This window comes from Carica papaya, chromosome 6 (assembly GCF_054855325.1).
Source record: "Carica papaya isolate Zhongbai chromosome 6, ASM5485532v1, whole genome shotgun sequence".
Classification (NCBI taxonomy): Eukaryota; Viridiplantae; Streptophyta; class Magnoliopsida; order Brassicales; family Caricaceae; genus Carica; species Carica papaya.
The window spans coordinates 3,435,662-3,504,362 of NC_142314.1; the positions used below are offsets into that span (position 1 = coordinate 3,435,662).

At 35.5% G+C, this 68,701-nt stretch overlaps 11 protein-coding genes across 21 annotated transcripts; 7 read left to right on the plus strand and 4 right to left on the minus strand.

Moving 5' to 3' along the window:
* Positions 1–258: 258 nt before the first annotated feature.
* LOC110816487 (Cyclophilin-like peptidyl-prolyl cis-trans isomerase family protein) lies at positions 259–3,763 on the plus strand. Its single transcript, XM_022044698.2, has 7 exons — positions 259–647; positions 2,076–2,157; positions 2,314–2,361; positions 2,507–2,530; positions 2,649–2,831; positions 2,989–3,064; positions 3,411–3,763. Exons 1-7 carry the CDS (start codon positions 549–551, stop codon positions 3,571–3,573), a joined length of 675 nt encoding a protein of 224 aa, XP_021900390.2. The 5' UTR covers positions 259–548; the 3' UTR covers positions 3,574–3,763.
* Positions 3,764–3,909: 146 nt separating this feature from the next.
* LOC110816587 (Rhodanese/Cell cycle control phosphatase superfamily protein) lies at positions 3,910–5,486 on the minus strand. Its single transcript, XM_022044838.2, has 6 exons — positions 5,330–5,486; positions 5,132–5,209; positions 4,903–4,976; positions 4,769–4,839; positions 4,432–4,485; positions 3,910–4,261 (listed from the first exon to the last, which is right to left on the minus strand). Exons 1-6 carry the CDS (start codon positions 5,344–5,346, stop codon positions 4,148–4,150), a joined length of 408 nt encoding a protein of 135 aa, XP_021900530.2. The 5' UTR covers positions 5,347–5,486; the 3' UTR covers positions 3,910–4,147.
* A 1,215-nt stretch (positions 5,487–6,701) lies between these two features.
* Positions 6,702–10,791, plus strand: LOC110816586 (Plasma-membrane choline transporter family protein). The gene is made up of 3 exons (XM_088223172.1): positions 6,702–7,909; positions 9,120–9,465; positions 10,366–10,791. The coding sequence occupies exons 1-3, from the start codon at positions 6,846–6,848 to the stop codon at positions 10,624–10,626; spliced, it is 1,671 nt and encodes a 556-aa protein (XP_088079298.1). The 5' UTR covers positions 6,702–6,845; the 3' UTR covers positions 10,627–10,791.
* A 443-nt stretch (positions 10,792–11,234) lies between these two features.
* RPN10 (regulatory particle non-ATPase 10) lies at positions 11,235–14,885 on the plus strand. The gene is made up of 10 exons (XM_022044793.2): positions 11,235–11,380; positions 11,523–11,636; positions 11,748–11,853; positions 12,483–12,597; positions 12,672–12,881; positions 13,359–13,659; positions 13,778–13,886; positions 14,247–14,350; positions 14,438–14,506; positions 14,645–14,885. The coding sequence occupies exons 1-10, from the start codon at positions 11,369–11,371 to the stop codon at positions 14,684–14,686; spliced, it is 1,182 nt and encodes a 393-aa protein (XP_021900485.1). The 5' UTR covers positions 11,235–11,368; the 3' UTR covers positions 14,687–14,885.
* Positions 14,886–18,706: 3,821 nt separating this feature from the next.
* LOC110816489 (actin-depolymerizing factor 5) lies at positions 18,707–19,858 on the plus strand. The gene is made up of 3 exons (XM_022044700.2): positions 18,707–18,851; positions 18,962–19,221; positions 19,411–19,858. The coding sequence occupies exons 1-3, from the start codon at positions 18,831–18,833 to the stop codon at positions 19,559–19,561; spliced, it is 432 nt and encodes a 143-aa protein (XP_021900392.1). The 5' UTR covers positions 18,707–18,830; the 3' UTR covers positions 19,562–19,858.
* A 2,172-nt stretch (positions 19,859–22,030) lies between these two features.
* LOC110816478 (Tetratricopeptide repeat (TPR)-like superfamily protein) lies at positions 22,031–31,284 on the minus strand. Its single transcript, XM_022044686.2, has 6 exons — positions 31,010–31,284; positions 28,865–29,234; positions 24,433–24,612; positions 23,755–23,881; positions 23,380–23,493; positions 22,031–22,353 (listed from the first exon to the last, which is right to left on the minus strand). Exons 2-6 carry the CDS (start codon positions 29,207–29,209, stop codon positions 22,238–22,240), a joined length of 882 nt encoding a protein of 293 aa, XP_021900378.1. The 5' UTR covers positions 29,210–29,234; positions 31,010–31,284; the 3' UTR covers positions 22,031–22,237.
* Positions 31,285–33,384: 2,100 nt separating this feature from the next.
* Positions 33,385–36,011, plus strand: LOC110816462 (subtilisin-like serine protease 2). Its single transcript, XM_022044667.2, has one exon. It carries the CDS (start codon positions 33,422–33,424, stop codon positions 35,738–35,740), a length of 2,319 nt encoding a protein of 772 aa, XP_021900359.1. The 5' UTR covers positions 33,385–33,421; the 3' UTR covers positions 35,741–36,011.
* Positions 36,012–37,263: 1,252 nt separating this feature from the next.
* Positions 37,264–44,079, minus strand: LOC110816562 (pentatricopeptide repeat-containing protein DOT4, chloroplastic-like). 11 transcript variants are annotated; one of them, XM_088222981.1, is made up of 4 exons: positions 43,455–44,079; positions 38,651–42,941; positions 38,426–38,478; positions 37,570–37,901 (listed from the first exon to the last, which is right to left on the minus strand). In XM_088222981.1, the coding sequence occupies exons 1-2, from the start codon at positions 43,870–43,872 to the stop codon at positions 41,911–41,913; spliced, it is 1,449 nt and encodes a 482-aa protein (XP_088079107.1). In that variant the 5' UTR covers positions 43,873–44,079; the 3' UTR covers positions 37,570–37,901; positions 38,426–38,478; positions 38,651–41,910. The 11 variants fall into 11 exon arrangements, with proteins under 11 accessions (XP_021900496.2, XP_021900495.2, XP_088079107.1 ...); XM_022044804.2 differs by having other exon boundaries at positions 37,264–37,662; positions 42,831–44,068; XM_022044803.2 differs by having other exon boundaries at positions 37,264–37,665; positions 42,831–44,068.
* Positions 44,080–44,454: 375 nt separating this feature from the next.
* On the plus strand, positions 44,455–47,782 carry LOC110816427 (protein EARLY-RESPONSIVE TO DEHYDRATION 7, chloroplastic-like). Its single transcript, XM_022044618.2, has 4 exons — positions 44,455–45,546; positions 45,830–45,996; positions 46,505–46,589; positions 47,301–47,782. The coding sequence occupies exons 1-4, from the start codon at positions 44,639–44,641 to the stop codon at positions 47,488–47,490; spliced, it is 1,350 nt and encodes a 449-aa protein (XP_021900310.1). The 5' UTR covers positions 44,455–44,638; the 3' UTR covers positions 47,491–47,782.
* LOC110816426 (amino acid permease 3-like) lies at positions 47,731–50,392 on the minus strand. The gene is made up of 8 exons (XM_022044617.2): positions 50,191–50,392; positions 49,939–50,059; positions 49,619–49,852; positions 49,408–49,501; positions 49,060–49,274; positions 48,709–48,869; positions 48,390–48,617; positions 47,731–48,314 (listed from the first exon to the last, which is right to left on the minus strand). Exons 1-8 carry the CDS (start codon positions 50,236–50,238, stop codon positions 47,889–47,891), a joined length of 1,527 nt encoding a protein of 508 aa, XP_021900309.1. The 5' UTR covers positions 50,239–50,392; the 3' UTR covers positions 47,731–47,888.
* Positions 50,393–52,321: 1,929 nt separating this feature from the next.
* Positions 52,322–55,468, plus strand: LOC110816428 (proteasome subunit alpha type-7-like). The gene is made up of 3 exons (XM_022044619.2): positions 52,322–52,642; positions 53,591–54,005; positions 55,178–55,468. The coding sequence occupies exons 1-3, from the start codon at positions 52,470–52,472 to the stop codon at positions 55,337–55,339; spliced, it is 750 nt and encodes a 249-aa protein (XP_021900311.2). The 5' UTR covers positions 52,322–52,469; the 3' UTR covers positions 55,340–55,468.
* Positions 55,469–68,701: the final 13,233 nt, after the last annotated feature.

Here is a 68,701-nt window from a genome sequence, read left to right on the forward strand (position 1 = left end):
TTTTATGTGAGAAAATTGTAAAGACCCATTATCAAAGGCCCAAATTAAAAACGTAACACCAGCCGTGCTAAGTTATTTCTTCCTGATCTGATCACGTGCCACGTGGCAGTGATGATGAAATATCTGCCAGTTTCGTATTGTACTGTACGTTAATCCCATTTTATTATCCTGATTAAAAAATTAATTAACCCCATTTACTAACTGCAATTTTAATTTAATTAATTATTATAAAATATAGCACTAACCTGTAATATGTTTGGAATTTGGGTAATTAATTTCTGCCATGTCGACCCTGAACTTCCCCACTCTTCACTCTTCAGCACTTTGAACGAAATTGGTACGCCATCGTCAGCCCTCTATATTTCTTGTCGCGGAGACCATTGACAGGAACGACTGAGACAGACGGTGCTTTCTTCGATTGCTTTTCGGGCAAAAAGAGACAAAATTTCGAGAGAGAGTTAAAGGCGCAACTTTGTCCTGATTCTTCAATGGACATTCGGGAAAGTCGAGGTCTGTTTTGTTGTTAAATGAATTAGAGAGAAGCAAAGATGCGCCGAGAGATCTCGGTTTTGTTCCAACCCCGATATCTTTTTCTCTTGGTTTCCCTCTTAATTTTCCTTTTTCTCGCGATCTCCGGCTCCAAAAAGGTACTTCTTTCTGATTTTCTCTAGAACCCATTAATGTTTTTTTGGGGGTTCAATTTACCGATCTGGTTGTAGCTTAGACATTTTGTACTGTCCATTTGGATTAATACGCTACGTGGGTCGTTCTTCACTTCGGTTTTTATTGTTTCACTTGGGTTTAGGGAGTTTTCTCTGACGCGGATTTGTTGTTGTTCTGGAACTTATTGATTGTTGATTTAGGGCCACCGGGAAATGGACAATGCATTTGTTGTCTTTGATTGGTAATTGTAGTTAAAGAGTTTAGTGTCGTTTGATTTGTGCCATAAAAGTTTTTCTTCTTTCGATCTTCATTGATTTTGTCTGCTTTGCGTTAAATTCTTAGTTTCCAAACAGTAACCCGTGAGGCATACTTCTCTGGTCAACGAAAGAAGCAGCTCTTTTAGGATTTGATCATCTATATTTCCTGACAAATTTGTTTTAGCCTGCTTCATATGATCATTTCTCCAGAACTTTCTTCAGCTGGGTTATTGAGATGGAAGCTATTTCTTAAGTCTTTCGAAGGAGTGCTAGAATGTTAGATTTTGTTCTTGGTTTTGTTGGCATCAGCATTCTTTCTTGACTGAAGGAGCAATACCACTTTCAGCTATTATTCATGTATGTGCAACTACCGGCCATATTCTAGGAATGTAGGAGAGACCCCTTGGGGGTTTTATTCTTAAGTGTTGATAGTAGTAGAATTTCAATATTTCTTTTAGGAAACATGCTGCATTTGCTTGAGTTTTAGCATGCTCATGTTGCATTGCAGGTCAGGGAGAGAAGAATAGTTAAAACTAGTTATCCTTTTTTTAGTTTCCATTTTAAAGATATGGCTGATCATTGGTTCTTTGAGGAAATTGTGCACTGATGATTAAGTGGAAAGATGGTGGAAATTTCTGTAAGAGTTCGAAGCTCTGGGTATTATGCTTGAAATACTAGCAAAATTTTTTAGTCTGAAGCACTGTTATTTTTCTTATGATGCTAGGTTGTTTAATTTGATTCAGCTGTGACTAAGAGGTGTGTTAGGTTTGCTTTGCTATTGGTTAGTCGTGTGCTTCTCCATAAGTTTGGTAACGGTTAAATGGTTAATCCTTGTGTCGAATTATAGTAGCAGGCTATAATAATTGTGTTAGTCTGTGTTACAGCTGAGGTGAGCGGTAGTGGAAAGTTCCTCAGTTTCTTATTCTAAAAATAGATTTGTAATTTCTATAACATCATTTATTTTGCAATAAATGAGTCTACATGTATGACTCCTGAAAAAAAAAGATCTATATGTATGACATGAAAATTTTATTGGATATTTGTGTTTGGTTTGTTTCAATGTAGGTTATACTTAACTGGAACTTGATTGTCATCATAAAAAATATAGCTTTGTGAATTGTTCTTATGAATTTCGTCCTCCAAATTGATGCTTAGGCTGAAGACAAGAATGTTGAGGAGACATATGAAATTACTCACAGGGTGTACCTGGATGTGGATATTGAGGATCAACGGCAAGGTATAACTTTTGTATTTTCTTCTATCAATCTGTGATGAAGAGATACCTTCTTCTTTATTCACAACTAAACAGAAGATATTGGCGTTTGAAGTGAATTAAATAGTCCTCTAATATACCTCTATTTTTAATTTTGAAATTTACATCTGAATTTTGCAGGCAGAATTGTAATTGGATTATATGGTGAAGTTGTACCAAAGACTGTTGGTATGTGCTCAGTTTTCTGCAAATAATTTGAGGATCTACCAAATATTTATTTAAATCGATAACCAGCTAGTCACAGATATTCTAAACTACGTGGTATATGTGCATGATGTGTGATTGCCTCATGTATGATTTGTTTCTTTTGCAGAAAATTTCAGGGCTTTATGCACAGGTAGTTGGGGCCGCTTTCTTCTCTCAATAGTTTGCTTATTGGACACCAGATCATATCACAACCTAGGAGTTTTTGTTATTAATTTGTTCCGTTTTACATTTTCCTTTGTCAAGTGCAGGGGAAAAAAGCAAGGGTTCTAGTGGAAAGCCTCTCCATTATAAGGGGACACCATTCCATCGCATAGTACCCGGATTCATGATTCAAGGTGGAGATATAGTTTCTAGTGATGGGAAGGGATATGACTCAATATATGGTGGCACCTTTCCTGATGAGAACTTTAAGATAAAACATTCGCATGCAGGTGCATTGACTACCACTAGTTTACTCAATTTTGTTGATTCGGTTTACAAGATCCTTGGGCTTTTTAATATTTTCGACTACCCTGATCTCTTCGTTTCTCTCAATCTTCAAGTCTGATGCTTTACTTTGTTGTGATTAATTATTGACTGCTTTTGCAGGTGTTATTTCCATGGTTAATTCAGGGCCAGATTCCAATGGCTCTCAGTTTTTTATTACTACTGTCAAGGCCAGCTGGTAAGATATTCTTTGGTTCTCTGCTGCATATGTTTTCTCTCTTAGAATATAGAATTGACTGGGGGTGATAGTGACCCTCGGAACTGTAGTTTTCAAGAGCTTAGGACCTATCAATATGTGTTTTTCTCTTGTTTGGAGGGTGGGTCTGGGACAAGGCTGATGTTCAGTAATTCTATCATCTACATATTGTTTTTTTTTTGGGAGCGGGTGAGCAAAGAGCAGCAATTTAATTTTGTGAAAATATATGCTTGGCCATTGGCCGTTTGGCTTATGTTATTGCTGCATCATGATTGCTCCTAGGTTAACTTATGTTGTGAGTGCGATAATGTTTGTGTTAACAATCTAGGTTGGATGGAGAGCATGTGGTTTTTGGCAAGGTAATTCAAGGCATGGATACCGTGTTTGCCATTGAAGGAGGAGCTGGAACCTACAGTGGGAAACCCAGGAAGAAAGTTGTAATAGCTGATTCTGGAGAGATACCAAAGAGCAAGTGGGATGAGGAAAGATGAAAAATCTTCTTATATTTACAGCAGAGTTTTTTCTGTTGATTTTGCTGATTTCTTGTTGGATAATTGGTTCTCTTGTATCATGTCCATGAAATTTTTTGTCATGATTTACATCCTAGAGTATTAGGCTCTTCCTGGAAATATTGTATTAGGTTCTTCTGGGAAATATCGTAGCTTCATTTTTTTTTTCTTACTGTATAACTGTTATTAATACGAATATTATCAGTTTTGACTAATCAGAATGAAATGATCTTTCTTCACTTCACTTTCTGGCTTGTGCATCTAGTTTCTTCCCCTTCCTCTTACTTTTTACCTGTTAGAGTGAGAGAAGCAGCTTAATATCCAAATGATCAAGGCTGTGAGCTCAGCACGCATTGTTAAGCAATACAGGAAAAAGTAAAACATTAGGACTCTCGTTTTTTAGAGATCTAACATTTTTATTTTGCTGATAACTTGTTTGCTCACTCACATATTGTTTCAAACTCTGAATTTTATTACAAATCAGAATCCAGCACACTTTTAGACTTTGCTTGATATGTCATGCAAATGAAATTTATAAGACATAACACAACTGTTTTCATGGGCGAAATTTGCAGGAAGTCTTGAGCTCTTCTGCTGGTTTATCTCCTGCAAATCCACTGTCAACCCATGCAGAGTAACCTCCTCCCATGTTACTCACATGCTCATAGCCCTGCCTCCAACCAAAGATTTTCCTTTTTCATTTCAATCAGTCACAATCGAAAAATTGGAGAGAATAAACGTGTGATGAATTGGCAGATTTCTTTTAGCCTAGTATGAACCAACCTTATTCATTTTTGTTAGAATTAAACATTTGGGAGAAGTGTTCAAGGATTACTTAACTGTATTTAGAAGATCAACACAAGCACGGATCGATCTTCCTCCAGAATTGCAGGCCTTCACCATAATTAACAGAACGGAGGTTAGAGACAGCAGACAGTGTTTTAACATTACTTTCATCCAGCTCTGTCATGCATTCTTAATTTCATAGTTCAGTGATACGATATCTTTCGGATAAGTTTTCATTTCAACTAGGCCTTCTTTTGCTCTTTTATATTCTTGAAATTAGTCAAACAGAACTGTCGAATTGCATTTGGTTTAATTCTTGTTTAACTCTTACTCAATCAAGAATGGGATTTGATTTCTATTATCAAGGAATTCTGGGTTGAGAAATTCTTACCACGACCAAGAAATCATCCTTCTTGTAAACTGACGATACTTGGTTGAGAAATTCTGGGTTCTTCACTTTACCTGGGTATACATATAGAATTAGACTAAATATTATATCTATACATCCAAATTATGCATATTTACCTTCTTGTGTGCTTAACATGTAAGGAACGTTCGAGGCACTGTCAACATGTCCTCTCATGAACTCCTCTGTTGTCCTGTTAATGCGACAGATTACTTATGGTTCTTCAGTTATAAACTTTTCTTCTTGACAAGATTCATTGATATTTCATATCTTTACAATACTACGGACTTGTATGATGGGATTTGGCTTACAGATTATAGATTTAACTGTATATTAATGAAAAATTACCTGACATCAAGGTACCGATGTCCCGATATGAGGAGGTCTTTGGCAACCTTCACATCGACAGTCACAACATCTTCAACCCTGGAAACCCGAAAAACTCCATTGCCCATCTCAGAAATCTCAAGATTATACATATATGTAGGTATATATGAATATATAGAGTAAAGAGTTCTGGATTGAATTGAGTTAAAAGGAAGTCACCTTTTCGAGTCATCCATGGATAGAAACTGTAGTAGAAGGTAAGCTTGGAAGAGAAACTCACCACGTCAAATTCATAAATGCCTGTTTGGTTTTTTATAAAGAAAGCATGAAGGTCTCTGACATTTATTTATTCTAAAACACTAATTAAATCCTAATAATTGAGAGAACGTATATGTAATTTGACTTTCATTTTCCATTATAATATATAGTTTTTTTTAAAAAAAAATAAAATGGTTATTCAGTAATTTGAAAATTTATATTTAGATAATATAATCATTTATAAAAAAAAGTATTTATTTATTTATTTATTGTGTATTAATTAAAATAATAAATTACTACGGAGTAAAATATATTCACATTTTAGTTACTTTGTAAAAAAATAAATGTTAATTTTATTAACTGAGAAATTTACCAGCTGTATGTTAATCTATTTCATTATTTTAAAAAAAGCAAATTGCAATAATGAATTATATATATATATATATACACACATACACACACACACACACCAGAGAGAAAGAACTGGTGAGCTTGCTTCCTGCAGAAACAACCAATTTGACTTTTAATTTTTAATTTTTGGCTGATTAAATGGTATCTTCTACTTCAATTTTCTCATATATGATGAACTATTTCTTTTAAGTTTAATTTCTAATTAATTAATTAAGAATTAATTTATTTCTTAACTTCATTTTTTATGATGAATTTACTCTCACTTATTAACCAAGTAATCGCATCTTAAAAAGTGGAATTATTTCAAAAGTAAATCAAATGGACTTTAAATTAAAAAAAATATATATATATAATAAAATATATTTAATTTGCATATTTTATGGGATTAGGTGGCCCTCATCACTTGAGCACAAGTATATTTAATATTTTTATATTAATAATAATATAATTTTAAATAAAAATATAAATTATTTGTCAAAAAATATTAGTTGCTGTTAATGTTAAATTAGTAAACAATCACTTAATGTTAATTTCATACTTATTTTAATCAAAAATACAATTTTAATTTGAAGATGATAATAAATTAAATTCTAAATTCCATAAATATTATGAACTTATCAAACTATTAATCTAATTTAGTAATATGCCAAAAATTAAAGTTTTGTTTTTCTTTTTTTTTTTTATTTTAAAAAATTAAAGTTTAATACGAACAAAAATATTTGGCAAATTTATATATAAATTTATCACTATCATTATTCTTAATTATCATTATTAGCGTAATTATCATCTGATTAATATATCGCCATCGCCTATGCCATCTTCTTCCCAACCCGACCACCGCCAACCCCAGCATCTTCTTTCTTCATCCATACACAGTCAACACCCAAATAAAACAAAAAATAAACATAAATTAAATTAATAGAAAAGGTTTCCAGCTCGCCTACCACCAACCCGTCAGACCCTGAATCCCACCACCATCATCTTCTTCTTCTTTCTCCTTTCTCTCTGCTCTCTTATCTGGAACAGTACTTGCTCTCTCTGCAAAACCCGACTCTGCCGAACTAAAATGAGCGCCGCTGAAGAGGAACCCGGCAGTAAACCAGTTTCGCTCTACAACTCTGGTACAGCGTCGCAGCCGCTTCTCTCCAAGCCCATCTCAGCAATCGAAGAACCGCCCCTGCGAGTTGACCCGGAGGAGCCTGACCCGACCCACTACCTCCAGATCTCTTACAATTACGGACCCAGGTCATTCAAGGACCTTCCCTTCCTCATTCTCTTCGTCCTCACGGTGATCTTCACTTTCGCTTTTGGTATCTTCTCAATCTTCCACAGGAACACCAACTACAGCAGCCTCTCTTCCTATACTTACGACCCTGCTTCGACTTCCTGCGTTAAAACCTCGCTTTCTCTGTCATCTTCAGCTGAGGATTACTGGGTCCTCGGTGCTCAGCTGTTATCTTCTTCGAGTTCAACTTCTTTCTTGAAGGATTTGACATGGACCCTTGTGGTAACTCTGGTTTTAAGCGCGCCCATATGTTTTCTTCTGCTTTTAGCTCTTAAACATTATGCTAAACAGATTGTATATGCGACCCTTCCTTTCTTCGTCGTCTTGCCAATCTTCTTCGACGTTTACTGGTTCGTTGCTTGCACTGTTAGCCCTACTTGTCGCGATGCATTCCCTCTGGCTTACAGAATTCTGGTCCTTGTGCTAGTGTTTTTTGCTATTGGAATAATTATCTGGATATTTATTGCTAATTGGCACAGAATCCAGTTGACTATTAGCATAATCGGGGTTGCCTCAGATGCATTATCGAAGAATTTGGGCTTATTTTTGGTGCTGCCATTGTTGGTTATCGGTTTGGTAATTTACTACGTGCCGATTGTAGTGTTCTTGGTGTTTTCAAGATTTAATGGGAAGATTGTGCCGCGAGAATCCGATGGAGAATTCCTGTGTGTTTGGAAGCAGGACAGCTGGGTGCCGGCGTACTATACATTGGCCACCCTTACGATGCTCTGGTCTTGGGCTGTAATGGTGGAAACCCAGGTTTATGTCATCAGTGGAACTATTGCACAGTGGTATTTTTCGAAAGAGGAATCTACTCCCAAGCGGAGCATTAGAAATTCGTTGAGGTGATTTGCTGCTTTTCCTTTCTTTGTTAAGATGTATTTTTGTGCTTCTATGTGTTGTTTTGGTTTTTTTCCCCCAAGTTTACAGTAGCAATTGGCCTTGACTTTTGTGCTTCTTGATTCAAAGTTCAAAATTTAACATTTTTAGATCATAGTTGTTGGATTAAGTCTATTTTTAGCATCAGAACTGATTTATAAGTTATTTTATGAGATTTTAGTGTACTGGAGCTCATATTTGAAAGAAATTATTATTTCTAGAGCAAATTATAGTGAATTTGGATTCATACTTTTTCACGGACCTTGATCGGACCACGTAAATTTTGTCAGTTTACCTTCCTCTCTTGATTTGCTTGTTTACTTTATCACATTGCAAAATAGGTGAAATATTTTATGAAGCATTGGCAGTTCATGATGCACACGGGGGGATGTTGATTTTCATTTCTTCCGGATGGCAGAGATTGTCTTTTGGCATGGCTGCATAGGCTTTATTTGGGCAAGAAGTAACGTGGGCGCGCAGCACCCATTAGTTTGTCAATCTGGTGTCTTTGAAACACTCAGCAATCATTGATTCCTATAGACTGTTGAGCTTGTGTTGGAAATGAAATTGAGCTTTGATCTTGACCTTGAACTAGGATATGGATGTGTCTTTAAGTTGGGGGACTTGAATTCAGCTCCAATCTCTGAACTGTTGAATATACCCTTGCTTTGGGTATTTGGACAGGGTTGCGTAGCCAATTCTTGAAGCTTAAAATAGTTTTATGTTCTCAGGTCCTGCTTAAGTTATTGTATTCCAAATTTGGATTAGTTTACATGTAGATTTATATTGGTAGCTGCTGTCCTAGCTACTGCCATGGCTGTCAAGGTTTGTCAATTAGGTGCCTATGCCTTTTCTTCTGGTGCAAATGAAGTTGCTTACCAACAAAAAAAGTTTTGATCTCTTGGCTTGTTATGCTTCCACTGAGTTCTGTTTGATTTTTGTTTTCCTGTGAAAAAGTTTTAAGCTTGAAACTCATCTCATGTTGACATGCGACGCAATTATATTTTCATTACTAGTCTATTCATGCTCCGTTTTGTGACTTTTCGATCGTATTGTATCTTCTCTTTCTTCATTTCAAAAAAAAAATGTATATTCTCTTTCTTGAGCTTCTTGACCACACATTTACATGTAATCACTAACTGACACATTTCCTCACCTTATATCTGTGGTTGGCAGAAATGCATTTGGTCCATCATCTGGAACGATATGTTTCTCTGGACTGATTATTTGTGTAGTCCGTTTTGTGCGTGCTGCTGTTGATAGTGCAAAACAAGAAGATGCCCCCGGAATTGTTAATCTTATTCTGCGGTGCTTTGTTAATGCTTTACTGATAGCTGTAGAATTTCTTAACAAGTTCACCATCAACTTTGCAGCAATCTCTGGCGAGGCTTATTGCACTTCTGCAAGGATGACATATGAGCTTCTAAGACGTAACCTTCTCTCGGCTGTTTTCGTGGAGACTGTCTCCACTCGTTTGTTAGCTGGAATCATTTTTGTTCTTTCAGCAATCTATGCCATTGTGGTGAGTGAAATCTTAATTTTTTTAACTTATTTCTAAAAGCTGTGGTGAGTGAAATCTTAATTTTTTTAACTTATTTCTAAAAGCTGTGGTTCGTTTCATGAGTCTTGAGACATGTGACTGTTTCACATGGAGGTTCTTGCAGGCTATTTGCCTGCATGGGCTCATAGTTATATCTTCCAATAAAATGATGGCAACCATCTCTCTTTCAGATTTTGATACGGGATAGCCCGAAAAATGGCTTGGGCAATAACAATATGTGACGTATGATTCCAAGACAATAGTTAGTTGCAGTAGATAATTGGTCTTTGCTATCACTGTTTCATATGCATTGTTGATTGTTGATCACTTCATTCGTCCATGTTATGAGAATATACATTACTCTATCAACGACGTGGTGGTCGAGAGGTATAAAGCCAATAGTCTAAGCAGGAGGTCCAGGTTTGCTAACCTTGAGGCTAATTCAGAGAGTTTAACTGAGGTTTTTGGGTAATCCCATACCTTAGATGAGATCCAGTTTGATGGGTTGATTGGATCACTTGCTCTTCGTTGGGATTTTGGGGATGGGAAGATTGTTAGAAGAAGAATAACAATTATGTCTCAATCCGAACATTTTATAATGGATGATACTCCCAACGGGTGTCCATAGGGAGTAACCCTACTGGTAAATTTTCCTCTATTTTTTCAGGAAAAAGGAAGAGACTTTCCACTTAACTATGACATTATGGGCATTCTGTATAATTTCAAAATTTCTTTAGGTTTTTCTGTAATTCACGACTAAAGTTTTTGCAGCTTCCTCCAAGTAATCAATAATAATGAGTCGGACTGGTTAAACTTCTTTTCTGGGACTTCATTCTTTCCTTTGTGATTCGATATTGACTCTGAATTTGCAAATCTTCACAGGCTTGTGCTATTCTAAAGGGGGCGAGCAATCTTGGTGCCGATTCATATGCAGTGGCTTCTCTTGCATGGGTTCTACTGATTCTCGTTTTGGGTTTCTTTGTACACGTGTTGGACAACGTTATTGATACCGTATATATCTGCTATGCAATAGATAAGGATCGAGGAGAAGTCTATAAACAGGAGGTGCACGAAGTTTATGTGAACCTACCGATAAGTAGAAACCAGAGATTTCATTTTGCCCCTACGCCGCTGGATGTGTAGATGTTGTCGAATGTGAATTCTGGGTTTTTCTTAACTTGTGTTTGTGTTGCGAGTTGTTAAATTATGATTGCTTGGTAGCAAATTGTGCATATACTCACTTTCAGTGATTTACCTTGTACAAACTTCTGAGGATTGTGCAATAAAAAGAGCTAAAATTTCAGAGAACTTAAGTGAGGGATGATTATTGATTGTTGATTGTAACCAGACGGTGATGCAGGGGTTTTAAAGCATGGATTTCAATATATTCTTATATCCATATTCACTTTACAATTTTAATCATCTGGAATTTATCATCTTGTAATAAGTTATTTTATATAAAATGTCTGATTGTATCTTTATTGATAATTTAGTAAGAATTAATTACTAAAATTCAATAACTAAAATCTCTATTAAATTACTAATCAAAATATAATAACTTATGAACATTCACTCAAAATAATTTCTCATCGTCCTTTCTCTCTCAAAAGATTACTAATAAATATGGCAAATCTGGAATTTCCAAATATACTGAGGTCGAAGAAGTAGAATTCAAGGGTAGAAAAGAAATTCCTGAAAATTTGAGTGGCAAGAAGTGATAAAACAAACGATTCGGGGGGCATAAACGCAAAGATTGAAAGGTAATTAAATTCCTTCCCTCTATATATAATGTAATACGATTACACAACTAAAAATCCAAAATTTGCCCGAGCTTTGAGTACCTTCTCTTCCACGATAATAAAGGTCTCAGCTTTCTGAAAAACCAATGGTTCTCGAGGTAAGAAACGGGATGACTCTCTGATAATGTCTTTAGTCGATTAATCTTCTTTCATTATACTTTGTTCTTAATCCGAATAATCGAAATTAGGGTTTTAGATGATAGTCTTGTCTTAGTTACTTAATCGAAATCAATTGATCAGGCGACGATGATATGCATTGATAACTCTGAATGGATGCGAAATGGAGACTATTCTCCGTCTCGATTTGAAGCTCAAACGGAAGCTGTTAATCTCATATGTGGAGCCAAAACTCAGGTACTTGGACGGGACTCGTTGTTATATGTATATATGAGGTCCTCTATTGGCGTAATTAGGGTTTTCCCTGGAATTTTGAGTTTAATGTATAAAAAATTGTGGAAATGGCAGTCTAATCCGGAGAACACTGTGGGAATTTTGACAATGGCGGGTAAAGGGGTTCGTGTTTTGGCTACTCCTACCACTGACCTTGCAAAAATATTGGCTTGCATGCATGGTATGCCGTAATTTTCATTTCCTATTTATTTCTTTGGTTTACCCTTGTGTTTGGCATGTTACCTTCACAGCCTGTTTAGGCGGCAATTACAAGTATGGTTTAATCATTTTGATTCTCCAGTCTGTGTAGGTTGCAATTACAAGTATGGTTTAATCATGTTGTCTGTTTTATGATTAAAGGGTTTTTGGCTATGAAAGATTAAGCAATTTGTTACCCTTCTGTTGAGGGTTAGCAGGAATTTGCTTCTCGAGTCTATTAACAAAAGATACGGTTGTTGACAGCATTGACTATCTTAGTTTTGGTGCTGGAGTAGTATTAAGTAATTAACTATTGATGACATTGGCAAATGAGTGCTGTCCCATCTGTTAGAAATTTGTTTTTACCACCCATGTGGCACATTGAAACAAGTACCGGTGCTGTCTTGAACTCAAAAAGGTAAGAACTATAAGGTTTTTGGTTTGAAACATTTTGGTTTTTCAGTTAAACAGATATGCCTTGCAAATTTCAGCAGTTCTTTTATTCGTGTCTTCAGAAGGCAATAGAAAATCAAAGTCCGTTCATTGTCAGTTTTTTTATATTGACATGCAAATAACTGTCTATACACAAAATTTCCCCCCTCATTTTTGTAGGTCTTGACATGGGTGGTGAGTTAAACTTAGCAGCTGGCATCCAGGTGGCTCAATTGGCTCTTAAGCATCGCCAAAACAAAAATCAGCAGCAAAGAATAATTGTTTTTGCTGGAAGGTAGAGTATCTTCTTGTCTTTCCTGTTTGTTTGAATTGGCATCTTACATATTTGTTCGTTGGTTGTGGTTGCAGTCCTGTCAAATATGACAAGAAGGTACTGGAGATGATAGGAAAGAAATTAAAAAAGAATAGTGTAGCTCTTGATATTGTAAATTTTGGGGCAGAAGATGATGGAAAGCCGGAGAAACTGGAAGCCCTTCTTTCAGCTGTTAACAATAATGACAGTAGTCATATAGTTCATATTCCACCCGGACCGGACGCTCTTTCCAATGTGCTTCTCAGGTGGGCTTACTCCTCTTTCTGCCTCAGTTATTTAGTTTCAGTCTGTGGTATTACTGGGAACACCTCAAATCTTTAGCTTGACTCTCATGTATGCTCTCCAGAAAAAAAGATGGTCTTATATATCTATATAAAGTGGCACATAGTTTTAACGAGGGTGGAAAAAATTACAGAAAAGATGCTGAAGAGTTTCATAGTAATTGGTTTTTGTGGATTACAGAGCAAATGCTAAGGTGGTGGCTTATTATGTTAGCTAGTATGTGGTTCCGTTCCTGTGTTTGGTGGCTAGCGAATTAAATGGTTACTAACACAAGGGTTCGAGCAATGCCATTAAAAAACATGCATCCTTCTTTCTTATCTTCAAATATGTTAGCTAGTATGTGACGCTCAGTGAATAGTGAATCTTGAAGAGGATAAAGAATATAGTGTTGATGTGTTTCACACTTATGTCAAGTAACACAATTATGGAAATTGTGACAGCACACCTGTATTTACTGGGGATGGAGAAGGAGGAAATGGCTTTGCCGCCGCAGCTGCCGCTGCTGATGGACACTTTGATTTTGGTGTAGATCCCAATATAGATCCTGAGCTGGCTCTTGCACTTAGAGTGTCCATGGAAGAGGAGAGAGCAAGGCAAGAAGCTGCTGCCAAAAGGGCTGCTGAGGCTGCTGCTCAACAAGAGAAAGGGGAGGAATCATCTTCCAATTCGCAGGATGTAACAATGGCTGAAAGTGGGCACCCTGTTACTGCTGAAACAACAGAGAAAAACACTGATCGAATGGTTATACTCTCTGTCTAATGCTTTTACTGCTTTGAATGTTACCTTTTCTCATCATTGAATGCGTTATAAATTGGTGCTTTCTTTTGGTAATGGATTTTGATATAGAAGATTTTGGCAGGATGAGGAGAAAGTCGTACTGGATCAGGCTCTGGCAATATCAATGGATATCCCTAGATCCGATCATTCCATGGGTGATACTGCTAATGAGGATCCTGAGTTGGCCTTGGGTAGGTTCTTCGGCATTTATTTTATAAGGATGCTTGTTCAGCACTCTTTACTCCTGGTTATTGAAATTTTATCCACAATATGCCTGGATCACACCCATCAATATCGTTAATTTTATTGGTGTGTTTTCTGTACATGTCCAAAGTGCAAAAATCCTAATCCTTCAAAGTAAGGTTTTGTTACTCCTGGACATTCTTCTGGACCCAAACAAGGACTAGATAATTTTTCCCTGAATTATCTTGACTACATTCCCTATCTAAGCAGAGAGTTTTAGTTGACTTGTACTTTAAATTTTTGCTGATAATGCATTAGTCAGCTATGAACCTTCAAGGTGTACTGATTTCTTGGTTGCCTGCATGCAGCTCTTCAAATGTCCATGCAGGAAAGTGCTGAAGATTCATCAAACCAGTCAGATGTTAGCAAGGTCCTGGGAGATCAGGCGTTTATGTCATCTATCATTGCATCTGTAAGTTTGCTTGAATCTGAATTAACAATTTCTTGAGTAATAACTTTTTTAATATGTTCCCTTGTACCCTGACTTTATTGTTTGCAGCTTCCTGGAGTTGACCCGAATGATCCTTCAGTTAAAGAGTTGCTTGCATCTTTGCAAGGCCAATCTGAGGTTTGTTCCTGAAAACTTCACGGACTATCATGCCACTAATCTCTTTCTTTATGTGCCTTCAGATGTTTAAATTTCTCTTCAAGTTAGCTGGTAAGGATTGCCTTTTTTGTAACTTACTCTATTTTCTTTTTGGGGCAGTCCGAACAAAAGGAGGAAGAACCATCAAAAGATGACAAGTAAAAGCTTGGTTTATTTTAATCAAGATGGCTTTGGTATGTACCTTCTAATGAATATTGATGATGCTTCACTTTGTTTGTGGCTAAGGAGGGCATTCATCATTTATGCTCCTAAAACATTTGTAAGCCAACAGGCCGGTGCTCTAAAACTCAAATGGGTATGGTAATGATTTCTTAATGTAGTTTGGCTATACTTCAAATCATTATGAACTCTCCCTTCCCCTTAGGGTTATATTTGAAACAAAAAAATTCAAAAAAAAAAAAAAAAAGGAAGGAAAAATGCACATGTATATTCATTTCTGTTGACATATTTACCTTTTGGAACAAATTCATACATTTTTTTGGTTTTTATTTGCATATCTACATATAATAAAACTATGATGGTAAAAAGTTAGTCTTTAAAATCATAAAAAAAGTGATTTTATCTGAATTTTTATGTGGAACTAGAATAATGTATTTTAAATTTTGTTCTAATTTTTTACATCAACACTAATATGAGGTTAATTTTATAAATTTTTTTTTGAATTTTAAGTTATTTTATAAATTCCTATATATACGAAAAACAAAGCCTAGAAGGGTAAGTATTTGTTCAATGAAATACACATTTGTTTTAGAGTTCATGTGTTCCAAACAAAAATACCAATTGAATGGTCCAATGATATTTGTTACAAATTCTATCTTTGTTTTTCTAGATGAAATTTTTACTATCACAATTAAATTTAGTGTAAATTTTCAAATGAATCAATCAAAATTACTTATTTGTTTATGAGAATAAGTAACCATAAGATGCATATATAAATTGACAACCATATATGAATACAAAATTTTTGTAGAAGAAAATTATATAATAAAATTTGAAGTGTACTAATTATATCTATAAAAATCTGTCAACCTATATACGATCCTAAAACACCTAATGGTTTGTTCTTAACAAAATCATTGTACTTAATCTACGAGATTATCCCACATCAAAATTTGAAGATGTTACAATAACTTCCTCTCTTGCTGCATACTTTTTCTTTAGACTTCTCTCTTACTGCATACTTACAAGGGAAAAAAGCTGAAACTTTTCCTGGAATGAAAATGTTGAAGTGCAGGGGACCAAAGAGGATGCTACTAAACCAATATGCCATTACAAGACCTTGAATGAAGCATCAACAATTTTCTGCACCCTTAAACTTACCCCACAAGAAATGGGCAACTCCTGTGCCAAGTATCCTACCCACTCAGAGACTAACTGAACCCTGCCCTTACACCATAGAGACAACAGACCAACCAAACTTAGCTGGGCCTGCCTGCTCACCTTTCCACTAGTGGCTACAAATTAAGCACTTCCCCTAAATCTTTCAAAGCTTACTTTTTACTCACAGATTAAGCTGCACCACCAACTAGAATGCTTCCATTAAGAAGAGGTTAAGAGGATAGCTTCAAGATTCACGGGTCCAAACTGGCCATTAAGTCTTACAACCACACCTTGGATTCTCACTTTCCCTATTGGGTTTTAGTCATTAGTGAGATCTTAGCTTCTTGGGTTATTATAATTTTACTGGCTATTACAATTTTTTTTTTTTTTTTGTTTTATAATAAAATAAAAGTAAAAAAGAAAGTTTTGGAACACAGAGTTGTGGGATTATGGTGGGATGGTTTTGGTTTTGGGGTTAAGTAGTAGGGACACCCCTTCACATGAAGGCTACTGTCTCCTCTCCCTTTCCATATCCGGTTTCTTCTATTAGGCTGTTATGTTCCAGATTTTAGTGCTTGTATTCTTCTTCCTCTTTCAACCCTATTCTCTCTCTGTGTCACAGCGACATCGTTCTGTTATTATAAATATTTTTCATGTTTATCTTGAATGGGAGTCTTAGGTAATGGGTATGCAAGATTATTATCTTTTTATAGAATATATACATATATAATAATAATTGAATGGATGGGTGTGTTGGCCCCCCATCTTCTATGTTTGCTTTAGACTATTTCATGGGAAAAAACGACAGAGCTTGGGAATGTGAAATCTTGGACTTTCATGGCTGAAATAATATAACTAATATTCGAAAATTAGATCTTTACTGATCTAGTACTACCTTCTAAGTAATTGATCATATATAATTATAATGATAAACTGATTAGAATCTGGAGAGATGATCGGCAGGATACATCCAATAGTAAGAAAATATAGCAAACTTTGAACACTTTACATCAACCACTCTGATATACTATGATAAATAATTTCTTAATCTGATTATATATATATATATATATATATGTATGCATGTTCTTTAAAGTTCTTGAACTGAACTGAAATCTGAATCCAGTTCCTGTTCACTTAAACTCCTTTGCTTTCACGCAAAGGGACTTTTTGAGTAACACAAAGATGGATAGATGGGGATGTAGGTGTTTGATCCGAGATGGGACCACCGTTTTTTCTTCTTGCCTGGTGTTTTTCTATGACTTTTACCCCACCAATGCGTAGATACATACATACACACACATATATATATATATTCATATCCTGTAACCTGTATCAGTCTCCTGTTCTTCTTTCTTTTTCCTTGGGAAAAACATGGATTTCATTACATATTTTACACACAAGGGAAATTTTAAACACCCAAATTGATAGCAAGCTGAAAAAAATAAAAAAGATGATAAGTTTTTACCTTATTACACATGAAGAAAGTTTTACAAATATCCAAGCATGTATATATGTGTGTGTGTGTATATATATATATATGTAATGTTCATGTGTAGGCTGTATCAACTTTTCCTATCAACATCGACCATTATACTGATTTGTAAAAGGAATTTTCTATAAATTTTTGTAATTTGACATTATTTACATGAATAGAAATACGACATTGACGTAAAAATAAATAGGTAAAAATCAATGCATACATATATATATATATATGTGTGTGTATATATTATATAACCCATAATTATATTAGGTTCGAGTTGGTGAAGTCATTATTCTTAATGGATTATTGGGTTCAATAATATCTTTTTGTAATGGGAAGCTGTAAAATTATTGAAAGTCAAAAATTCTGAAATTTTGGAAAAAATATTCGAAATAGCTCAACACATATGGACACACACACACACACACACACACACACACACACACATATATATATATATATATGTATGTATGCATATAGATTCATATATATTGCAAAATCTGAAATGGATTACCTTCAATTTTCTAATTATTTTCTAATTGAAATCGACAAAAGCTGAGATTTATCTTTTCTTTTAATAAATAAATGCTGCCCTCAACAATAAATTTTGTATAATTGTGATTGATTTATTTTAAATTTTCCTTAAAAAATCAAAAAACAAATTAAAATATATTCAATTACATTTATAAAATTTATCAACTCATATGTATTTTAATTAATTTTAAATACTTAATTTTTTTAATGTAATGTATAATTAAATCGTAATTTAATACTTAATTTTATTTTTATAAATTTTGAATGAAATTAGAATAGAAAGAAATTAATCTAAAAGAGTATTATAGAATTCGTTCCATTCAATAATTTTTCGAGTTCAAAAAAAAATAACAGATGTATTAATGACCTTATTTAATCAATCAAAATAAAGAAAATAATTATATATACACCTAAGTAAATTTGTATTATTATTTTTTTGTCACGAAATAATTTTCAACACTAAATAATTTTAAAACACATTTAAAACTCGTATTAATTATTAATTATAAAATAATTACCTATTTAAGATAGTAATATTTTACTTTAATAACATCAAGAGTATTTGGCAAAAAATTTAAAAAATAAAATTACTCCGGTGGTGCATGCATTAGACATTATATAAATTATAAAGTTCCTCGTATAAAACCCTAATTCTTATTAAGAATTTTTAATTCCTTATTAGGATTAATTAATTACTCGACATGTCTGCATACACAAATTTATATATGTGATAAGAAATTAATAATTATTGGTACTAAAATTTTATTGCCACTAGCCTAGATATAGAGATCTACAGTGGCAAAGTTGTAATTATGATCAAACTCAGTGGCATTTATAGATTTTTATCTTTATATAAGCTCCCAGAAAATTCAGGCCGCCATCATCATCACACCATTCACAATCAAATTTCAAGCTCAGAAAGTTGAAGTCTTCGGCTCAGCAACAATGGCAATGGCTTTCAAGATGGTATTTATTCTTTATTAATTTCCTCCTTGTTATAATTAATCAAATTAATTAATTAATTAATTACACCTTTGATTTGATCGTAATCAAATAATTAGTATTGATCACTGTAGGCGACTACTGGGATGTGGGTGACCGACGAGTGCAAGAACTCGTTCATGGAGATGAAATGGAAGAAAGTTCACAGGTACATAGTGTTCAAGATCGATGAGAAATCGAGGCTGGTCACCGTGGACAAGGTGGGCGGAGCTGGCGAGAGTTACGATGATCTCACGGCATCGTTGCCGGAGGACGACTGTCGGTATGCGGTGTTCGATTTCGACTTTGTCACCGTTGATAATTGCCGGAAGAGCAAGATCTTCTTCATTGCTTGGTTTGTGTTGCCACTCTTAATTCTTTTCTTAATTTTGGGTAACATGATTCATCAATGATAATAATTTGGTTAAGTGGGTAGAGGACACAGGTCGCCAAAATTACAAATTTTAATAATCACCAAAATTAATTATTGAATCTCAATTAGGTAGAGGGGTTTAATTTAATAATATTGAATTATTTATTTTAGGTCACCAACGGCATCAAGAATAAGAGCAAAGATATTATATGCAACATCAAAGGATGGGCTGAGGAGAGTGCTGGACGGGATTCACTACGAGGTGCAGGCAACAGATCCAACTGAGATGGGCATTGATGTGATTAAGGACAGGGCTAAGTAATTAATTAAACATTAAAAGGGATTAATTTAATTACCTAATTAATTAGTAAATTAGAGTTTTAGCTAAATGGGTTTAAGGGTATCTTTGTCTTTTCATTAATTAATAATAATAATAATAATAATAATTAACCCCCCCCAAATTATCATGTATGTTTTTCCCTTTTCTTTTTTGGTTGTTGTTATCCTTTGAATTTTTGTTTTGGCACTAATGTAATTAAGTCATATATTAAAAGAAAAAGAGTCTAATTTGTAATAATAATAATAATAATTACTATTATTAATGTGCCTTGCATACTAATCTAATGACAAAGAACCTTTTGATTAGATGTTTTTCTTTCTTTTTCTTTTTCTCTTTTCTTTTTCTTTTTTATTGATTTAAAGGAAAAGAGATTAGTTGTTGATGTGATAATACACTTCTTTAATGAAGTGTATTATTGTGTTTGTAAAACAATGGAGCCCAACAGAAAATATTCGAGTACCAAAAGTACTTTCCTTCTATATATATATAGCAAATGCATGTATACATAATACATAAATATGCATATCCATACATGTATATATACAAATTCCTCTATATTTAAAAAAGATTTACTTAATTGGTCTATTTTTAAGAAAAAAAAAAAAAGGATAATGCTTGAATTTTTTACTCTTTCCATCTTTCAATTTTACTCTTTAAATTGATCAAATGTGAGTTTTCCTTTTATCAGAATTAACGTTTTTTTTTTTTTCATTTGGACCCCAATTCTCATATAGAAAGTTAGTATGTAAATATAATATAAAATGTACAAATAAAATTAATTTTATCATACACTAATATGTAATATGATTAAATGTTGAGGGTTGCATAAAATAAGATATGATTATGGAAAGAAAATATAACAAATTATACACAGAGTAATAATCTCGGATTGGAAATTGTAAGTGGAATATTGATGGACCCCCTAACTCCTATTCTTAGTTTGGGTACACATCCAATCAAATAGGACATGATTGATTTTCTGATAATAATAACAAAATGACTTTGACTGCAATGCTCCTCAACAAAATTGAAATAGAGAAATTAAGCAAAACAATAAATAATAAAGAACAAAAACAATAGTCCTACATACATATATATATATATATATGCGTGCGTGTGTGTGTGTGTGTATAATGAGAATATGACACTAAATTTTGAGAGAATTAAAACAATATGATATGATGCTGATGGGGTCATTTGATTAATTTAAAGCTTTGATTAATCCGAATATTCTTCTTTATCTTTTTTTCCTCTGCTAATTAACCTTGATTTTTGGCAACCTATAACTTTAATGATTATAAATCATTTGAATTTTACCCATATGAAAATTTTCACTTGGGTTGCCAGAAAAAAAAAAAAAAAAAAAAAGAGAGGGTCACGAAGTCTTATCTTTTATCAATATCGTTTTACATGCTGTTCTGTAATTTTACCGAACATGAACATCATTGTTCTCAAGATCATGAAAGAAATAAATAAGTGTTGTGCTGTCTTCTAATTATACTTAATTATTGAATTTTTTTAATTATTTAATATATAAAACTTAGCTATAATTATACGTCTGACGTATAATTATAATTATATTGTAAATTTCATTACAATCTTTAGATAATTGGCGGCTGGTTTTAGGAAAATTTGAAGCTATAATGATTTTAATATATCATGGACATCAAAAACTAGCGTAGATTCAAAATCAATATTCTTCCAAATGTACTCTCGAAATTAATATTGTGAATTTTCAAACACCGTGAGTAATTTTATTCAAGAATATGTAGTGGATTTTCAATAAATTGGAATGGTCTTATAAATTCTAAATACCAAATTTTTACATCTTATAAAAATTTAGTCTCTGTTCATCCAATGTCTGTCTTCTAAATAGTCACTAGTACAAAAATTATATAACTCCTCATAACTCATAATGTAAACTTTGCCCCTTCTACTTATTGCATTCTTATACAAGTACCCTCAAACGCCATGACTAAAAGGTTTTACTAACGAGCAAATAAACAATACTGAACATCTCAGTAAATTTTGCAGAAACTACCAATTCTAGCACAATGCGAAACAAAGCACTAAATCACTTGTTAAAAAAATTAAGAGTTAATGGTGGCACCAAATTCATTATTCACATGTATGTATATTTTACTAGTTACCCTTTTTTTTCAATATATTTCTCCTTAAGTACCAATTTTTTAACCGAGTTCTTTAAATATTAATACAAATATCAATTTGTGCATAGCCTATCAAACTCGCGAAGTGCAACGCGACCAACTCCCCGACCGCCAAACCATTCAATAGCTTCTCCAGGACGCCAAGAATCATGAACAAAATATAGCCAAATCCAATAAAGAAATAGAAATATATATATATATATATATATATGAAAAAAAAATATATAACCTTTTAGAAAGTGGTCCAAGTGATCAATGTCCAAACAAAAACCTCAAAGCAGGATAGCAGTAAATAAGCTGACCATACAACCAAGAAACAGTCATATGGATCATCAATTGATGAAAATATGAAGCACAGAAAAAAAGCTATTCCGTAACAGGCATTTACTTGTGTATACACTCTGACTATTACTACTCCAGCATCTCAGCCTATTATATAGATGCTGGTCCCATTTTAACCCATTGTTATATCCCCCACAATTATATTGAACTAACGCTGGAACGATATTGAATAGGAACCTGTGTTTGGATCTTTAACAGCTTTGAAGTTGTCGACACTCATTCCAAAACGACCCAGAATGGAGTTGCCCATGTCTTTCAGCTTTGCTGTTCAAAGAAAAACAAGATTGCCTGGTTAATAAGTAGTCAAGAGGGCATACAGATAAAAACAAGATCCTAGACTGTTAGCTCCTCGGAAGTTTTCATCTCTGAAAAAAAGTGTCAATGGCAGCATTTTTTCCTGACACAAATAACCCATTCAAGGGTTGATCAGGGCTCTAGCACAGATGGCCACGTCCTGGCTTCCTTTAGAAGGAAGCTCAGGTTCCACTGCAGCCTGTGTTGGCAGTTCACTATAACCAAAAAAAGAACTTAGCAGGGTTTTAAGGGACTACATTTGCCTGACACTAGGGGCTTTGCCTGCCCTCTACAAAGAGAAAGAAGAGAGAGAGAAAGAGAGAGAGTGTGTTGTCTGCTATATACAATATTGATGATAGAATAAAATAAAAACATGCAAAAAATTCCCAATATTAGGACACTTCTCCTGAGGAAGACTCATAAGCATTACAAACTGTAATTGTGGACCATTTTGCTTTCACTGGACCACTAATTTTCTGAAACAAGAGTAAATGACGATAGTACCCTATGTTTTGCATACACAACAGAACAGATAGGGCAGTACACACAACAGAACAGATAGGATCTGGTCCAGCAGACAAGGATAAGCTAACAACGCATAGTTTAATAAAGAGGATAAATTGATCGCTGAGCAGTGTCAAAACAATACCTATATGTGCTTGTACAGAGTCACTGCAACATAAATAGCTAACTACCCTATGTCACGATGCATGTACGCATTGGGTTATGCCCTTGTTTACCATCCATTTTCATTTCTAATGAAATTGGTGATTTGGCATGGATGAGCAAGAGAATTGATATGAGGAAAATCAGGCACATGGATTCCTAATTGTTTGGACTTACTGAAAACATACTTGTCCAGTTTGGTCTAAATTATTAGTATAAACATAAATAGCAAAATAAATTTAATATTCCCATCAAAAGAACAAACAGCAAGACTCTGAATCCCTGTAGAAGACAAGAAAATATGAAACAGCAGCAAATTATAGCACATACCAATCATCTCCTCCTTCATCTTTTCTCGCTTCTCAGCAGCTATTGGCTCTAGTCGGTGAATGCTCCTTCTGGCCTGGTCATTTGAAGGATCCAGTTCTAATAATTTCTTCATATCTGCAAATTTAAAAAGAAAAAAAAGACAGAGACAAGGTAGCAAAGGAGGCAAAATGAAACGATTCAGAAACATCCTCTCAGCATGAGAACCATAAAAGTAAAAGTGCAGCAGCAGCAGAAATACTCGGACTTGATGTTAAAAAATGATATTATGAGTCTACAATTTCCATTGCAGGTAATGAATTTCAGCACAATGACAATGTGGTAATTCTGCTTCTATGCAGATCAATATGATGTATTAACAATTATATCTGAATTTACCAGCAATGGCCTCTTCATAGTGTTCAAGCTTCTCATGAGCGTCTGCTCTTCTTAGAAGGGCTTTAGTGTATGCAGGATTTAACTCTAATGCTTTTGTGCATTCCTTGATGGTGTCCTCATATTTTCCCTGAGATAAATCCACATTAAATCAAATCTGGAAAATTAATTCAAAGGCGAATTCATCATATAACTGGACTAGTAGAATCAATAAAGAAGTTAAAACAAAATAAACAAAATGGCAAATAAACATTCAAAGTTTCAACAATGTAGTCAAGGTAGGATGAGACGAACTAACATTAGGAATTCGGTTTTTGCACTAGAATTTTCATCCATTCAGTTATCATATTTTCCTTCTATGAACTGGAAGAGAAACTGATATGACAATATACATACTATAAGGACTGAAGAAAAACTCAACAATGTATGGATTCACACTACTCGACTCTGCCATGGAGGAATGAGGACCTAAAGAAGTATATCTTACAATGAAATATGTATTCACTCTTGTTGAAAGCAACATCACAGTTAATGTCCCATAGAGATAACCAAAAGAAGTACAGAGGCAATTGGCATGATTGTATAGATGCGATCAGTGTTTAAAAAAATTACAGCTTTATCCAAACATAAGTTGGCCAATACAAAATCAGAAATGCAAAGCAATCAGTCACGATTACATACCAATTTCAGAAAGCATATAGCTCGGTTTGCATGACACACAGAACGAAGCTCCACAGATGCAGGCATCTCCGGGGCAACTTGTAAAGCAAGCTCATACTGTGATAATGCCTCCTCGTACTGACCATTGCCAAACAGCTTATTGCCCTCAAGTTTCGAGTCATTTGCTTGTGCCAAGGCTTTCTGCATCAGAAGAGGAAGGAACATTGTACATACTTCACCTCCCAATTGTTCCGTAAACATGCTACAGGCTACTAGCAAGCATATTTAGGTGAAACAACATATGCGGTACCACTATCAAGTCTCCCAGTATATAACATGTATGATCTACAGAGGAATTTAGTGAGTCCCAGGGAATCTATATGGAAGACCAGCAAACAAGGTTTTCAAGAACACAAGTAATGCCTACATGCCAGTGATGGAGAAGGATATAAAAATTTGTGTTCGATGAACTACTCAATATTGAGTCTACAAAAAAGGCAGAGCATTGTCCACCTTCTTAACAGGTTCAATATTGTCTTCCTTCCCAGACCTCCCAAGTGATATTTCCTTCTCCAAAATAGGCATAGGCTTAACTAAATTTCACAAACCTCCATTTTAATCTTCCATATGCATTCGGAGGAATAAGAGGGTTAATTATGATATTTCAAGTACATTAAAGGAAAAAAAACAGACATCATTCACCCATACATAGAGGAATCCTAGTAATTACAACAACAAAAATGAGAATGACAATATGCTCATTTTCGCAGTTCCAGACTCTACATCTGGTTACAGGGCCTTCTAATATAAGTCCCGAAGCAAGCAAGCAATATAAGTCCCGAAGCAAGCAAGCTTTTCGCTTCCTAGTTTCCCGGCCTTGCTGGCCTACGATGAGGCTCGTATAAGAGAATCCCCAATCTTCTAGAAGAAACCTCTTTGGATTAATAGTTGATGATTCTTATCAATGATGACAGGTGTATTTATTGTGAGAAAGTAATTGAATAAGATCCCTATTACGATTCTAAGAATCATTCCAAGTCCTAATCTAAATCTAATTATAATTTTAGCAATTATAGTCCTAGTTTTATTCCAATCTCCTAATCTAAATCTAAATTTAAATACTTAAAAGAAATTTTAAAGAATTCTAACTCTTCTTAGTTCCTTAAAGAGGCCAACTTTCTACCCAACTATAGATTCAAAAACCTTTCCTTTGCTGCTTCCATGGGTCCCATGCCTTTATTTTTGTGTACTGTAACGCTCACCACTAACAACAATTAATTAAATGTCCAAACAGGGCCTCCATTCAACCATACATCATCCAATACACTAAATGAAAGCATCATAGTTGTCAATTTAACTATACAAAATCTCTAACAAATTTTGTTGACTAACATATTCTTATAAAGAAAATGATGAAAACATAATGTGCGTTACAAGTTACACAGACCATTTCTAAATAGAAATTTTCCAAAATTGAAACAACACAGTAACAATGGGAAATTGTTTGAAAGAACACAGACCATTTCTAAATACAAAGATCTCATGTCTTGGGAGCCGGTGATTGAATTGTTTGAAAGAAAACTTTCAGAGTAGAAGAGAAGCTTTCTCTCTAAAAGCGGGAGATATACATTAATCAAGAGCATTTTATCTAATCTCCCAATATATTATCTATCAACAATTACTATCCCTTCCAAGGTGGCGAAAAGATTGAAAGCAATACAATATAGATTCTTTTGGGGTGATGGTGATGATGATCAGAAATACCATCTTGTAAAGTGGGACATTATCAAAGAGCCTCCCAAAATGGGGGGGTTGGGAATTCAATCCTTGGGTGATGTGAAAAATGCTTTACATGGTAAGTGATTGTGGAGATACTTGAAAGAAGAAAACAGTTTGTGGAGGAGAATTGTACATTCGAAATGGGATAATTTCATGACAAGAAGGGCTGGCTGTAGAATTACTATCCCTCATGGGAGAGGCCTGTAGAGGAAAATTATGATGCAATGGACTAACTTTTAGCAATGTTTTTCATGGAAACTGGGTGGAGGCAACAAGATTTACTTCTGGGATGATGATTGGTGCAAGGTGGGTTGTCTTAGAAGTATATTTCCCAGTATTTTCAGCATTGCTCATCCAAGAATTTGCGTGTGGAGAATGCTGTCCAGCTTGTGAATGAAAGAGCTGTGCGGGCTATCAAAGCTTCTCAGAATTTGTATGATTGGGAGGTGAGTGAGTTTGAAGAATTAATAAAGATTCTTGAAAATCAGAAGGTATCTATGTGTGAGGATCAAATCGGGTGGAAACTTGGGAATAATGGATTGTTCTCTGTCCAATCATACTACAAATTCCTATTTAGAAAGAATGGTGAGGGTAGGGTTATTTTCTTGGCAAAACAAATCTGGAAAACAAAAGTCCCCCCCCCCCCCCCCCCCTCCCCACCCCCCGTATTGCTTTCTTTGCTTGGGAAGCTTGTTGGGATCAAATTTTGACAATTGATAAACTGAAAATTAGAGGAAGGATCCTGGTCAATGGCTGCATCTGTTGTCTTCAAGCTGAGGAAACTTGCAATCATCTACTTTTGTGGTGTCCGACTGTGCACAGTTTGTGGTGTATGATTTATGGACTATTGGGGATTGAGTGGGTAATTGCCGGATCTGTTAGAAAGGAAATTTGGGCTTGGGATGGGCTATCTGTAAAAAATAAAACTGCAAACTTGATTCCATTGACAGTTTTTTGGGTCATATGGAAGGAGATGAATAGTAAAGTTTTTGACAATATTGACAGTAATATTAACAAACTAAAAGATAGATGGTTACATTATTTTGGATCAGTATTGTTAGATCAATGACATTATTAGTTATGTGAATTTTGTGAATGTCATTGACATACTAACACGATTGTAAATTCTCTTTATAAAGGAGTGGTACCCCCTCACTTGGTACCTTGTTTATATATATATAACTTACTTTTTTATTTAAAAAAAAAAAACAATGGGAAATTTACTATATTTAAGATGTTTGGGCCAAGCCAGTAACAAAAATAAGAGGCTTGGTTAGGTTTATAAAAGATTTACAATATGGACAACAAAGAAAAGAATATATTAAATTTTCTGCATTAAATTCTTCTTTGTTAGATGTGGAAAGAGGTAATTCCAGATAGTTTGGGAGTTACCAAGGCAGTTCAGGAGTTATCTATTCCATGGGACATAACGTTTCAGGATCCTATCTTGTCTACAAAGTTTTTTTATCAATCTGAGTATCTATGAATAAAGAAGAAAAAGCAGAATAAATGTCTTAAGAAAAGATCTGACTTTCCTACACCAAATTCAAAGCTAGAAGGCTTCTCTTAAAGACCATTTATATATTATCTCCAGTGAGCCTTTCCGTCCATCCAAACCCATAACTAGACCTAACACAAGACTTGATAATATATATCTTTTTAATTGTCTGTTTCATTTTTGAGAAATATCCTACCAACTGTAACTCCGCAAGAGACAGCATGGCATATAAATTTAGGCAAAACAAAGAAATTTTATGACTACTCAAGTTCATCTTTTCTGTGAGGGAATTGGGGCCATGGAGGAGGATTGAAATGACTGATGCTTAGTCAATTGGAAGTAGAAGCAGGGGGAACTGGGAAAATAAATGAGAAAGAAAAGAAAGGACATATGTTAATTTGTTATGGGTAATGTTATGGTGTATTAGGAAATGGGTGGACAAGTGCATTAGGAGAATAGGTCAGTATCTGTTATGTGTAAAATGATGTTTAAGCATGAACATGTGTCTTAGGGAGAATAGGATAAAGAAGAAGTTAATTCTGAAAATAACTTTTAATAAATTACTCATTCTCTTGTATAAATATAGACTGTCTTCTTGACAGATTTTTAGGTAAGAAAAAATTTATGAAAAAGTATTGAGTACTTTCTAACTTAAAAAGTCATTGAGTCTCTCTTAACAAACTCATGTTATTAGCAAGAAATCAAAAACCGTTGGGCTCTTTCTTAACGAGCTTATACTAATAACAAAATCTCATAACAAGATCCATAAATCGAGACCGTAACCTAACTTTCCGTAAAATCAGCAAGAAAATCTAATATTGTCAGGATATGAGAAAATGAGGTAGAAAAACAACATCTCCCAAGGTTCACTTTGAACCTATCTCCAGGCAGTATACGAGCCAACTAACCCTTTTATTCCCCACTACTCATGTATATATATATATATAAAACTAAATCTGTCCATTTCCCTTGCCTACTTCAACAATTAGAAGATTATTGTTTCAACAACATATGCCAGAGTCTAGCATTTGATTTTCTAAGAGTAACTGCTTTAATTGGGAATTCCAACCACAAACCCTAACAGCCACATGACTCACAGCTGAAAGCTAGAAAAAATTAACCACATAAAAATGAAAAGTGGACAAACTGATGGTCAAATAGAAAGAAATATTTCACCTGTTTCAACTCATCCTCATTCAAGGCATCTTCAAAGGAGTCCCCTCCTTTCACCTGCTGCTCGTGCTCCTTCCCTTGCCCTTGTCCTTGCTGCTGCTGTTGTTGTTGTTGTGATGATTGATGATCAGATGAGTCTTGTTTAGCACCTCCATCATCATCTTCGTCTTCACTGATTTCTCGCTCACTGGCAGTCTCAAACCCATCAGATTCTCCATTACCACTGGCTGCAGTAGCAGAAGCTTTTTTCTTATCATCTCTTGTGCCTGTCTTTTTGGAAGATGATGATTTCGGTGGATTTTCCACAACAGTCTCCTCTTCATTGTCCTCTGGTTCTATCACCACCATTTTCTGTCTTTGTGGCCTCCAAAATCTACGGGCAGACAAAATGTGGACAAATAATTTACCATAATACGTTGTGGTGCTAATTGAAACAATATTAAGGGTCAAAGTGACAGCAAGGCACACTCTAGGTCTTTTTTACTGCTCTATTTGCAGAGGTACGGTCATTTAAAAAGTCTCTGGAAAAGTTGGAGGACACCCATTATGCTGTATAAACTAATTAATTAGTACCTAAAGGGACTAGCAGTGTCCTATCCCAGATGCATCCATTAAGTAGGACACATAAAAGCTAAGCCGCAAGGCCTGAACTGTCATGAGCATGACTTCATGACATCAAGGCTCTCCAGAAAACATTCAAAGGATTAGAAATGAACTAGTATTATAAAGAGAAACCAGGTTCCAAAAATGTACAAGATTATATTGGTGAAGCAAGAATCATCTGAATATATATCTTGTTTTAATATTCTACAGATGCTACTGCTTAAAAAAAAGAATTAAAAAATGACAAAAGAAGATTAAAGTTCATTGATACTTACAGTATTAAAATCATGCATGAATCAATCTAAAGCAAAGATGGTTTACCCATCCAAAGCATAAACAGAAGTGAGGAACAAAATGCAAGGGGTATGGCATGCGATCATTTCATCTTCAAGCCAAAGCAGTCTAGAGCAGGAAGGAAATTCATAAATGCGATTCAAACAGTAACTTGAAGAGAAACAGAGATATCAACACTTACGCATCTCTCCTTCGAAAAAAATAAAAAATTCCCCAAGACACTAGTTCTAGCAGGCAGTAATCAGAAATGACAAGCAAGTCAGCAACATGCTAAAATAACCAGCTTAAATAAACTGGATTGAAATTACAAAACTTCTATTAACACCAAAATAAGAATTAGAATGAAGTCCTGAACTGAAAAGAGATAGGAACACCATAAACAAAGCAAAGCACCTTTCTTAAAAAATCAAGTAGATTGATTGTCTGAAGCAGGATGTGAACTGCAAACAATAAAAGTTTTCAAAACTTACTCCTAACTGAAATCTTTAACACAGAGGAGAGACGGAAATGTGAAATCTGGAATTAGTACAGCCTGATCAGTATGCAATTAACAATCAAATAAAACAATCCTTTTTCATATTAGTTTCTAATTAGACTGCTTTTCATGCATAGCACTAAAAACAATCTCCTATCTCTTTGAAGCAATCTAGAAAGAACACCATGCATAAATATATCCCATATCACAGTTTAGATTCAAAACATGCACCCAATGATATAAATGCAAACAAATGAATCAGGAGTGAAATTCAGAGAAATACATATTTAAGCTTGTTTTTTTTTTTTAAATAAAAGTACGAAATATATTAACAAGCACCAAGGGGGTGCCAACTCGTATACAAAGTATTACATATCTACCAAGATGTCAATAAGGTCCCCAAAATCCTCCATTGAATACAATAGATGATCCAACTCGTATACTAAATAGACAAACATTTTTGCATGAATACTAGAAAGCTTTAACTCCATTTTGGTGTTGCTAACATTTTTATCCCATAAGCAATTGACAGATAAGTGTAAATCACAAATCAGTCTCAAAATAATAAGATCATCAATCACAGTTACGCATGTTAAATTTCAATCAATTCCAACGATCAGAGGGAACCAAATTTATGCAGACTGTATTTCCCATCTGACTGATCATGGGAATGAGAAATACATTGCTTAACCACTGTCACCAAATCACTATCTTGCTGAAAACAATCCATCACTTCTAGAATAATTAACGAAGCTCTTAAAGTGAAATTCACTAACCACACTGTCGTGACCGTTCCAAGTGTGTCCTCTAAAGAGTAAAGGCGTTTAATCTCTCCTTCTTCAGTTCTCTCTCCTATGCTCTAGCTCTCCTTTCCAGGTTTCCCCTCTCTCATGCGATTTCAGCCTCCCAAAACCTAAGTACGATATTCTCACCTCTCTGCCTTTCTACAAATTACGCCAGAAACTCGCCTTCAATTCTTCATCGCAAAAGTTTTTAGAACCTTCATCAGCGCGTGAATTCCCTGGTTATCCTCCAGCTTCTGGTTTCTTCTCTCTCCTTCCCTTTTTCTTTCTTCCTCTGGAGCCTTCTCTCGTAACAGACGCCAAACTAAGCCAGCATTTTCATTTTCTTTCCATCTATGATCGGGTGCAGTCGATATCAGTGCAACCTTTTTAAATCCTGTATATCCAAGGGCCAGGATCGAATAGGCCTAAATCTATTATGGACCCCCCAAAAAGCCTGCAATTGCATTATGGGCCCATTAAGATAAGATTATCAACTTTGGGCCATCAGTTCTAGAAATCAATCAACACTCCAATCAATGCCGCAACCCTCGGCTTTTTGCTCCCTTTTCGCACACCCAAACTTCACAAAACGACATGATGGACTCGGCACATGCAAAATTTCCTTGATGGCTTGGCCATATAGCGAAAAAGAATAAAATTAAGACATCAATTTTATTTTGGGTTTGCAAAATAATTGATACCAGGGGGGGAACTGGTAAAAAATTTATGAACAGTTTATCCTTTTTTTTATTTATAATTATTATTTATTATTTTTAGATTGGAATATAAAATTTATTTTTAATGTAACAAAAACAATGGAAAACAAATGTTAGTAGCGGCAGGAGACGGAAGCTCCGCTGGCGGAAGTGGTTGAAATGATCGCATGTCTCCCACACGCGACGACGGTGATGCAGAAGAGATCACAGCCATTCATTTTTGCGACTAGCGTAGTAGACGCGAACAAGTCAAATGATGGCGTCATGCTCGATATCTGACATCCACCGTTGGATCAAGCAAGTAAAAAGGAAATCTAAATATCTAATCTAAACACCCTCTAGATTATAAAATAATAATATTTCCTACTTTTTGGGTAAAATAAAAGAAAGGAGAGAGTTTCCAAATTGCCTATTTTTTTTTCGCTTAAATATTTAAAATATAAAATTATAATGTTTGAAAACTAAAAAGCATTAATTGGGGTTACGAAATTAGTTTAATTGAAAGTGAAATTCGATAAATAATTTATATGTTAATTAATGAGACAACTTAGTCAATTGATTATGAAGACAATTTTATACAAAACGACACCGTTCCATTTTGTTGTAGTCCTTGGCTATTTGACAACTAAATCTTTACCAATTAATTATAATTGCAAAATGATTTTAATACAATTATTTATAGATTTGTTTGTATAGAACCAAGAAAATAATACTTCGTTTTCGTTTGAAAATCAAAGCAATTGGTTGAAGGTTATAGATTAGCGTGAGTGAATATTAGTTAGGTCAGCCTCTCACTAAACATGCATAGAGATGAAACCACAGAAGAGCTCATTCTTAAAACATGACCACCGTAAAATTTCCATATTAAATAATTTATTTATTATTTATTTTTTACACGAACATTCAATTTATAGGTAATTATTGCATTTTCTTATATAAAAATATTTTATAATTTGTTTAAATATATTGAAAAACTTATTTACAAAAATATTTTTTGTGTTTTTATTTACATTACAAATATATGATTAAAAATTAAAATAAAAATAAAAATCAATGCATCGAGTAGCGATTGTGGTCTACTCGCTTAAATGCGCGTGGGTCTAAATGCAAAATTTGAACAGCCAAGTAATGGAAAAAGCCTATTCACACTTTACAGGCATTTAACATATTACGGGATTCTATCCGGTGGAACACGTAGTGTTGAAAGAAACAAAAGAAAATGGCTTAACGGACTAGTCACAGAGGGATTTTGAACGACAGCTGTCCCCATCAGAAACCAACGGCTCTGATTGAGCAGATGAATAACAGACGGTGATGATTTGTTCTAGTACTACACTACAGTATGTTCCGTCACCTGCACGATTGCATCTTTTTCTTTTTCCTTTTATTTTTTCTGGATCGAAATCCCACGGTATTCATCGAAAAAGCAGATAAAGCTACTCGCACCCTTCCAAGGAATAATTCGCTTTAAATAATACCACAATTTCTTTTTTCTTTTTTATTTTATTTTTTTTAAATAAAACTTTCCTGTTTAATTATTTTTTAATAATTAATTTGTCAAAATTGAAAAAATGATTTGGTGGTCAAGATTGCGTTATAAATTAAATATTTAATTAAAAAAAAAATTCCCTAATATATTACTCTCCCTGTCCACAACAGCACTCACTCCACTCTGCTTTCTCTTTCAATGTCTTCCTTCGTCTCCAAACATCTTCTTCTACTGTTTTTCTTCTTCATTTTCTCCAATTTTCTTCCGGAGCTTCATGCAGTTTCCACGGTGAAAACTTATATCTTTCGCGTCGACTCCGAATCGAAGCCGTCCATCTTCCCCACAAGCTACCACTGGTATGGCTCCGAGTTCGCCGACCCGCTTCGGATCCTCCACGTGTACGACACCGTTTTCCATGGCTTCTCTGCGACACTAACTCCGGAGGAGGCCGACGCTCTCAGCAACCATCCTGCGGTCCTCGCGGTCTTCGAGGACCACCGTCGTGAGCTCCACACGACACGTTCCCCGCAGTTCCTGGGGCTCCGCAACCAGCGCGGTCTCTGGTCTGAGTCCGACTATGGATCTGATGTGATCATCGGCGTGTTCGACACTGGAGTCTGGCCCGAGCACCGAAGCTTTTCGGACCTCAACCTTGGGCCGGTACCTGCCCGATGGAAGGGCACTTGCGAAAGTGGAGTGAGATTCACTCCAAAGAATTGCAACCGGAAGCTAATCGGCGCCAGATTCTTCTCCAAAGGCCAACAAGCTGGGGGTTCGATGGGTCCCATTGGTGCAATCAATGACACGGTTGAGTTTCGGTCTCCTCGAGATGCTGACGGTCACGGGACTCATACCGCCTCTACCGCCGCCGGCAGGTACGCCTTCAAGGCCAGCATGTCCGGGTACGCCTCCGGGATCGCGAAAGGCGTGGCGCCAAAGGCGCGACTAGCGGCGTACAAGGTGTGCTGGAAGGGTGCTGGCTGTTTCGACTCTGACATTCTAGCCGCCTTTGACACCGCCGTTTCCGACGGCGTTGACGTCATCTCGATATCCATAGGAGGCGGTGATGGCGTATCATCGCCGTACTATCTGGATCCAATTGCAATCGGTGCGTACGGCGCCGTTTCGAAGGGGGTATTCGTGTCTTCTTCAGCTGGCAACGATGGGCCTAATGCTATGTCGGTGACAAACCTCGCCCCATGGCTCGTGACAGTTGGTGCTGGGACCATCGACCGTAATTTCCCTGCAACCGTTATCCTAGCAGACGGACGGAAGATCTCCGGTGTGTCCTTGTACGCCGGCGCGCCACTGAATGGAAAAATGTTCCCTATTGTTTATCCTGGTAGAACAGGGGCGCTCTCTGCTTCTCTTTGCATGGAGCATTCACTTGATCCTAACATAGTTCGAGGTAAAATCGTAATATGTGATCGGGGGAGTAGCCCCAGAGTGGCCAAAGGTTTGGTGGTGAAGAAAGCTGGTGGTGTAGGGATGATTCTCGCCAATGGAATTTCCAACGGGGAAGGGTTGGTGGGTGACGCTCATCTGATCCCCGCCTGTGCAGTCGGGTCCGAGGAAGGAGACGCACTGAAAGCCTATGCTTCATCCAGTAAAAACCCAACAGCCACCATCAATTTCGTAGGAACCGTCCTGGGAATCAAGCCAGCGCCGGTCATCGCTTCATTTTCCGGTAGAGGACCAAACGGATTGAACCCTGAGATTCTAAAACCCGACTTGATTGCCCCTGGTGTCAACATTCTGGCTGCTTGGACGGAGGCGGTTGGGCCAACTGGATTGGATTCTGATATGCGTAGAACAGAATTTAACATTCTCTCAGGTACTTCAATGGCTTGTCCTCATGTTAGTGGCGCGGCAGCTTTGCTCAAATCAGCGTACCCTGATTGGAGCCCAGCGGCTATACGATCCGCAATGATGACCACTGCAAATGTTGTGGACAACCGGAATCAATCCATGATCGACGAATCCACCGGAAAGTCATCAACCCCGTACGATTTTGGTGCCGGGCATCTCAATCTCGGAAGAGCAATGGATCCAGGACTCGTCTACGACATCACCAGCAACGACTACGTCAACTTTCTATGCGCAATCGGTTACGGCCCAAAGTTAATTCAGGTGATCAGTCGATCACCCGTCAGCTGTCCTTGGAAAAAACCACTCCCCGAGAACCTCAACTACCCATCATTGGCGGCATTGTTCTCAACCTCCTCAAAGGGACCAAAAAGCAAGAGGTTCTTCAGGACAGTGACTAACGTGGGTCCATCCAACGCCGTTTACCGTGCAACCATCGAGTCGCCCAGGGGAGTAATAATAACAGTAAAGCCGGCGAAGCTAGTTTTCGCGCCGACGGTGAGGAAACAGAGCTTCATGGTGACAGTAACGACGAACACGAAGAACATAGCGCTGGGACAATCGGGTGCTCTGTTCGGGTCAATAAGTTGGTCCGATGGGAAACATGTGGTTCGGAGCTCCATTATGATAACCGAAATAGATCCGTTGTAAGCTCGAAAGTAGAAGTTGGATCATGTCGTTTTGATCGACGATGAAACAGGTGTTTGGATATTGGGTTTTAGTGTGACAAGTTTAATTCGAAAAAGGAAAAAAAAATATATATATATATAGTTAAAGAGTGAGTAATTTATTAGCAGGCATAGTTTGCTTAACTTAAGCTGGTTTTTTTTTTTGAAGCTCTCTTCTTTCTGTCATCGTCTTTTTGTTATGTGTTTATAAAGTGGAGAGAAGTTTATATATAAACCCAATGCAGTTTACGAGAGATGGTTGGATTAACACAAGTAATTAAAACTTTTTTAATGTTATTATAAGAATTTTTTGGTCATTTATTTTCTAAAGAAGGAATCCATAATCATAAATATGCAAATGTCAGTAATTGGTTTTGTTATTTGTTGCATATATTGACTTGGATGCCGCCGGGACCATTCTTTTAACTGCCCTGACTTTTTAATTTGTAACAAAGTTCACAAATGACACTGAGGCGCTAATTGGGGAAGTGATATATATACATATACATATATATATATATTCTCTGCTCTGCTCTGCTCACTTGGTAGTGTCTTAATATACCCAATTTGGTCTCTGTGGATATGTATATATATACCATTATGATGTAGGTAATGTCAAAATTTACCATTGACAACTGGTTTATGCTCTTATTATATGACTAAAATATTATTTGAATATGTTTTAATTATTTTCAGCTTATCAATAATTAAATTACCATTAGTTAACTTTTTTGTTGTTGTTGTGGTGGGTTTTCAAAGAATAAAATATATTGAATAAATTTTAATTAATTTTAACAAAGCATGTTATAGTTTACATTCTCATGGGTATATGTGTTTCTCAGATGTACGTGTCTAATTTAATACGTCTGGCACGAGGCTTAATTAAATAAGAAACAGATTCCCTAGCCGTTATACATCCTTGATTCTGTATGTCTTCTCTTGAAACCTTTCCAAATTCTTAATAATTTAAACAAATTTTTCACTTCCATTTTTTTTTTTTCCGAATAAAATTAGATCATCTAAATAAATAAAACGACATAAATAAATATTTTTTGTTAAATAAATTCATGAATTAAATAATTCCAATAAAAATTATATGAATATTTTAATTATATAAAATTTTAATACAATTTACTTGGTAAAACTATACAAGTAAATATTAAAATAAAAAATTAATATTAGTAAATATAAGAGCATAAAAGCAAAAGATAAACTAAAGAATGTTCTTCTTTTAATTTACCTTCAGTCAACTTATTTATTGTTTTTTACAAAACCAAAGAGAAAAACTTGATTGATTGATTGATTGATAGAGATGGCAGACCCCTTTGTACCACTAATCTCAGCTTTGGGGTATATATAATTTAATTTCTGTCACCTAAATTTTGCCCCCGTAAACAACATAATAATGGAGAAGAGGACCCCATGAATCTTAATTGCCCTACCTTCTTGTCTCATAATAATGAAAGTGATTTGCTTTAAATTTACAAATGTACTGGACAAAGGTCATCCATCAATGGCAGGGATCATCACCTCAATTATTTTCTGTAATACTGCCTCTATTAGTTTATCTCCAGATTTCTTAACCACACTCAAACATCAAGTAATCAATTAATTAAGCAATTAAACAAAATGTATTAAACAGAAGCTCCTAATCATAAAAACAAAGCAAAGAAGTTGATTGCAAGTCACTTAAAGCTTAAGACTTGGCCTACATATACTTACAATTGTAATGATGTTTGCTTTTGCCTTATTCTTGTGCCCTTCAAACCATCTCACCAACTCAGACAATGTCTCATGGAAACTACATGATGCTTTCCTCACGAACAAGATATTGATGCCTATAATTGTGCCAACAAATTCCACCTTTACATATTTTCCCACAAACTGGACTTCGACTGGTATGAACTGCTACATCAATAACAAGAAGCAGACCGATAAGAATGAAAGAAAAACCAGCAGAAAGAATCAGAAGAGAAATGGTGGAGAAGCTTCCTTCAAGAAGAGAGAAATGACCAGTAAAGTGCAGTGACTTGAACAACAAAATATTAGTAGCCCAGATGTAGTTCCAGTTGGCTGCAACACTATCTGATAACCTCATGCTTTCAGTTGTGTGTGTGTATTGTATTGGTGGATGTACAAAGGACCTACAAAGGTGTGTGTATATATACACACACACACAGGGCCCGTAGCATTAATGAAAAGAGACACAACAGTATGAGCACTTTGAAAACGAGAAAGAATAGAAGGCAAAGACTTCAAAGCAGTAGAAGAATCTAGATATGAGGCCGGTGATGGTAGGGGTAAATTAAGCTTAGCTGGATTTCTAAGATTGCAGTGTCCGGAGATGTGACTCCTTAAAAGAGACTCACTTGTTGAGTGTTATTATATTCTTTATCAACTTAAATGTCATAACATAAATCTCATTGTTATAGCATGAGATTAATATACGAAATTATGGTATCTCGGACTCTAAAGCTTACAGTTATAGTGTGAGATAATATGTTCGAGACTGTAATATCTTGGACTCGTAATACTTGAGCTTAATAACCTTTTAATCACTTGAGCGATCCAATGCACGTAAAAATACTGCCTGATTATAATTACAAAAGAAAAGCCAAAAACCCAGAAAAAAATCTAATGGTACAAATACAGTGTCTCTATAACTTACAGGGCACAGAGTGATGACAGTCATGGAGCTTTCAGGTTCACCAATAATAGGAGCTGCAAGATAAACCAAGTTAGCAGTGATGATAGCGTAGGAAAAAGCAATGAACATTGACAGATATACTAGCAGATTCAATAATATTTAGTAGACAAGAAAATGACAGGTCTGACCAGCAAGTTTGTCTCTTTCCCAAGGCTGTTACTTAAAGATTTACAGAGGTAAACTGACCCAATTTCCATTTTTAAAAAGTCATCCTCTGCCTCTGGCCTGTCACTGGCACCTACTAAATGGCACGGCTTCACCCATCACAGACCTTCAGGCATTTTGTGCAGAATCCAACCTGTGCAGCAGCCATGGGAAAAGGGAGACGAGGAAAGTTTATAAAAGACAAAATCCGTGCTGTTATAGCATCGGATTCTCCATTTAATATGCACCAGACAGAAAACAAAGACGCTGCTTTAATACTAGTTGCTACTAGGATCCAAACTGAATAGGCCGTTGATATAGGTTGAACCCAGCACTACTTTTCTCTGCATTTTGTTTCCCGTGGGTCTGTGAAATTCCACTTACAGAAATGATTTCAATAGTCTTAATTCCTGGAACTGTTCTCAGATCATGATTTAATCTCTATCTCTAACACAAATTTTATTTTTTTCTGGAAAGTTCCATAGGAAAATTATTGAGTTTTTGCAAGGATTTTACACTTCTGTTGTATGTCCATCATTCTGGAGATATCGCAAATAAATCCGACTAATTTTCTTAGCTTCTTGTTCATCAAGAAGGCAATCCAAATCAAAATTAAACACATTCTTCCTGATTCTCTGATTGTGGTTTAGAGAAGCAGGAGCCTTCCAAGAGTGTTGTTCATGGGATCATCCTGCCCATAATCCATGCAACAGTTGTTTTCAATAGTTAGCTTCCTCGATCATTTTGTTCATCATGTTACCCATCAACCTGGGGATGTTAAAAATCCATTGCAACTTCAACTTTTGTCCAAGTCCGATGAATAGTGTAGCGCCCGGACCGAGAAGGAGGAGGAAAAAAAAAAAAAAAAAAAAAAAAAGGGCCACGTCGGCAGCCACGTCAGCAGTCCCGGCCAACCGGGGCCTGCCACGTGGCAAGACCACGTCGCTCCGAAAAGGGGCCACGTTGACGATCCGCGTGGGTGCGATCGGACGGCCCAGATCAATCGCGCGATCGGACGGCCCAGATGCAATCGCACGGACGGCCCAGATTCAATCAAAAACGAACGGCCCAGATTAAAACAAAATGAACGGCTGAGATCAAAAGGCAAGGGGTTATAAATAGAACCCCCACACCAGACCACAAACCCTTGCCGCCTGCCGCTCGCCGGAGAAGACAAACCAGAAGCCGGCCGCCGCCACCCGCCGCCGCGCCGGGGAAATTTTCGACCGCCGATCGAGGTAAATTTCATACCCCCGACTCGTTTTTCCACGCTGATTCCTCTTGTGGCCAAATCGGAGCCAAAATCCCGGCCAAACGGCCGGAATACGCGGCCGAAGGCCAGTGGCGCCGCCGCGCCCCCTCTCGGTTTTTGCCTCCGATGAGGCCTTTCCCGGCCTCCGTTTGATGCAATTTTTATATCACCGTGATCACCATTCTTTTCTCTACAGGTTGACCGGAGCCGAATCACCAAAACACGAACCTCGCCGGAGAGCCGCCGCACCCGAGAGCGCCGCCGCCGGTAAGCTCCGTTTTTCCGTGATTTTTTGGCCCCCCGAGGGCCCTAGGGTTGTTTTCTCACAGGGACCGATGCGAGTGTGGCCGAATTCGGCCGGAAACAGCCGAAAACAGCCAACCCGAGGCGACTCGCCGCCGTGCCGGAGTTGCGATTTGGGCCGAAAGGGGCCCTGGGCCTAATTTGGGATTTTTTTGGAACACGTGCAGGTACCAGTAGTGCGTTTCAGTTCCCCGAGGAAAATTCAGAGAAAATTAGGGATAGCCTACAAGCGCACTGCAAAGCCGTGTTCGGACCCCGAAAACGAGTAAGGACCCCTCACCCTATTTCCTATCACGGTATTAAAGTTCAAAATGATAAAACGGTATTTCTTGAATTAACGAATGTGTGAAATTGCTTAAGGTGGCTAATGGAGCCCAAGTCTAGTGTGATTGATGACTTACTGTTATTTGGCCTGTTTTACAGCTTTAAATGCATTATGAGGTTTGATTTGTTTATTTTATAGTTTCGAGTGCATATATTACTGTTTTATTAATTATGGGTTGAAAGACTGAAGAACTGATACTGTATGTTGTCTGTTTGGCATGAATTACGATTTGCTTGTTTAAATATGAATTGATGATGCTTATTGAGGAAAAGGAAAATGAAAGATTGTGTAGACTGACAATTGTATGATGGAGTCAGCCTGACGAGATATCCTGAGAGATGGTGGACGGACCGGGTCCGTAGGGAACCCTACCGGGATTGTGGTCTCACATGCCGGACGGGGTATGGAGATCTTATGGTTTTGGCGCCCATACCGGACGGGGTATGGGGACGGCCCGTTTCACCCTCATACCGGACGGAGTATTGAGGTTTATGGTTTTGGCGCCCATACCGGACGGGGTATGGGGACGGCCCGTTTCACCCTCATACCGGACGGGGTATTGAGTTTTATGGTTTTGGCGCCCATACCGGACAGGGTATGGGGACGGCCCTGGAAACTGATTATGAATGTTAAAGGTTAACGGGTAGCGGGACCCCTATGGATCCCCATGGATACTAGTAGGCTGGTAAATGAGAAAATGATATGTGGTATAATGATTGAATTACAAAAGGCGTGATAAGTGCTATGTTTTACAACTTATATTATTCCATGATTGTGATAATGTTATTGTTTTTCTTATATTATTTCATGAATTCCACCGAGTTAAGTGGATGGTAAAGGTTTTATCATAAATAAAAGGATTTGTTGTAAATCATGCTCCATTGGTCTTTTGTGTTTTTCTACCCACCTTTACCTCCGTGACGGCGAGATATCGTGATGTTCTTACTGGGCTAGTGTAACTCACTCCTTATTTAACCATTTCAGATCAGAAAGACATGGTTCCCGAGCCCGTTCCGCAGGAGGACGACGAAGGGGATGCTTAGAGATTCTGTAGTCATACTCATAGTTTTATTTTCGAGTTTCTCTTTTAGTTAGTTTAATCTTTTATATTTTAAGTACGTTTTTGGTTTTCGTGTAAGGGATGTTAACTGAAATTTTGATCTCGCTTCCGCATTTTATGTGTTTAAATACTCATTTCATTTTCACATTTCCGGGGTCGTTACAAATAGCTCCTGCTGAGAGCATTTTGCAACACCATAGAATTTTACCTTTTCAGGCATACAAACTGCTCATCTTCCACTAATCTTGAACTGCCTAGCATGTGATCATAAATATCAGGTAGAAGGCTGCTAACAAGTGGGCCATTTTGTACTTCATGCAGAAGGATCTGATTCTCCTCTCCATCTTCGAAAGTAAGAACCTTCAACCAAAGTCATAAGAACTTTCACCAAGTGAGCTAATTCCAGGATTCTTCATCAATCGTTGCTTGTCCATCCTTGTTCTCAATGTTTCAGCATTTTGAAACCTTCCAACTGATGCATAAACATTTGAAAGAAGCACAACATGACCTGATTCCTCTGGGTCCTGCTCAAATAACTTTTTTGCTACAACTTCAGCCAACTCCACATTACCATGAAGCACACAGCCACTTAGCAAAGCTCTCAAAGCATTTGGACCCATAACTTCGAAACAGTCATCAACAAATCCACTTGCCTCTGATAAGCACCCTGCTCGGGCAAGCAAGTCAACAATACATCCATAATGCTCTTGACATGGCATTACTTCATTCTCTTCGACCATCTCATTGAATATCATAAGGCCATCTGTTATCAACCCCGAATGGCTACAAGCCCCTAAAATGCATGAGTATGTAAATCTGTCTATGTCTCCCCTACTTTTCCTCATCTTATGGTAGAGAGCAAGAGCAGCTTCTCCTTGGCTATTCATCCCATAACCATTTATAATCGCATTCCAAGAGACTAAATCTTGAAGACAACCCATCTCCTCAAAAACACTCTGGGCAAAGTCCATACAACCAGAATTCGCGTATGCTGATATGACACTATTTTGAACTGATCTATAATGGCTAAAACCAGCTTTAAGTGAATAACAATGAAGCTGTTGGCAAAGTTCAAAAGCAGCAACCACTCCAGAAGCAGTCAAAGCACTAACAATCAGCGCTGAATCAAGAGAATAATTTTCTGAGACCCATACCTCCATGAAAAGCTTCATAGCCTCTCTTGGGTGTCCATTTTGAAGACACCCTGAAATTATTGCGGTCCATGAAACGAGACTCTTCTGAGTCATCTGATTAAAAATGGTTTTTGAAGATTGTAACTCACCACGCTTTGCATACATTGTGATGAGAGAGTTTGCAAGAGGAAGATCATATTCAATGCCACAAATAACAGCTTGAGAGTGAACTTGTCTTCCTCTCCTCAAATCTCCTAGAACTGTACAAGCCAAAACAAGATTCATAATCACTACAGCATCATGATTTACCTTACTAGCCTTCATCTTGAGGAAAAGATTTAGAGCATCCACAGCATATTCAAGATTGACTAATAAGCCCATCATTGTTGTCCAACTAATGACATCTTTACATTCCATCATGTCAAAAACTTTCTTTGCTGCATCTAAATCCTTACAACATGAATATAAATCAAGTATCGAGTTGTTAACAGACATATCCGAATCAAGACCCAACTTAACTACTAAACCATGAATGGACTGAGCAACAATTCTCGACTCTAGAGCAACAGATCCTTGAACAACAGTCAACATAGTTGACTCACCAGGAATAAAACCAGACATTCTTAGTCGGTTAAACAACAAAACGCCCTCTTCAAAGAGTTCATTATCTATATAGCCGGCAAGCATAGCATTACACGAAACAATACTCGGGTTCTTCATCCCCTCAAATAATTTACATGAATCAAAGATATTCCCACATTCTGCATACATACCCAACAATGCAGTGCCCACAACCGAGTTAGATTCGAATCCACTTTTCACGGTTACTCCATGAACAGATTTCCCCAGCACAAGGTCCGGCAGACCTCGGGCGCAAACAAGAACACCAACAACAGTGTAAGAATTAGGAGCAAAACCCAATATTCGCATCTGGGAAAACAACTCAACGGACTTAGAATGGAACCCATTTATAGCATATCCATGAATCACAACAGACCATGAAACTACATTTTTATCAGTCATTTCATCGAACAGCTTCTGTGCTTCTCTAATCTTTCCCAATTTAAAATAGCTACTTATGAGCTTGGAGGTTTTAAATGGATTTACGGAAGGAACATCAGGTTTGCATGAAAAGAAGAAGCTTTTTTGAAGATAATCAAATGGGTTTTTCTTAATCTTCCAAAAGAACATGAGGAAAAAACCGAACCATAGAAGTTTGACTGATAGACAGTTATTTCTGTTGCTTGCAGTCCTCGCCTATGGATTTGAGGGCTAGGCCGTGGAACAAGATGGGCCGACAGCCCAAGACAAAAGGATTAATAAGACAAAAAACGGTGACGTTTTACACTGGGAAAACTAAGAGCAATTGATCTTCCAATATTGAATCTTAAAAGTAAAATTTAATTGTTTGATATGCAAAATTCAAATAAGTCAGAGAAGTTATATTATATATTTACGCGGGTTGCTAAAGACAATTTACATATTTTTTCGGCCCTATAAATGAATTTGGAATTGTGATCCAATCATTTTTAAAAATTATAAATTTAATTTTAAATTAATTTATAAAATAGTTTGTAAAATAGACTAACAATAAACAAAAAAAAAAAAATTATTTGTGATACGCTAACATCAAAACAATATTAAATTGCTGCTCAAAAAATTAAATTTGTTTATTTTTTTTTAAAATTGAATTTGGACTTTTTAATATTTGCAATTTATTTATTTGTCCTCACGCAATAAATGCAAGCAGGTGTTTCCCGCGTTTCTTACGCGCCGTCTCCTCTACGAGCCACGTAACGCATCGCCATCTCTGCAACTTCGACGCGTTCTTCAACTTTTCCTTCGCGCTGAAGCTTCCACTTTCCCCAAATCCTTAAATAACCCCTAGATTCTCTGTTCACAATCATAACCAGATAGATCCACAAGTATCTGCCGAGGAAAACGAAGCAGACTGATCATGTCGTCTTCTTCTTCACCAAAACCTCTTCAAAACCGACAATCTCTATACCCAGAAGTCATTCTCTCAAACCCAGAAGCCACAACTTTCTCCTCCTCTTCTTCCTCTTCTCTGTACCCTTCTATTGACACGAAGGACACGGTGGAGAACCTCTTCCCTGAAGACGACAACGTTTTAGTCCTCCAGGCTCCGGACTCTCAAGAACAAGTCCTCATCAAGGTCCCAGGAGCCATCCTCCACTTGATCGAAAAAGAAAATAGTGTGGAGCTCGCTTGCGGAGCGCTCTCCATCGTTAGCCTCACTCAGGGGAACAACGTCGTCGCTGTTTTTGCGCGTGTCGGCGATCAAATCCAGTGGCCTCTGGCTAAAGATGAAGCCGCTGTTAAACTCGATGATTCTCACTATTTCTTCACTCTCCACGTGCCCGCCGCGGACGATGGGTACGATGAAGCTGGCGTTGAAAATGGTAAGGACTTGAATTTCGAGGTGTTGAACTATGGGTTGACGATTGCGTCGAAAGGACAGAAGGATTTGTTGAGGGAATTCGACAAGGTGTTGGAGACTTACAGTTGTTTCTCGGTTAAGGAAGTGAAGGAGAAGCCTGGATGGGAGGTGTTAAATGCGAGGGAGGTTTCTCCGTCTGAGATTGAGACAGAGCCGGAGAAGAGGGATTTTTTGGCGGGAAGCTCTGTGGCGTACTGGACCACTTTGGCACCCAATGTGGAGGACTATAGTAGCTCTGTTGCGAAACTTATAGCAGCTGGGTCTGGACAGCTGATCAGGGGGATCTTGTGGTGCGGTGATGTGACTGTCGATAGGTTGAAGTGGGGAGACGAGTTCTTGAGGAAGAAGACGACACCAGGCTCGAGCTCCGAGATCAGTCCCGCCGCACTGAGGAGGATGAAAAGGTTGTGCTTTTATATAATTTGTCTTGTTTTGATAGTTGCTTGTATATAATTGGTCTTGTATTTTTAGTTCCAAACATAGACTCAATCATCAAATAAATTCTTAGGTAACTTCTTGTACAGTTATCTAGCTATTGTTGCATTTCTTGATGATGGATTCCTTCTAGGTTCTGTTTATTGATGGGCAAGTTAGGTTCCTGGTTATGAAAATCTCGACTTTGTCTGCTATTTTTAATGGTACTTGAAATATTCTAAAAGCTTGCAATTTCATGGATGAACTTATCAGGGTAAAGAAGTTGACAAAGATGTCAGAGAAAGTGGCCGGTGGAATTCTTTCTGGAGTTGTTAAAGTGTCAGGATTCTTCACAAGTTCTATTGTAAACTCATACCCTGGCAAGAAGTTTTTCAGTCTCTTTCCCGGGGAAATCGTCCTTGCTTCCTTGGATGGATTCAGTGAGTTAATTCTTCTCAGTTTTTTTGCTTTTTATTCTCCATTTTTTGTCCCTGTGTTCCGGATGATGCCTTTTTTTTTGGAAACTTTTGATGGGAAAAGAAGGAGTGTGTGTTCTTAGTTATTTATTCAGTTCTTGGTTATCAAAGGACTCTGTATAGAATTTATGAACCTCTTCATGGAACAAATTTAGCCGGAGATGTTGATCCTACTTTGTGTTTATAAACCTCTTATGCTGGCGTACAAATATGTAGGAAATAAATGCAAGCAGATTCTTTTTGCATTGCTTTGGTGTTTATGATCATCTGCACTTGTGAACTCACAGCTGTGTTTCTGAACTTCATAAACTTATTTTACTTGTGATCATCAATGTACGTCACTTTCTTTGACTTGTGTTTGGTTGAGGTTAACGACTTCTCGGTTTCCTTCTGGAGCAAAATTAATTTCTCATGCTCGATTTACAATGGTATTCTGGGATCTCTAATCTATGTGGTAAATACATACGTGCAGACAAGATTTGTGATGCTGTTGAAGTAGCTGGGAAGAATGTCATGTCAACCACAGCAGTTGTCACAACTGGACTTGTCTCGCACAGGTACATATGTTATGAAGTAATTGATTGTGCCTGATGGTACCAAAAGCATAAGCTTATAGGAAATAACTTACTACAGAATTCACTAAACTTGTAAGAAATGACATTACATATGTAGATTATATCTCAAGTGCAAGGATATACTTCGAGCATTATCATAATGGCGTATATTTATTGCCAGGAGTGGTGTTTCATAATCATATGATATTTTGTGAGCAAACTGTCATTGGATTTACATAAAGTAGCTCATCTTTTCATAACCATATCATTTTGTTGAGCAATATGGCCTTGGATGCTTTTGGTGCTGACACTGTGCTGTGGTGAAATCTTTATGCTCTCATCAAGTTGGTTGTGCTTTTTGGAACCAGTCCAATTCCACTAATCTGGGAATCTGGCCAGCAGTTGGCCCCAAAGAAATCGTTTTCTTGTGTCTAATTTCTTTTTAAATTGTGATATAGAGGAAAGTTGATCTAATCCATAGTGTAAGCTCTAGGATGGCGTGGCATTTTCAAACCCAATGAAAGTTAAAAACTGCAAGATATGTATTTATCATGTCTGGGTCAATAGTGAACAAGCCTTATAGCTGAGGCTAGTGACTAGTTCTTCACTTAAGAGGGGCGGCTTAGGCTAAGTTCTTCAGCTTTGCAAGTGGAATAGGTTACATCAAAATTTGTTGTGAAGAGAAAAATGATGGCAAACATCTGTCTGTTGCAGGTATGGCGAACAAGCAGCACAGGTAACGAATGAAGGGCTTGGTGCTGCAGGGCATGCCATTGGGACTGCCTGGGCCGTGTTCAAGATAAGAAAGGCACTCAACCCAAAAAGTGCTATCAAACCCTCAACTCTTGCCAAAGCTGCTGCAGAAGCACATTCTGCAAAATTAAAGGCGAAATCTAAGAAGTGATGGATGCTGATATTGCTTGTATCTCCTTTATACAAGCTATATCTACACTCAGAGAGACTCTTTAGGTCGAAATTTCTTAATTTCTTTTTTCCTAACGTTGTTGTTGTTGTTATAGGTGTAAAGTTATCATTTTTTTCATTAGATTTTCTGTAAATTTTGCAATGTTTTGAATTGATATTGCTTTTTTATAACAGTTGTCAAGATTTTGTAATCTTGGCTAATGGGTTTTGTTGTATCAAGTAGATAAAAACAGTAATAATAAATATTATGTGAAAATATTGTACTTCCCTAATACATTCATCTAAATTAGTTCTTTCTGCAAGTCTTAATTAATTATTTTTACCGATTAACTAACCACTCAGCTTACTAGGGAATACATTCTTTGCCCCAAATTAATCTCAATAACTAGTTTTAAAGGGCTTGTATGTTTTGAGATCAAGAACAACTCCAGCGATAGAACCAACAGCAGCAGCCACGCTGACCAAAAAACAAGCCAGACTCAGAAGTTTCAGTGCAATCCACCGGCTTGTTCCTCTTCCAATCTTCTTCTGAGAAATGTACATCTCTACTGGAAAGAACACCGTCAATGGCCAGAATCCGATTGCTCCCAGTATCCCCACAACATCGTTGAAGAACGGCAGGAGCATGGCTATGAGAGTTGTGATAATAACAAAGATGGTTCTCCACACTAATCGAAAGAAGTTGAGTTGGTAGACACCGTAAACCGGAAGCTTTATGTTGATTTCAGCTGTCACAAACTCACTCCTTGGCCATTTCTGGGCACTCCACTTCTCCACAAATGCAAACAAAGGTTGGCAAAATACCTGTAGCGTCCACAGCTTGGTGTTCTAGTAGTGGTTACAGGTAAAGAAATTCGTAGTTAGAGAAGAAAAATTGACCTGATAAGCACCAACAAGGTGGACAACAATGGCGAGATTGGCAATGTCTAGCAGCCAGTATGGATTATAAAATCCGAACCCAGTTAGAATATTTCCGGGGGCAAGATCACCAAAAGCTGCATATCCCATACATCCACAGAACAAGTAGAATATTGTAGTTACAGTAATGCTAAATAAGGTTGCCTTATTCATTGTCTTGTGCTCTGCAGGAGGAGATTTTATAGTATCCTGTATATGTAGGTGTATTAGTATACTGGTAAACAAAAAATTCTATATCTACTCAGAATTATTATGTTTTTTGTATACATATATATATTACCTGGATTTCGAGAAGGATGATCGAATAAGAATATGCAAAGGCCATTGCGCCTAGTGCTTGCAAACTTCTCCATAGCTTCTCTGTAGGGGTAACAATACTCCCAGAATTTGTCATTGTACCTATGCTAATACCTGTCAAGCTTCCTTTGAATCCTCCATTCTCTGCAAAAATAGAATTAGTATTAGCGTTTAGTACCAAATTTGTATTAGAGTTGAACAATAAATTTAAGTTACAAGCTTAAGGTTTTGAGATAATGGATTAAAATATATTGGTTAATATAGTATTAGAGCTCGAGATTCTAGTTTCCAATTTATAATTATAAGTAGCTAGAAGGATAGTCATTTTTCGTACCTACAACCTTGCCAATTCCGAGTACAAGACCAACAGAAGAGTATGTGAAAGACATAACAGCAGCGACTATGGAGAGCCACCATATTCTGTCAAAGTCTGGAATCTGAGAAAATATCACCTCTGCAATTCCGAACGTTATCATGTATCCGTTACTTGACATGTGGCATGTATCTTTTCCATTACTCTTATGGAAACAATTCGATCTCTTGATCGCCCTAAATTAACATGAAATCACCAAAAAAATAAAATAAAATCATTAGACTCGTTTACAAGTATTAATCATGAAATGCATATGAATCACTAAAGAGTATGTACATATATGGGGAAAACTAAGAAAAAAGAACTTACATCATGCTTACTGATGCTGCTATGGTATATCCAATTGCCACACCAAACAAATTTATGTGTTGAATTAACCCACATAAGAATACCTTCTTCCCTCCTGCAGCCACACAGTAAAAGCATAAAAATGTATATTCCGACTCAAATTTACGAACTTTTATAGAGGAATAGACATATGAAAATGGACCCAATTGAGAGCAAAGGAAACTAGTGTTACCCAAATAAGCTTTGACAGCATGAGTGTAAGTACAGTTCCTCTGTCCTGTGAGAGGGTCACCTGACCTATAACAGGTTGTTAGAAGAGTTGAAGTGTAGAAATTGACGAGAGAAAAAAGGATCAGAACAGTTGGTCCTGCAACCCAACCAAGCTGCCCTATCGCCCATGCCAGGGATAATACTCCTGACCCTATAACCGCTGTTATGATATGCGCTGTTGCAGTCCAAAATGTGCCTGCCATCACCCAAATTCCTTCAATGTGTATATATATGAACTTGAGAATAATATGTGATTGATTACATATACATGCATGTCTATACCTGTTCTCTTCAACCCTTCATCATCGTCAAAGATTTTGGAGTGACTAGGTTGAGAGTTTATGGCTTCACTCTCGTTGGATTTTGTTTGGACTTCCACCTGAAAGTACTGCCTTTCTTCTTCCTGAAAATCAACATCTATACATATATATCATCAACTTTACCACAACATGTAGGAGAGCTTTTCTACGTATAGATGTAAGATAATCATATACGTATATACAAAATATATATATATATATATATGTATCTAACCGCTCCATGATGGGTTCTGCATGGAAGAGTTCTACTTCTCTGCAACATGCTCGTAACTTTTGGAATATGGTGAGAGAAATTTGGAGAGGGAAGCTTTTATAGGAGGAAGATGGTTATAAAACTAAGGTGCAGAGATATATATATATATGTACACATACATATATGTAATCACATATTGGGATATATAGATATGGTGGTCTAGAATTGAAAAGTTTAGGTGCAAACGTGTAACACGCCCCTTTTGGATGATGTGCGAGTGCAAGCTTTCACGTCTGGCTTCCAAAACCACGACCGGTACTACTGTTGCAGTGAAGGAAGTGGGATGGCGTTGAAACTGGGCTATACAGATAATATATACATTATATATATTAATTATTACAATTATATGTTAATTATTTTGAAGTTCATATACGTAAATAACTAAAATAATCATATATCATTAATATATATATATATATATGATAACATCACCACAGGGTTAATTTTTAATTAGATAAAAATTCTAAAATTATGCGCATACACCTTAATATTATCTTATAGATCCTAAATCAAAAACTAAGTTACCATAATATCTCTACACTTGCTTGTTTTATATAAATTTTGTTGGTATAAAATAACATTTATATTATTTTTTATATAATTATGAAAAATTAGAATATAGTTTATGTTTAAACAATGAATTTATTAAAAATATTTTTACTATTTGTGATGTGGACCCAAATAATATATGATCATTATCTTTTCTTTACAAAAGTACTTGACTATATTATTGACATTTATAGAATAATGTTATCGAAAAATAATATTCTTTTGACAAATAAAGTTTATAACTTAATTGAATATAAATTTTTACATTATATGTTTGGTCAAAAAAGTGTGACTTTATTATAATATATTGATAACGACATCTTATTTGATATTAATTATTTTATTAATATAATTAGATCGACTAAAAGTGATAAGGATAATTTTAATATTATTTTTAAAAAAAAAACTTTATTATAAAAAACTGTACTAACATAATTTATATGTATAATTAACAGCTAACGTGGCAATTTGTGAGTTAAATGTATAAGAGGGTAAAGTCGAAAGCAATATAGGAGTAATGATGAAATTTGCCTCTCGTGGTGGATGGAATTGCATTTAGGAAAGCTTTCATTTGGTGAGTCCAAAATAAGTGGAAGCAACCTTGTCAACTTTCCAATTGCTGGAAATACTCTTCGTTTTTTCATCATTTTGCTCATAGAAACTTCTTTTTCTTATATAGATATATATATATAGGTATATATAAATGTATGTATATGTATATATTATGGCTATCCAATAAACACAAACAAGACGCCAAGTGTCTTTCTCCCTCAACAAATTTAGAGAATTAAAGTGATCATTAAACAATACTTAAATTGGTTAGTGACAAATTATTATTTTATTTCCTTAAATAATAAGCCATGATATTTGTATTAATTTATATAAATAAATTTTACTTCAATTGAAAATATAAAAAAAAAAAACTTATATTTTTTATTCTTTAATTATTTTATTTTTTTAAAAAAAAAATTATCCAAATATTATAACCGAAAAATGAAAGATGATGTCATACCACTTTCTATTTCTATTTGCACTATTCTACCTAAAATTTAGATTAATAATATTAATTTAACTTTTTCTATATAGTAGTAGAATCATAGTTTTTTAATTTAGATTTTGTGCTTAATTTAATTTATGTATATTATATATATATATTACTAAAATTTTCACCATGAATTTGAGATATCATACTATCAATTTTAATAAAATGCCCAATTAGGTTTAAATTATTGACAATATTATTTTTTAATTATTTTATTTATTAATGGTTAAAAATTGGGAATTTTAAATAAATTTTTGGGTCTTCCTAATATAATCATAGAATAGAAACTTAGCTGAAATACGTGAAAAATTATCAGAAGTAAAATTAATTTAAAACTTAACAGAATGGAAAATTGAATCTCAAATGAAAAAGGACAACCCAAAAAAAAAAAAACACAGAGAATTAAAACAGATTACTTATTTTAAACGGCAACGTTTGAATCGGAACTATAGACGTCGTCGTTTTGACCCAACCTTTCCCATTTCTCAAGTTACCCCACTGTGTGTCTTGTTCCCCAAGTTCAGTTGTTCTTTTTCTTTCTCAGAGACCCGGATCATAGAGAGCAAAGCTAAAATCCTAATACAAAAAGCTAGCGAAACTCAGTTCGGGAAGTGAAAAGGAAAATAACGAGAAGCAGAAAAGGTAAATTATGGCTCGATACGATCGTGCGATCACGGTGTTCTCTCCTGATGGTCACCTTTTCCAAGTTGAATACGCTCTCGAAGCCGTTCGCAAAGGGAACGCGGCCGTCGGGGTTCGTGGCTCCGACATCGTCGTCCTCGGTGTCGAAAAGAAATCTACTGCGAAGCTCCAAGACTCTAGGTACATATATGCGTATACACACGTGCAGGCATTCTGTCTTGAGCTTCGTACACTGTGTTATATTTGCGTGTCCACATTTATAAGAAAATTTAAGTATTTCTAAATGATCAGATGAATTGTGGAAACTGTGGAGTATGTTTTATTCCGTTTAAGTTGTGCGTGAGTTGGGAGTGATGAATCAAATGTTAGGTTATATTTATTTTGCTTTTCCGTTATTTCTAATTTTCAGCTTTTTGTATGCTCTGGTCCTAAATTTCTACCAGAACTTTCTTTTGTTTAGTGACGTTTTGGAATCTCCATCTAGCCAACCCTGGTTTTAATCTCTAGATACGGTATTTGGAAGCTATTGTTATTGTAATTTCATCAATTAATGTGCCTCCTATATGCAAACCCATGTTCCCTTTGGAAGGTGAAGGCTAGTGTCAAAAATATTATTCTTGCTTTGCTCTGTAGTTTCTAAAGGCAGTTTGATTTAATAGTTAAATCAAGCATTAGATACAATGCTGCTTAAGTTTCATTCTGTTCAAAAGAAAAGACTGAGCTTAGTGCTGGTAAATTGTTTGCTCGTGCCGAATTTCGTTGGTAATTTATTGAACTTTTGATTTTAAGATGTAAAATTGTTCAGAAATGTCAAAACCTTCAGATGGTTAACCTTGTCTCATTCAACAAGATATTATCTGTAACCTCTTGAAAATCATGCTTAATGAAATCCTGCTAGGGCATTTTTACCTTTACCATGTTGTTTTCTGTTTCTAGACTATCAAGAACTATGTGATAATGGTAGCTATGTTGGTTCTGGTATTGGCATCAATAATACTGTCCCAAATTGCGGGTATCCATCATGTAGTTTTTTTCTCATGCACCGTTATGTGATCTGATTTCTCACTGGTGCAATCTCTTTTTAGGAGCTTTCATGCTGACAATATTATTTGCTGCTTCTGCACACAGATCAGTTAAGAAGATTGTATCATTAGATGAACACATTGCGTTGGTCTGTGCTGGTTTAAAGGCAGATGCACGGGTCTTGATCAACAGGGCACGGATTGAGTGCCAGAGCCATCGGCTTACAGTTGAGGACCCTGTTACTGTTGAATATATAACTCGTTATATTGCTGGTCTGCAACAGAAGTACACACAAAGTGGTGGTGTGAGGCCATTTGGTCTCTCAACCTTAATAGTTGGTTTTGATCCATACACAGGGGTGCCATCTCTTTATCAAACAGATCCATCTGGAACATTTTCTGCATGGAAAGCTAATGCAACAGGGAGAAACTCAAATTCAATGAGGGAATTTCTGGAGAAAAATTATAAAGAAACATCTGGGCAAGAAACTGTGAAGCTAGCAATCCGTGCCTTGCTGGAAGTAAGTTACTCTTGCTCTGGCTATATCTACTGTGCATGTCAGAAATATAAGGAATGAAAAAAGAAGGTTTTCTCATCAATATACTACCTTAGTGTATGTTAATTTCAATTCGCTACTCTTTGCAGCAAGTGGATTTATTTAAAATCTTTACGTAGTACGTCAAATATCTTGTGCATGAAATATATACGAGTCATAGTAGAAAAGTAGCACAGAGATTTTACTCTTCATTTTACTCGTCCTAATACATGTGATTGATATCTTTTTTCGTCATTATTGATAATCTTTTTCCTATACTATGAGGTTTTATAGTTAGCTGTCTATTATGCATACCCCCCCGCCCCCCCACCCCAAATCATTCCCACGCATTTTCGTGTCTTCGTTGTATGTTTTCTTCCTTCCATTTTCTCTTTGCTACAAAACTTAAATCATTTTGCTGGGAAGAAATGGAAATTGAGCATCCTGTTGTTTTTCAGCCATTGTGTTGAATTTGTTTATTTATAAAAGAAGAAATAATACAAGAAAAAAGGATAGGGAACTACAAGCTGAAAGTGGGAGCTGGTTGCCTTGAATTAAAAAATACCAAGAGAACAGTAAAATGATAAATGACAACATGACCCTACAGGGAAAGCAGATTAAGGAGGTGTTATCACTCCTCAAATCCTCTGCCCCTTGAGATTAAAAAGTTTGCCTTTTGACCTCTCTTTAAACCTTGAATCCTAAAGGGCATATCTACCACAGGAAGTTATAGAAACTTCCTTGATGTTAAATCCTCTACATTGTTTCCAAAAATAGCAGATCTTAATAATTCTTGTTGCATTTGAAGAAGTAGTGTCAGTATATTTTTATTTTTAGCGGTATGGTGAATTTTCCTGGATAATGGTTTGCTTTAAACCCTGAATCTTAAAGGGGAAGCATGTGTACCAGACAAAGTTATAGAAACTTTCATTGATTGTTGAATCCTATACAATGTGCCCGAAAGTAGCATATCTTAATGATTCTTGTTGCATTTGATGAAGCAATATCATGTATACGTTTTTTATAGCATTATGGTGAATTTTCCTGGATAATGGTTTGATCTAATTCAGGAGATAACCTATTCTCGTTATCTTTAACTCCCAGCTTTGGATGACTGAAAATTGTGTCTCTCTTTATTTTTTCCCTGTTTTGATTAGGTTGTTGAGAGCGGGGGAAAGAACATAGAAATTGCCGTGATGAGAAAAGAGCATGGACTGAGACAACTTGAGGAAGCCGAAATCGATGCCATTGTTGCCGAAATAGAAGCTGAAAAAGCAGCGGCAGAGGCTGCAAAGAAGGCCCCTCAAAAAGAAACCTAGTTTCATTAGGGTTATCAGTCTACTATCATATGTATCCATGCAGTGTCCAAGGCTTCTTCTACTTTTCACGTATAATTTCAACATATTATATGTATTCGTGCTTTTAATGTTAATTTCTTTGTGAAACAAGATCAATGTTGAGTGCTTCACATTCTCTCCTCTCCCTCCTCCATCCAGTCTTTCTGAAGAAGAAATAGGACATGAGTGACCCCGACATTCAACCTCTTATCGAAATGTTGGACATGTTCATTCTTCTTCAGATGCTTGAACTACGAGGAAAGAATTATTAATTGCTCCAGAAGAACATATCGGGTAGGAAGTTTTGTTTATTTAAATTTTATTTTTATAAAGTTCTTATAAAGATCTGAAACTAACCAATTAGACTTAGAAAATTAATTTGTATTCCTGGAATATTTAATAATATACTAGTTTAGGAAGAATTATTTTGTAGACATGGTGTATCTTTCATTATTATTGGAAACTTCAGTCTCCTTAAAGTCCAGTGATGGATTTACGTTCCCTTTTCATGTAGGTTAAACCAAGGTCCATTGGGCTTAGCCTTTCTAGGCCCTAATTTGCCGTGGATTTTAATATTTAACCAACTTTTTCTTCACTAATTTTGAATATCCTCGTAACATATGGGACAAATCTGAAATACCCTAATGTAGAAACAGTTTATACATCCATACATATACGGATATATATAATGAAATGGGAGACAGCCTTCTTGATTTTTTTAGGCTGGTAAATTGATTTTGACCCATTTTTCGTTTATAAATAAAAGTAATAATTATAAGTTTGAACTTTTCATAATATTTTTCTATTAAATACTTTTCGAAGAATAAAATATCTTAACATGGTGTGTAATTAAATTATTCAGGAAACCCAGTTCATTGACCGAATTGATTGATTCAAAATTTTATATATAAAATAATAAAATTAATTAAAAATATATTGGATTTCAAATTTCATCTATAAAATTATAAATAGATAAAAAAAAAATTTAAGATAAATATTATAAATGCGCCCCCAAATAAAATAAATTAAAAAAAAAAAGCAGAGGCTTTAACCATTGACGGCAGTCAATTTGTCGTTTAGCCCTAAAAAGAAAAAAACCTGTTCATTTAAACAGTAAAAGAAAACATGAATCTGTTCCTTTACCCTGTTTGTAGTAATTCAGACAAAATAATTTTGTCAGCTGGCTATGATTTGTAATAAATTTAGAACCCGTATAAAATTTATTTTTTAATACTAAATAATATAAAATGTAAGCTATATAAATTAATGTATTCGAATAAATTATTGAAAAATAAGATAATAATGTCTACCCTTTTACAAAATAATTCCGACCCATCTAATATATATATATATATATATATTGTAGGTATAGGTATGAAAAATAAACCTAAATTTTTGTGGGTGGTATGATTATCAATTTGGCTAATGATTCACAGAACCAAAGCAAAATTCTAAAGCATGATGATGGGCGTAGACTTATAATTTCACTTTCTTTGAAAATAAGGTGGTGAAGATGAAGATGAAGATGAAGATAAATGATGGTCCAATTTCTTCCTTTACTCAAGTACCAACAACCAATCATACATATATCATTATTTTTTAATTATTAATTTTTTATTTATTTTTACTACGAAACATTAGTTACATTTAATTTTTATATTAGTGTATCATATTTTTATTCTTTCTCTATGAATTTAAGTTTAAACACCAAACTTAATTTTGTTATGGTAATAAAATTGAACATGGGAAGTGGCAAATATAGAATTAACTAAAAATTAAGTGGTGAAAAAACTAGAAATATAAAGAGAATAATCCCTTATGTTTTTCCATAAATGATGGGCGAATGATTACATATCCTTCTTCCTCCATGTGATAAGGTAAGATGTTTTTATCAGGTTGCCCAAAACCTTGACTTTGTATGAACTGATTAAAATTCTGCTTCGATATTTTGATTTGATGCCAATAAGATTTTACTTTAGACTCTCTAAAATCTCCATTATTGATTTGATTACTATAAGGTGAAGACTTGTCTTTTAATTTAAATCTTATCATCCCAAAATATTTGACTACAAAAGTTTTCTTTTTCAAAACGATTTAAGTTATTGTGAAATCTACAGTTTGATCAAATTGTAATTTAGTGTTTGATGTTATTTTGTTGAAATAGTTTTGATATTAGGATTAATTTTTTTAAAAGATAGTATAAAGTGTCCATTTTAAACTATTATTTTTGTTTTAAAATTTTGATTAATCATTGTGGATTTTTTTTTTTTTAAAAAAAAAGCTATGTCAATTTTTTAATCCGTCATAAAATATTCTTCTCGTCCGAATATATTATGATTCGGATGACTAACCCCCAGCTTGATCATCAAATTTTATCAATATAATAATGAATTAAAGAATTAAACATTATAAATTGATCTGTAACAGCCCCGGAAATTTAAAATGAAATGTATATTAAAAATATCAAATGCGGAAGCGAAGTCAAAATTCGAATAACATCCCTTATACTAAAACCAAAAACGTGCTCACAAAATATAAAAGATCAAACTACCTAAAGGAGAAACTTGAAAGTAAAAGCTACGAATATGACTATGGAGTCTTTAGGCGTCCCCTTCGTCGTCCTCCTGCGGAACCGGCTCGGGAACGATGTCATCTTGATCTAAAATAATTAAATAAGGAATGAGCTACACTAGCCAAGTAAAGACATCACGATATCTCACCGGCACGGAGGTAAAGGTGGGTAGAAAACACAAAAAGACCAATGGAGCATAATTTACAACAAATTCTTTCATCAATAATAAATCCTTCACCATCCACTTACCTCGATGGAATGCATAAAACAGTATACGAAAGTAATAACATTATCATCATCATGAAATCATATATAAACTGTATAACATAATACTTATCAAACCTTTTGTAATTCAATCGTTACACAACATATTTTTCCTCTTTTACCAGCCCACTAGTATCTATGGGGATCCATAGGGGTCCCACTACCCGTTAACCCTTAACACTTGAAATCATATTCCAGGGCCGTCCCCATACCCCGTCCGGTATGGGTGCCAAAACTATAAACCTCATTACCCCGTCCGGTATGAGGGTGAAACGGGTCGTCCCCATACCCCGTCCGGTATGGGCGCCAAAACACATAAGATCTCCATACCCCGTCCGGTATGGGAGACCACAATCCCGGTAGGGTTCCCTACGGACCCGGTCCGTCCACCATCTCCCAGGATATCTAGTCAGGCTGACCTCATTATACAATTACCCATTTACATAATCTATCATTCTCTTTTCCCTCAGTCAGCATCATCAATCCACATACAAACAAGCAAAACAATAATTTATGCCAAACAGACAAACATACAGCATCAATATCCCAGTCATTCAATCCATAATCGGTAAAACAATAAAATATGCACACGAAACTATAAAATGAAAACATCAAACTTCATACTGCTTTTAAATTGTAAAACATTGTAAATAACAATTAACCGACAACCACACTAGACTCGGGCTCCATTAGCGATCTTAAGCAATTTCACACATTCGTTGATTCATGAAATACTGTTTTATCATTTATTGAACTTTAATACCGTGATAGGAAATACGGTGAGGGGTCCTTACTCGTTTTGGGGTCCGAACACGGCTTCACAGTGCGCCTACAGGCTGTCCCTAATTTTTCCTGAATTTTTCCCAGGGAACTGAAACGCACTACTGGTACCTGCACATGTTCCAAAAAAATCCCAAATTAGGCCCAGGGCCCCTTTTTGGCCAATATCGCAATTCCGGCACGGCGGCTCCGCCGTGCTCCGGCGACAACGCCGCCGCAAGCGGCGGCGATTCGCCTCAGTTTGGCCGTTTTCGGTAGAACCTTATTGGATTATATGAGCTTATCTCCGTTTCCGGCCGAATTCGGCCACACTTGCATCGATCCTTGCGATTAAACAACTCTAGGGCCCTCGGGGGGCCAAAAAATTACGAAAAACCGAAGCTTACCGACGGCGGTGCTCTCGGGTGCGGCGGCTCTCCGGTGAAGTTCGTGTTTTGGTGATTCGGCTCCGATCAACCTGTAGAGAAAAGAATGGTGATTACGGTGATATAAAAATTGCATTAAACGGAGGCCGGGAAGGGCCTCATCGGAGGCAAAAATCGAGGAGGGGCGCGGCGGCGCCGCTGGGTTTCGGCCGTGTTTTCCGGCCGTTTGGCCGGGATTTTGGCTCCGATTTGGCCACAGGGGAAATTAGCGTGGAAAAACGAGTCGGGAGTATGAAATTTACCTCGATCGGCGGTCGAAAATCTCTCCGGTGCGGCGACGGGTGGCGGCGGCCGGCTTCTGGTTCGTCTTCTCCGGCGAGGGCAGGCGGCTAGGGTTTTGTGGTCTGGTGTGGGGGTCTTATTTATACCCTTTTGCCTTTTGATCTCAGCCGTCCATTTTGATTTAATCTGGGCCGTCCGTTTTTTATTGAATCTGGGCCGTCCGTGCGATTGCATCTGGGCCGTCCGATCGCGCATATGCGGATCGCCAACGTGGCCAGTCCCGGATCGACGTGGTCTTGCCACGTGGCAGGTCCCGGTTGGCCGGGACTGCTGACTGGGTCTGCTGACGTGGCTGCTGACGTGGCCTCTCCTTTTTTTTTTTCTTCTTCAATTTCCCGGGCGCTACATGATCAATGTCAGTATATAATATACTTATAAAGTATATAGTTCTACATTCTTAAAAAAAATTAGAACTCAGTAAAATTTAAGTATAAAAATCTTAACCAATAAATAATTATATTAGTGGTTAATCATTATTGGTTAAGTTCGTTTTTATTAGGAGTAGATATCAATTTTTTTTTTCTTGTAATTTTTAATTTTTAATATAAATAATTTATTTGTTAAGATGCAAAAAGAAATTTACTATAAACATATGAGAGATTACATTGATTATTAAATAATTATTAGGATATTTCTTACTATTTGCTGAATTTTAAAAGTAATTCAAAAATATTTTTCATAAAAATTTATAAATGACGAAAAAAAATAAATTAAAACAACACTAGAAAACCTTATATGATGCATCTAAAGAATAAATAAAAATCGAGTTTGTATTATTAGTAATAGTAAATTTTTAATAAAGAAAAAAATGTTAAATTAGTTTTTACTATATTATACTTATTTCGATTAAAGAAATTTAATCTCTACCAAATTTTTTTTTACTTAAATATATCATAATTTTTTATAATTTAATTTAATTTAGTTACTGCAACTCCAACAACATACTAATGAGTTAAATTTTTATTCTTGTTTAATCAAGTATTATTGATCAGTCATTTTCAACTCACAATACATTTATAAAGTGACGAGTTATATATTTTTAATAAAATTTAAACTCGTAATATTTAAATAAAATATAATAAACCATAATATTATGGTTATTGATTACGATAATCAATAGATTAATACAAAAATTAATAGACGAAGTGAATTAAAAAAAAATAGATAAAGTGAATTGACATGTAATTTATATATAATTATTATCTATATTTATTAAAAATCTTAACAAAACTGATATTTATATTTTTGTTATATAAAATATAACTTATTATTTCTAAAAAGCAGTAAAAATTTTGGTTATAATTATATCCAATTGTTAAGAAAAATGAATCTAAGACTACTCAACCCTTTTTCTTTGTCTTTTCTTCTTGGATTAAAACAACTAAAGACCGATACATAATGCTAAGTACATATGATATTTTTGAAGATATCTCATATATACATACATACATATATATATATATATATATTACATATGTATTTCAGTGATTTGTGGGACTCGTGCTTCAAATCACGAGCATAATCATTTGATTATGTTTTAATGAAAAATTAGGAGAACGTAATCATTGGATTAAGAATTCCCGCTTTACTATGAATAGTCTAAATGAATTATTATTATTTTTTTTAAAAAAAAAACATATTTATTAAGCTATTTTTTTAGAGATTAATTACGTATGATAATTATTAATTATAATTTTACTGCATTTTTCAAATATTTATTTAAAATAAAATTGAGGTGGTACATAACAAAGTTTTTTAACACCTCATAAAAATCGATGGATTATATGGAGACTAATTACTATCCACGACATGTTAAATGTCTCAAAGACAAACAATAAATTGGATGGGTCCTTCCACACATCTATCTTATATCATATCATGTATAGATACAAAATAATTGATGCTTATATTATTATTTATTTTTTTTTTTGTAACAAGTTTTGATCCTATAATTACTTTAATTTTAATTGAAAATAAAAATTTACATTCGTTTATAATAAAATTTATGTGCATTTCGACTCTCGTTTAAAGAAAAATTCGCATATATTAAAATAATAATTCAATTTTTTTAATTTTAAAAAAAATCAATTTCCACAACTAAATAAAATTATTGTACTTGATAAATTGACATGATATTTAATAATTGATCCCTAAAATTGAATAAAATTGTAATAGTGCCCCACCCATTGGACATAAAATTATAATCCCATTAGGATGTACCCAAATGATTTAGATATGTTTATGAGTCATGGTGACCCCATTTAACCCAACTACCAAACTTTCCCATATGTGGGTGGGGCCACATAAATATATTGTCTACCAAATTGGATAATTCAATTTAATGCTTTCTCTCTCTCTCTCTCTCTTACAATATGAATTATTATTGGGTTTTTTCTAATGAATTTCAAAATAAATTATCATCGGGTTCAATAAAGTTTTAAATTTACCTTAAATTATGGCAATTTATATATATAATGTAAAATATATGTTATAATTATTCGTATTTTGATATAGAGAATGTAACTTTAATGGTACGTGATAAATTCATTGTTAATCTTTTATAATACCAAACATAAGATATTTTGTAATAAATTTAACACTAAAAAATAAAAATAATTTAAACCTTATTAGGTAACAATTAATAAATTAGGCCTTGGTATAATATATATATATATAGTTTAGGTATATAAATTACTTGTGTGACTTATTAACTATGAGAATATTTTTTTGTTATATAAAGTCATACCTATTTGCTTGTATGAAGTGTTTGATTTGGTTTTCTATCGTATTCTTACATCATTTTGATACTAATAATATAAAATCACTTGAATTATAAATAAGATACGTCATAATTTAATTTATTGTATAAATTTATTATTTTCAAGTAAAAGGATTAATATTTTATTTTATTTATAAGAAATTATAAGTTCGAGTTAAATTTTCTTATGTTATAATTAATGTGTTTACTCGTATAATTAATGAAATGTTATATATGAATATCAAACTAAAAGATTTTTTAAATAATAATATTCACCGATCATCAAATCTAGAACCTCAAACATAACTATAACTTTATACGTATATATATTCTCATAAAGAAACTCTACACTACATGCATCATATATAACATACATGTGCATGAGGAGTTGGGACAGAGTTGTATGTAGAAAACAATTAAAGCGAGGGATGGCAATGTGGAAAAAAGTGAGAAATGGAGGGCCAGGGGCAATAAATAAATAGAATAAATTAAAGGGAGTTTTGGTGAAAAGGACAAATTAAATTAGTTGTTGACCTGTACGGTGAGGACTTTCTGGGGGATCAACCAATCATCTATCATCACCCAGCCTTACCATGAGCCCCCAGTGAATCTCACCCACACACTATCATCTCCAATTCTTATGCTTATCCCCTCTCTCAATTTTATTAATTATTAATTATTAATTCTGTCATTTACATGAATATCCTACCAAATCTCATTAACTTTTCTTTTTTCTTGCTACCAGCTGGAACTGTGCTATTATAAGCCGGCGTGCGAACTGCGCACCCCTTAATTTATTATTCGACCTTAAATGTATTCCGTATAATATATACAGCTAATGGATGCTATTTTATTTATTTCTTCGTAGATTAACTACTTTATTTATTTTAAATTAAAATTTTGTATTTGTCTTCATTTTTATTCAATATAATTCGAACCAGATTAATTTTTAAAAACATTAGAACGAAAAAATACAATCTTGTTTTAAAAAATTCGTTGGATATAAAATATGATATTGTTGAGGAATAATTAGCTTTTAAGAAAGTATGAATTAACTATTTCTCGTTCAACCCAATATATTTAATTAATTTATTATATTAAAATAAATGGTTTTTAAACGAATAATTCATTAAATTTATTTTTTGTACTGCATAAAAATTTTGAATTGATTAATTATAAAATTTCACATCAAATAATTTAATCAATAATAGTAGGAAGCTATTACTGAATTATGATATTATCGGGTTGATTGTATTTGTCTCACATCAAATAATTGGAATGAATATAAATATAAAATGTAAATTTCTTTTTTTTAAAGAGAAATTTAAATTTCAATCTTAACACGACTCTCAGTTAAAATTTTTATCACACTTATATATATATATATATATATTTTTTGATTATAAGTACTTGAAATATAATTTTTTAAAAATAAATAAAAATGTTTTTCCATAAATTATGGAGAAAAAACGTTATGGAAATTTTATAAAAATGAGTAAAATATTATTTTTTTTATTTTTTTAAAGAATATATTTGAAAATAATTAAATTTAACGGCACCGTTACTAATGTGAGAATTGGAGATGGGCCCCACAGCCGCAACCGAGCGCATGATCGAACGTCGGAGGGCCGGCGAACTACTGGCCAATAAGGATGGAGTTGGTAGCGTGTGGGATACAGACGTCTCTTGCATTCTCTTTTATGCCTCTAATTTCCATCTCTTATTACGATATTGCCATTTCCCCAACTAAATTTGTCATTACATTTTAGAAAATTTGGAAATAAAAAACCAATTTCCAAATTCCTATAATAAAGAAAATAGTGGAATAAGTTAAATCTTTCTTCATGTAAATTCTACATCAAGTTAAGTTACAAATTTAAATTCATCTAACACCACTTTTTTTTTTTTTGAAATTTGGTAATTTATATTAATAAAAGATATTATAACTTCTAACTAGTGAAATTACACAAACAATAAAATACAACTAGAATGGTTGTGAATAATACATTAAACCGCTCCAAGTTTCATAGTTCCCAAAAAATTTTGGTTACCTACCTGTTGAATAAAGTGGTGTGCATATATGCATTCATTTTGCTTGAGATATACACTCATTCTATCTTCCCCCTTGAAGCTAAATATTGAAGATCCCTCACAATTGGTGCAATGCACCAAGGCACCAGCTCTGCTTGGTTGGTGATAGCGTTAATGACTATTTTGGAGTCACTGCAAATTCATATGGCCTTTATGTCTTCTTCCATCATTATTTTGCATGTTAAAGTGGAGTTCCTCACCTGACTCTCAGGTTATCTGTTCAATTTTATTCATTGTTTCACACTGATAGTTTTTAAGATAATACTTCTCAACCCATTGAATATACTTTAATCATTGGATAAGTGGTTGCACTTTGAATTTTTCTCCAGTCTCTCATGCTAGCTTATTAGGTACCTATAAAATTTTTGCCTTGAGCCAAGAGCCATAAGGGTGTAAGAAACTTTTCTCGATGGTTATAATCAAGGAGCTCTTCCCTTATGGGTAGTTAAAATCAATATGATCAATTGTTCTATAGAAATAACAAAATCAATTAGTTTTTTATACTGGAATGACATTAAGTGTTATTGGTTTAGCTTTAATTAACATGATGCCACTCTATAGGGGTTTGTTTAGTTATAGGTCCGCTTTTACTTTTATATAATCTACCCACCTGGTTGAGTCGATATTAATTTGAACCTCAATTAATTTACTAATTTTTTGAGCAAGTTGTTACGTGTTGGATTTTTTGAGCATACCAAAAAGGCAAACCTCTCATATGTAACCATAAGACTCCTTTTTTAAAGTCCATCTCTTTAATTAAATTCTTCAATTTACATAATCTTAATATGGAACAATCTTGATGTATGAAGATACTAGAGATATCTTCCAATTCGATTAAAGCAAAAAGAATACAAAGAGAAAGAAGGCCTATAGTGTTGTGAACCATTCACATAACGGTACTAGCTATCGATAGTGTCGGTCAATGTATGATTATGTGCCTTGAATGATTCTTATGAGTGGAAGTCTGTAATGTCTGGGCCCGAAATTTGGTCCGAGATTAATTTTAACATTTTAAATATAAAAAATATTTTTAAATTAATTTACTTTAATTTTTATTGAATTTATGAAAAAAATAGGTTAGCGATGAAATTGAAAATAATTTTGAGAAAAATGGGTAAAAATTTGAGTTCCGGTGATATTTTTTTTTTAAAAAAAATCAGAAATTAGGAGTCAGAGTGCAAATAAAGAAAATTTTACCACATAGGATCGTCCAGTCAGCAACCCTGACGAACTGGAGCACAACACATGGCAAGGCACGCTAACGTCGGTGCCATGCAGGATGTCATGCGAGCAATCCGTGTGGCTCGCGATCAAACAGCTCAGGATCGATCCCGCGCGCATGGACGGCACGGATTTATTCCCCCTTTAAACACGATTAGATAGTCGAGATCAAATCGCAATGAACGATCCAGATTCATTTCTTCTTTAAACGCAATTGGACGGTCAAGATCAAATCGCGATGAACGGTCTATATTCGTTTTTTCCTTAGGCGCGATCTAACGGTTGAGATCAAACGCGATGAACGGTCCATATTAACGCGAGGTGAGTATAAATATTTTACATCACACTGAATTTGAACCTTAGCCACCAACTTTCCACTGGAGAAGAAGGACCAGTCGCCAGAGAAGGGAGCTGATCGCCAACCGCCGTCGCACCAGAGCCACCTCCGACCGTCAAAAAAGGTAAAAATTCCCCTACCCACTCAGAATTCGATTTCGAGTACCCCTGTGGCCATATCGGAGCAAAACAAACAGTGGATAATCAAAAATCGTGGGCAAAGCTTGGCAATGCAACTGCGGACAAAATTCGTAACCTCTTCCGATGAGCCCTTTTTCGTTTACCGTTTCGTGCAATTTTTCCACCGTTGTGTTTATCGTTCTGTTTTCTACAAGTTGATAAAAAAAAACTCAGCTGTTAAGGTCAGTCGGCGGAGCCGCCGCATCCAGAAAACCTCACCACCGATAGGTTTTCGTTTTTTGATTTTTTTGATCAACTGAGACCCCTTAACGTGTTTTTTCGCAAGAAGATGTATAAAGGCAGCCAAAATTGACTAGGTCGAGGCGAACTGCCACCATGGGCGGCCGAGCCGGCGTCGGAATACGGCGTCACCACCGTGCTGGGACCCCGATATCGGCTGGAACAAGTTTTGGACACCAATTTTGGATTCTTATGGTATTTTTAGGTACGTAACAAGTGTTTTGGATTTCGCAGAGATAATTCAGGAAATTCGGTACCCATTAGGAAGTATAATAGACAGCGCGACATTCTGAAACACCAATACGGATAAGAATCTCTCACTCTTTTCTCTGTTATGGCAAACTAAAGCTTAATAATCAATAATTGTATGTTTTTATGAAAAAATAGAGAACCTTAAAAATAATTACAGGTCATTAGTGGAGGTAGAACCGGTTAGTTCCCAGTTATTTTGATTTTCTGGTAATTTTTCTGTATTGCCTATATTTGTTTACTATTATACCGTGTGTAACTCAATTGATAGTTTTTAAGATCTTTTTGGTTATTTTGTTATTTGTTTTCCCTGTATTGCATATCGGTATTCCTGTCATTGGTTATTTGACTGTGTTAAACTATATTGTTATTTAAGTGAACGGTGAGTATAAAATAAGATATGGTTATTGCATGGTTGATTGTTATACTGACGAAAATTTGTATGGGAAAGACTTACTAGGTATGCAGGAATGGGCAGACGGACCCGATACATAGGGAATCCTACCGTGAACGTTACCTCAGTCGGACAGGATTGGAAAATCTCTTACCAGTAAAGTTTGGGCGATATATTTCACCTTCATACCAAACAGGGTATCAAGGTGGTAGAATATTTGGCACTCCTTACCAGATGGGGTATGGGGATGACTGGTTAATTATTTAATTAGATATTGGGTTCACGAGTAGGTTGACATCCATATGGATCCCCAAGGGTACCAGAAAGTGGATAAAAATGGAAAATAATTATTTTTTGTTATCTTTTAAGTGATAAATAATAGTGCATGAATATGAAATTTCATAAGTTATTGTTAGAAAAGATTTATTATATAAATATGGAATAAATTACTTTCTTTATAGTAAATAAATTTATATTAAATTAAGGCCCCATTGGTTGTTTTTATGACTTTTATCAATATTCAGTTTTTTGTATATGTGATTAGTATGATATTCTTACTGGTTAATATAGTTCACCCCGTCATTAACTATTTCAGATCAAAATGACCAAGATCTAGATTCTGATCAACATGGGGGTTGTTCACCACTCGGACTCCCTTCAAGAGTTAGTAAAGGTCGTCCTAGAATTGTTTAGTTATTTGCCTTTCATTTATTTCTTTAATTTTTGTTTGTTCTTTTAGAAGGGATATTTTCGTAGCTCTATTGGGCATTCTAAAGTATTGTGTAAGGAATGTAAACCCTAACTCTATTATTTTACTTCCGCATTTAATTTATAACTTTATTTTCGTTTAAGTTCTGAGAATTTACAGTTGGTATCAAAGTCGGGTTCTTCAAAACTACTCCTTACACAAAGACCTAAGAAAATACTAAAAAAATGAATTATTACTCAACCATTCCTTGTGAAACATAGGTACAGATAGATGAGGAGATGAAAACCTCCACTAAACCGAGTAGCCCTGGAGAGGTCGCTTCGAGAAGATGTTGATCCACTATTTAAAATACTGGATAGACTCATCGCTGCCCAGCATGCTCGGGAGGAAAGGAGGGAGCTACCTGACCCTTCTCTGCTACCACAGTTTAAGCCACCCCTGCAGCAGGAGGATTCAGAGCCACCCCACTACAACTCTACTCCTCCACAGTACCATTTGGCACCATCACATTATAGTCTGGTGCCCCTACTGCATCATCCGGCACCTCCATAGTACAATCCGGTGTCTCCACTATATCATCTAGTACCACCACAAAGTAATCTGGTCCCTCCCCAGCACAATCCAGTCCCTCTTCCACAGGACCCGGTTCCACCCATTATGGATCCATGATACATTGATAGGTATAAAAAATTAAACTCATCTATTTTTGCAGGGACATCCTCATTTGAAGATGCTAAGTACTAGTTAGCTAAGACAGATAAAGTTTTCATGACTCTTGGGGTGGTTCCCGAACAGAGAGTTGTACTTGCCATCTACATGCTGGTGGGAGAGGCAGGTCACTGG

What these genes read in the sequence shown, in the direction of transcription:
- LOC110816487 (XM_022044698.2), top strand. Translation starts at nt 549, where the DNA reads ATGCGCCGAGAGATCTCGGTTTTGTTCCAACCCCGATATCTTTTTCTC. An exon ending in CGATCTCCGGCTCCAAAAAG is followed by an intron (nt 648 to 2,075) that starts GTACTTCTTTCT and finishes ATTGATGCTTAG; the next exon opens with GCTGAAGACAAGAATGTTGA. An exon ending in TTTCAGGGCTTTATGCACAG is followed by an intron (nt 2,531 to 2,648) that starts GTAGTTGGGGCC and finishes TGTCAAGTGCAG; the next exon opens with GGGAAAAAAGCAAGGGTTCT.
- LOC110816587 (XM_022044838.2), bottom strand. An exon ending in CATCGGTACCTTGATGTCAG is followed by an intron (nt 4,977 to 5,131) that starts GTAATTTTTCAT and finishes TCGCATTAACAG; the next exon opens with GACAACAGAGGAGTTCATGA. An exon ending in AGGATGATTTCTTGGTCGTG is followed by an intron (nt 4,486 to 4,768) that starts GTAAGAATTTCT and finishes ATTATGGTGAAG; the next exon opens with GCCTGCAATTCTGGAGGAAG.
- LOC110816586 (XM_088223172.1), top strand. Translation starts at nt 6,846, where the DNA reads ATGAGCGCCGCTGAAGAGGAACCCGGCAGTAAACCAGTTTCGCTCTAC. An exon ending in AGCATTAGAAATTCGTTGAG is followed by an intron (nt 7,910 to 9,119) that starts GTGATTTGCTGC and finishes TGTGGTTGGCAG; the next exon opens with AAATGCATTTGGTCCATCAT. An exon ending in CAGCAATCTATGCCATTGTG is followed by an intron (nt 9,466 to 10,365) that starts GTGAGTGAAATC and finishes AAATCTTCACAG; the next exon opens with GCTTGTGCTATTCTAAAGGG.
- RPN10 (XM_022044793.2), top strand. An exon ending in AGAAAAACACTGATCGAATG is followed by an intron (nt 13,660 to 13,777) that starts GTTATACTCTCT and finishes AGATTTTGGCAG; the next exon opens with GATGAGGAGAAAGTCGTACT. An exon ending in TGTCATCTATCATTGCATCT is followed by an intron (nt 14,351 to 14,437) that starts GTAAGTTTGCTT and finishes TATTGTTTGCAG; the next exon opens with CTTCCTGGAGTTGACCCGAA.
- LOC110816489 (XM_022044700.2), top strand. Translation starts at nt 18,831, where the DNA reads ATGGCAATGGCTTTCAAGATG. An exon ending in TGGCAATGGCTTTCAAGATG is followed by an intron (nt 18,852 to 18,961) that starts GTATTTATTCTT and finishes TGATCACTGTAG; the next exon opens with GCGACTACTGGGATGTGGGT. An exon ending in AAGATCTTCTTCATTGCTTG is followed by an intron (nt 19,222 to 19,410) that starts GTTTGTGTTGCC and finishes TATTTATTTTAG; the next exon opens with GTCACCAACGGCATCAAGAA.
- LOC110816478 (XM_022044686.2), bottom strand. Translation starts at nt 29,209, where the DNA reads ATGGTGGTGATAGAACCAGAGGACAATGAAGAGGAGACTGTTGTGGAA. An exon ending in CTATGAAGAGGCCATTGCTG is followed by an intron (nt 23,494 to 23,754) that starts GTAAATTCAGAT and finishes TTAAATTTGCAG; the next exon opens with ATATGAAGAAATTATTAGAA. An exon ending in GATGAAGGAGGAGATGATTG is followed by an intron (nt 22,354 to 23,379) that starts GTATGTGCTATA and finishes TTCTTTGAACAG; the next exon opens with CAAAGCTGAAAGACATGGGC.
- LOC110816462 (XM_022044667.2), top strand. Translation starts at nt 33,422, where the DNA reads ATGTCTTCCTTCGTCTCCAAACATCTTCTTCTACTGTTTTTCTTCTTC.
- LOC110816562 (XM_022044800.2), bottom strand. Translation starts at nt 43,872, where the DNA reads ATGTTCTTTTGGAAGATTAAGAAAAACCCATTTGATTATCTTCAAAAA.
- LOC110816427 (XM_022044618.2), top strand. Translation starts at nt 44,639, where the DNA reads ATGTCGTCTTCTTCTTCACCAAAACCTCTTCAAAACCGACAATCTCTA. An exon ending in GCACTGAGGAGGATGAAAAG is followed by an intron (nt 45,547 to 45,829) that starts GTTGTGCTTTTA and finishes TGAACTTATCAG; the next exon opens with GGTAAAGAAGTTGACAAAGA. An exon ending in ACTGGACTTGTCTCGCACAG is followed by an intron (nt 46,590 to 47,300) that starts GTACATATGTTA and finishes TGTCTGTTGCAG; the next exon opens with GTATGGCGAACAAGCAGCAC.
- LOC110816426 (XM_022044617.2), bottom strand. Translation starts at nt 50,238, where the DNA reads ATGTTGCAGAGAAGTAGAACTCTTCCATGCAGAACCCATCATGGAGCG. An exon ending in TGCTGTCAAAGCTTATTTGG is followed by an intron (nt 49,502 to 49,618) that starts GTAACACTAGTT and finishes GTGTGGCTGCAG; the next exon opens with GAGGGAAGAAGGTATTCTTA. An exon ending in CGGAATTGGCAAGGTTGTAG is followed by an intron (nt 48,870 to 49,059) that starts GTACGAAAAATG and finishes CTATTTTTGCAG; the next exon opens with AGAATGGAGGATTCAAAGGA.
- LOC110816428 (XM_022044619.2), top strand. Translation starts at nt 52,470, where the DNA reads ATGGCTCGATACGATCGTGCGATCACGGTGTTCTCTCCTGATGGTCAC. An exon ending in GCGAAGCTCCAAGACTCTAG is followed by an intron (nt 52,643 to 53,590) that starts GTACATATATGC and finishes TTCTGCACACAG; the next exon opens with ATCAGTTAAGAAGATTGTAT. An exon ending in CAATCCGTGCCTTGCTGGAA is followed by an intron (nt 54,006 to 55,177) that starts GTAAGTTACTCT and finishes TGTTTTGATTAG; the next exon opens with GTTGTTGAGAGCGGGGGAAA.